At 36.9% G+C, this 70,362-nt stretch overlaps 6 protein-coding genes and 2 long non-coding RNA genes across 12 annotated transcripts in view; 3 read left to right on the plus strand and 5 right to left on the minus strand.

Moving 5' to 3' along the window:
• Positions 1 to 3,119: 3,119 nt before the first annotated feature.
• On the minus strand, positions 3,120 to 6,618 carry LOC138928141 (uncharacterized). Of its 2 annotated transcripts, none has more exons than XR_011444616.1 (3): positions 6,530 to 6,618; positions 6,044 to 6,442; positions 3,120 to 3,442 (listed from the first exon to the last, which is right to left on the minus strand). It is a non-coding gene; the product is annotated as an uncharacterized lncRNA (long non-coding RNA). The 2 variants fall into 2 exon arrangements; XR_011444617.1 differs by having other exon boundaries at positions 6,044 to 6,429; positions 6,530 to 6,605.
• Positions 6,619 to 18,522: 11,904 nt separating this feature from the next.
• On the minus strand, positions 18,523 to 28,432 carry pyr (pyramus). The gene is made up of 5 exons (XM_070284418.1): positions 28,414 to 28,432; positions 24,044 to 24,092; positions 22,112 to 22,247; positions 20,622 to 20,740; positions 18,523 to 20,343 (listed from the first exon to the last, which is right to left on the minus strand). Exons 2-5 carry the CDS (start codon positions 24,044 to 24,046, stop codon positions 18,523 to 18,525), a joined length of 2,079 nt encoding a protein of 692 aa, XP_070140519.1. The 5' UTR covers positions 24,047 to 24,092; positions 28,414 to 28,432.
• Positions 28,433 to 45,247: 16,815 nt separating this feature from the next.
• Ir48b (Ionotropic receptor 48b) lies at positions 45,248 to 51,348 on the plus strand. The gene is made up of 3 exons (XM_017164537.2): positions 45,248 to 45,335; positions 47,186 to 48,983; positions 49,976 to 51,348. Exons 1-3 carry the CDS (start codon positions 45,297 to 45,299, stop codon positions 51,346 to 51,348), a joined length of 3,210 nt encoding a protein of 1,069 aa, XP_017020026.2. The 5' UTR covers positions 45,248 to 45,296.
• A 2,275-nt stretch (positions 51,349 to 53,623) lies between these two features.
• On the minus strand, positions 53,624 to 53,967 carry LOC138928103 (uncharacterized). The gene is made up of 2 exons (XR_011444567.1): positions 53,723 to 53,967; positions 53,624 to 53,676 (listed from the first exon to the last, which is right to left on the minus strand). It is a non-coding gene; the product is annotated as an uncharacterized lncRNA (long non-coding RNA).
• A 1,416-nt stretch (positions 53,968 to 55,383) lies between these two features.
• Positions 55,384 to 60,670, minus strand: LOC108073149 (RNA/RNP complex-1-interacting phosphatase). Of its 3 annotated transcripts, none has more exons than XM_017164658.3 (7): positions 60,501 to 60,670; positions 60,356 to 60,431; positions 59,691 to 59,890; positions 59,420 to 59,466; positions 56,909 to 57,016; positions 56,356 to 56,571; positions 55,384 to 56,229 (listed from the first exon to the last, which is right to left on the minus strand). In XM_017164658.3, exons 1-7 carry the CDS (start codon positions 60,521 to 60,523, stop codon positions 55,856 to 55,858), a joined length of 1,044 nt encoding a protein of 347 aa, XP_017020147.1. In that variant the 5' UTR covers positions 60,524 to 60,670; the 3' UTR covers positions 55,384 to 55,855. The 3 variants fall into 3 exon arrangements, with proteins under 3 accessions (XP_017020147.1, XP_017020146.1, XP_017020148.1); XM_017164657.3 differs by having other exon boundaries at positions 55,392 to 56,232; positions 60,501 to 60,666; XM_017164659.3 differs by having other exon boundaries at positions 56,090 to 56,270; positions 60,501 to 60,666.
• Positions 60,671 to 61,053: 383 nt separating this feature from the next.
• wal (electron transfer flavoprotein subunit alpha wal) lies at positions 61,054 to 62,815 on the plus strand. Its single transcript, XM_017164543.3, has 4 exons — positions 61,054 to 61,173; positions 61,242 to 61,308; positions 61,398 to 61,538; positions 61,841 to 62,815. The coding sequence occupies exons 2-4, from the start codon at positions 61,267 to 61,269 to the stop codon at positions 62,648 to 62,650; spliced, it is 993 nt and encodes a 330-aa protein (XP_017020032.1). The 5' UTR covers positions 61,054 to 61,173; positions 61,242 to 61,266; the 3' UTR covers positions 62,651 to 62,815.
• Positions 62,816 to 65,251: 2,436 nt separating this feature from the next.
• Buffy (BCL2 family apoptosis regulator buffy) overlaps positions 65,252 to 70,362 on the minus strand; it is a 13,909-nt gene continuing 8,798 nt past the window's right edge. The window contains exons 2-5 of one of the 2 annotated variants that reach the window (XM_017164546.2): positions 66,078 to 66,366; positions 65,849 to 65,995; positions 65,479 to 65,787; positions 65,252 to 65,417 (exon numbers count right to left, since the gene is read on the minus strand). In XM_017164546.2, the coding sequence (XP_017020035.1) occupies positions 65,253 to 65,417; positions 65,479 to 65,787; positions 65,849 to 65,995; positions 66,078 to 66,359 (903 nt within the window). In that variant the 5' untranslated portion in view covers positions 66,360 to 66,366 and the 3' untranslated portion in view covers position 65,252. Of the gene's footprint in view, positions 65,418 to 65,478; positions 65,788 to 65,848; positions 65,996 to 66,077; positions 66,380 to 70,362 lie in introns of both variants that reach the window. The other variant, XM_017164547.2, reaches the window with a different exon arrangement.
• On the plus strand, positions 67,434 to 69,413 carry LOC108073079 (uncharacterized). Its single transcript, XM_017164545.3, has 4 exons — positions 67,434 to 67,831; positions 67,933 to 68,535; positions 68,643 to 68,815; positions 68,875 to 69,413. The coding sequence occupies exons 1-4, from the start codon at positions 67,434 to 67,436 to the stop codon at positions 69,411 to 69,413; spliced, it is 1,713 nt and encodes a 570-aa protein (XP_017020034.1).

The following is a 70,362-nucleotide window of genomic DNA, read 5'->3' on the forward strand; positions in this document are numbered from 1 at the left end:
ATCCTCTAAAAACAATATTTTAAGATTTATCTTCATAAATCAAACCCTAAACAATTGTTATAAATTATTCACACAGACATGTTTTCAAACATTCATAAAACCTAAACGTTGAACCTCCTTCTTCTAAGAATAATTGGAACTTGTGTGTTCAGAGACTTATTAGTTTAGCCACAACAATAATTTCCTAGGGTTTTCCCTGGGCTTTTCCCTATTGGTTTTACCCGCAATGGATTTTCCCATCGCCCTGGGCAACAATTGAAATTATGATATGGGTTAGTGTTTTGATTTACAGCCAACAAACAAGTCACGAAATAAATAAAACTAAATAATATATAGAGCCAAAAGGTGATTAATAGCCAAGCCAAATGAGTCCTTCACAAAAGGGAAACTAAAAAACTAACAATAAAAAATAAAAAGAGAAAAAAGAAAAACAAAGGGAAGAAAGAAACGAATTTCATTGATTGGCTGGACCCCACACAGTTCTCTGGCCAAGGAATTTTGATTTATCAGAGGCGGCAAATATATAGAGAAATAGAGGGAAATTAGTTAAGGAATTCCCAGGCCAAACAGGTAGAGGAGTGCCTTCTTATTTTCTTTTTGTGTGGTAGGAATGGGATCCAACAGGTGCCTTTGGCTGCTAATTGAGCTCGCTTATCGTCGTGGACTCAAGGCATCTGGCAAATTAAGTTTTCAGCCACAAAAGGAACCCATATGCAAAGGAATTCTTTTCCTTCGAGGCCTGCTCCCTTCTGTTCCCTTTAGTTTTTAATTAAGTACAACAACGCAGCAAAATTGATTTCCAGAGTTTGCTTATCGCTGGCCAAGGATCTCTAAGAAATGCGATGCCGACGATAAGGGCCAACTCCTCCTCACCCTGTCCAACTTGATATAGATGGTAATCGTTGGAGGAAGGAAGGTTTACCAGGAGCAAGACCCCGCCAGAAGTTGTCAAGTCATTAGGAATATTAGAAGCTGCTAATAGCCACTATATGTTTTTGGAATGGTTTTCATAGTTTACAATTATGGTGGGGACTTGAGAATAAGATATTGTATCTTTAAAGGAAATAGTTTGGCTAATAAAATAAAAATATATTTGTTGTTAAGGGAACTTGTTAAGAAATTACTTTCTGGTGAACAAAGTATCTTAAAAACTTAATTTTAATAATAATAAATAAATTCTTTATGCCATTCTTAAATTTCTAGAATATTTTCCTTAACAAAGATCATAGTTTCAAACACTTTTCCCTCCCAACAAAATGAAAAAGCTCAGCTTATTTAAGCTGCATAAATTATTCAAAGTTATTTATGCGGTTCAAGTTCTGGTCTCAGCCCAGATTTCTATCATTCAACCCAGAGAGAAAAGAGAAGAATCCACCAGACACATTGATCAAAGCGATGATAGTATAAATTCCAATTAAGCTATCAAAAAAACCTTTGCCGGAATGAAAGAAAAACCTGGCGAGAGAGATAGATCCAACGGTAAACGGCACTGCCAAACGAACGAATAAATTTTCCACGCTCTTATCGGATGGGAAAGTATCTAGGGTTCTCAGTCGCAGTCTTTTTTCCAATGTCTCTATAAAGCGATCATTAAAATTATGGCATATCAACTGACCGACGACCGACGTGGCCCTAATGAAATTATTAAAAATGCATTTAACTCCGGCCAGCGATATTCATAATATGCATACAAAAATATACATATATAGAGTAAAGGGAAGACAAGACTGGGAACGGGTCTGGGCCCACAATAAATAACTAACCTCATGCCAGGGCCATCTTTGGGGAGCAAACTAATTATGCATTCATTTTGTTTGCCAACAATTAAGTGGCCCGGAGGCGTGGCGCATTTTTCATTTTACTTATTAGTAGTCGGACATCGGCAGGGATCTTGCAGGGCCCTCAATCAGGATGAGGAGGAGGAGGCAGAGGACGATATCCTTTGCCCGGGATTTGATTTATGGCGGGCACGCACTTGATTTAGCCAGCCTCTTCCTCCCTGAAGGATCGTTAGTGCGACGCACTAGGTCTGCGGAATCATGATGACCCACTTAGGCATTTCGCTGTTGGCCTCCTCAAAGAAAGCCATGACATGCTCAAATATGGACTCAACTATTTTGCGGAATAATCAAAAAGAAGTACTTGACTGTTGGATGTGTAGCGCGGGCACTGAGGGAAATATTTGTGGATTTGTTTTAAAAAATATTTAGATTAGGAACGATTTTTTATATACGTAATAATTAAAATTTATCTTAATTAATTTTGATTTTTTAAGCATTTTAAGCAGCTACGGGAATTGTGCGTTCAATATATTTTCCTAACAAAAATTATTAAATATATTATTAAACTATTAAGTGTGAGCAAACATTATTAAATTAGGCCTCATTTAGGAACAGCGAACATTTTTAAAAAATATTGGTTGTACCAAAGGTTCATTAAATAACCATTGAATAACCGGCTCCCCAAAAAGTACTGCCTACTCCTAGACGATACCCTCTACCCAAAAAGTGATACAAAGAAATTTTTTTTATATTTCCACATTTATTTCAATCAATTTCGTTTCTATTTGTCTGAAAATTTCTCCCAGTGCTGCCCAAACAGGTTCGCCAATCAAATGACCATTTATTCAAGCCACATTCGGTTGCAGTGGAGAAAGAAAAAACACCCACGCGACAATTACTTTCTAAAAGGCGAGCAATGCCGCCTTGCAAATCAAATTTTGCACCAAATTAGGCGCCAAATCGGTTAAAATGTTTTAAATTGGAAGCCACCGGCTCGCTAGATGGCCACATGCTGTGCCAAAGCCGTCCAAAGAATTCCATTTCATGGGCGTTTTTCTAATTTCTACCAGCAGCAGCAGCTGGAGTAGCAGGAGCAGGAGTTGTGGCATCAGAAAAAATTCCAATGAACAAAGTAATGCAGAAAACGCCTTATCCGGTCGCTTCATGGTCGTTATCGAGCCAGAGAGGGGGAGTCTGTCAACGCCACCAGTTGGAGTTGTAGTCGGACTCCAAGTCCGAGTCCAAGTCCAAGTCCCAGCCCACCCATGAAGCCGCTGTCCATTGGCTTCTGCGGTGCATTCATTTGACAAACGCTGACAGCGGCGACAATGTCCCAGCAGAGCAACATCAACAGGGCAACCTCAGCCCCGGCCTCAACCTCAACCGATTGCGGATGCAAGTGGCCATCATCATCGATGGTGGCAGTATTGGTTTTGTCAGGGTAAGGGGGAACGGCAACTTGATTTCTTATTTGAATATTTATTTCTGGCGGCAGGGACAGGAACGGCGTCGCCATCGCCATTGGCTTTGCCATCATCGATCGTGACAATCGCCAACGCAAGTGCAAAACTCTTCACTTCATGTGTCGCGATCTACATCGGGGGGGTCTGGGATCCAGATCTCGATCAAGTCCCGCAACAGTTGACCAATCGTGCGGTGCACTGAGAGAAATTAAAAAAACTTTTTTACTAGTATTAAATTGGAAAATAATGTAAATATAAGCTAAAAGATTATTTTAGATAGATATTAGATAGATAATTAATTTAAAAAAAATTATATATTTGGTTAGTAAATAGTAAGATAATAATATTTAGAAAATAATAAAATTTATTTAGGAAATATATATGTATTAACTTAGAAGATTTAGGAACTACATTATTCTAGATTTTGTCAAAATTAAAACCCTTAAACCTAGTTCTCTAAAAATTTAAATAATTTCTAGCTAAATTCTTCAGAAATTTACCAAAATAACAAGAAAGAAAAACTAACTTTGGCCAGCCAAAGTTTGTATACCCTTGCAGGTAACAATTAAAATATATCATAACTAAGCCAAAAATGCATTAATTTCGATTCGGAAAGCAGTTTTGTGTTAGTTTTTATTAATTTAAACAAACTGCATACTAAATTTAAAATTTTAAGAAATCAAAATTTTTAGGCCATTTTTGCTCATTTTAATGATGTAACCCCTTATCAAATTTCGCAAAAATGGCCAAAAAATCGATTTCTTCCGGACATGTCTAGAAAGATTCGCATGTTAATGCTGATCAAGAATATATATGGTTTATGGGGTCGGAAATGATTCCTTGACTTAGAAAAATATTATTTTGTATTATAAAATCTGATTTTTTATATTAAAAAACTTCTTGATTTTTTTTTAAATTAAAAATATAATAACTCGGCCAAAATAGCATTAATTTCAAATCGGAAAACTGTTCTGTGCAAGATTTTCTACAGTTAATAAATCTGCATACTTCATTTAAAAATTTTGAAAATTCAATTTTTTATCGAAATCAAAAATTTTAATGATGTAACCCCTTATAAAATTTCGCAAAAATGGCCAAAAAATCGATTTCTCCCGGACATGTCTAGAAAGATTTGCATGTTTATGCTGATCAAGAATATATATACTTTATAGGGTCGGAAACGTCTCCTTCACTGCGTTGCAAACTTCTGACTGAAATTATAGTACCCTGCAAGGGTATAATAAGTTCAAAGCAGACAAAGTATTCCATTTCCTAGACCCCAATTTCCCTCAGTGCAACTGGTCTGCCTATCAGCAACGATTAAAATTGACGTTAGTGGAGTTGTGAACGCGTTGCTGGTTACACATCAGGCCCCCCTGTACGACTCCCGGAACCCCCTGAAACCACCCCAAACCCCCTTTACCCCTTCCCCTTCCTCACCCTCTAACCCCCCACGTCAACACTTTCTTCGTCTAAACGTTTTCATTATTTATGAATTGATCAATTTGTTGCTGCCGCCACTCGGTGGCTTTGGCCCTGCAACTATCGACTATCATCAGTGGCCATCAAGTTGCATCGTTTGGTTTGTTTGTTGTGGCCATTAGCGTCACTTGATAGAGGCTATATATCCCCCTGAAAAAACTCCACCAGCTCACTACAGAGACCCGACTTAATTTATTTCAAATTGCTGCGGCGCATCATCAACTGCAAAATTATTTACCCAACTAATTTATGCAGATTTTTTTCACAAAACGTTTCAAATTAGATATTGAGTGGGGGGTCAGAGGGGTTCAGGAAGGGGGAGTGATATGTGAATAATCGGTTTGGCTATATAATTGTCATTGATTGGAGGTTAAGGGGGGATTGACTAGCCATATAATCATGTAAAAATAATTCTTTTTATAGGGAATTTTGATGGGATTATATCTTTGAAACTATTCTAGGCTTAATCATAATCGTAAATAGCTTAATAGAATATTTTTTAAATATTTATTAAAGAACCCTGACCTTTAAGACCTACTGAAATTACCCAAAATCTAGTTCGTTCTGTCTCCAAATTTAATGAATATTTCATTTATTATGCTCCCCTACATTGCAATGCATTGCCTTAATTGATATTTGGGGACCTGTGCCCGATTGAATCCTTCCTGGAATTGCACGATTGCATGTGGAGGTTACTACTCTGAATTTAAGGATAAATGCGTCCAAGGCTATAGTCCATTTGCCTCGTACTCGTACTAATATATATACTATATCATTGACACACATCTGACAATGGGCCTGACACTTATTTGCTCTTGTGGCCTTTTGTTTTTGTTTATGGACACGCGATGCAGGTGCGGCAATTAAAAGAAAAATAAAATACCAACGTCAGGTGGGAGCCCTTGGCAGAACCGATGTCCGTCCAAAAAAACTCAGCTCAACTCGAAGCCCAAAGAGCTAATGAAACGAGTCAACTATTTGAGCAGGCAATTAGCACACAGATGTTAATTTAGGACAGTCCAAACTTTGGCCCCTCTCTTGGGTGCGGAATGCGAACGTAACTGACATTGCAGCGTCATCAATACGGGTTAAAGTACCAAATATGCTTCAGAAATTTATAATTAATTAAAGGAAATATTAATTAGAACCTTAAAAAAATATTTTAATTTTATTCATAATAGAAAATATAAGAAAATAATTAAGAAACCTAATACAAAACAATACCTATCATATCAGAATATCATCTCCCTATTTTAATAATTTTCTTTATTAAATAAAATATAAAAAACAATTAAAAAACCCACTAAATAAACGTACCTTCCACGTCAAAAGAGCATCTCCCTCTTAGCCAAGTTCCACTGTAATAAACTCAGACATCAAGTTGTCGTTGACTTCTTCTAAATATTGGTGTCACTCGGCTGGACAGGAAGGCCAAGCAAGCGACTTCCTCACTGCCGGGGTTTGGTTGGATTATATATATTTTCTGAGATATAGCCGCATTCCGAGGACTGCAACTGGCCCCGGGGGCAACTCCTCCTTCTCCTCCTCCTGCTCCCTGTGTGTTGTGTATTCATTTCCAAAGCGCGCGTTGCGGTCAGGGTTGAGTTCCTGTCTACGCAATTGAAAAACCGCAACTGCTGCGGGGCAAAAGATCCTTTGTTGACGTTAACCGGAAGCCATGTCCCAGGTCCATGTCCAATGTCCTGTTTCGGCGGGCTTTTATTTAACATGACGCAACAGAAAGGACGAGAGAGAAAGGCCACAAATGTCCTGTCGATGTCTGGCTACAAGTCAACCCCTCACCTTTCACCTTTCTTTGGCAGCCGCCGGCGATTTTCTGGAACAGGATTTGTCCCGTGACTCGGCGTTTTTCCCTTCCGTCCTGCCTTTTGTGTCAAATATTTTTTTGCATTTCTGCCTCATTAGGGACTTGAGTTTGGATTTTAAAAGTGTAAAATGTGACCAATGGAACGGAAGGAAAATGTCCATGAGCCAAGGAATTTTTTCAACATTTTTAAGAAGGAAATTTGCAGTTTATCAAGCTATTAAATTTAATTTACACTTAAAAAAATAATCACTTTAATGGCAAATTTATCAAGCTATTAAATTTGAATCACACTTAAAAAAATGTACTTTTTAAGCAAATAATTACGAAAATCCCAGAGGAAACGATCGTAAAGATTGTGCCGTTGGAGGTAAGCGAAAATTGGGGCACATAATCTTACCGGAAACTTGGCCAGAAATAGATTTTATAATTGAAGGAAGGAAATACTTATTAATTTTGAGTGTTGAAAAGGAAATTGAATCACTGATTATGGCGGGAAGTAAGTTATTGATGAGAAATTACTTATATTTAAGGGGAAAGCCAAATATTTAAGCTTAAAATTGTGTTATAAAATAAAATAAATAAATTATTTACATCTTAATTTAAATATATTGCCTACCAGGAACTACCTCTAAGCTTTAGGACGCGATACCTCTGGAATTTATGGCACTTCCTCTTTTCTTACGCATCTGGAATTCCCTATAAATCGAATTTATGTCTCAGCCCTGCTATCAATAAATTCCTCAACGATAAGGACATTCTGGGAAAAGGAAAGTTGGCTCATGAAATCACATTACAAATATGCCAAAGAGTTGCCAAAGTTAACGGCGGCGGCCTAATCAGTCAAATGGCCAGCAATATTGGTACCTTTAAGGCATTTCCTTTCAGATGGAAAGATATATACAAATATATATATATATGGTATATTTCGGTGGCTTATCGGGAGATTGTACGGAATGTTGGTGCGGGGAAATTTCAGGCCCCACTATCACCGGCCAAATGTGATCTGTGATCAGTGATCACGCGTCGAGTGCGGATGTTTACACTTTTCGATTCGGTTATCGGGTCGCAGCGAGAAGAACCCGAAACCTGCTTCGATATTTTATATATTTTTTATTTCGCACTTGGCACAACCAATTATCGGCGGGCGATAACCAGAAGTTGGACTACTACAACCGTGACCTACTACAAAGCTCCCCCCTCGTATCTGTATCTGTATCTGGTGGTGCAATTGGTCAAGAGCGGCTCGTTTGTGGCATTTACTCCTCTAGACCAAGGCGGCATTAAGAGCCAACAATCGTTCCCACATTTAAGCCCCTTTTCGCGGAGCGTAAACAACTTGTAAACCTTCTCACCGGGTTTACATATATCGAAGTGCCCAAGATACTGGGGCTACTACTATATATGGAACTATATCTTTACTAAGCACTGTATATATCGGGTGAGAGGGAAAGCCTCTGTGATCTTAGGGCGGTCTCGAGGTTGTCAACAGGGTATTACAGGCAGGGGTCTTAGGAAGAGGAAATAAACCCCAAAAAGACAAAAATAAAAGATAAAAAACAGGTGTGCCTGTTTTTTATAAATAAATATTTATCGGACACTTGAAGAGTTTTTAAGCCATAAAAATATTTTTAACTGAAAACCAGGAAGGGAAATACCCTTTCGAAAAATGCAAAACAAATCCTTGAAAATTTCAAAATTTTACCTTGATTATTTATGATCATATTTGTTGACAATTTTTAGCTTTATCCATTTATAGTCTTATTTATACCTTTCAATAAACCTTCGATAAGCTATGTAAAAACTCCCTAATCTTACGTTTTATATTTGTTTTTGTTTACAATTTTAGCCAAGACTTTTTATGGATGTCTTGCCTCAATTTTTATTGCAGTCTTTTTATATACCCAATAGAGTTTATCGTGGGCTTTCGATCGATCACGTTTTCGTCGTACGAGTCACGCGATATTTATTATAGAAACCAAAAATATCGAAAATTGAAAATCCCTTAGTTTATGGATCTCTCGAAAGTAATCGCTAAGCATGGCGTCATGTACTTTCTATACACTCGAGTGGTCAATCGTCCAAATTTGATTCGATTCCGTCACCTAAGAAACCTTGGGCAATCGCTTTTTGGTCAATTTTTCCATTGTGGTTATTATTTGGGGGCATTCTTAGCTACTAAAGAGAAGAATCTAGTAATTTTTCCACTACAGACGGCGCTAAACCATTCGAAAAAAAGAAATTCAAACGGCTAATTGGGTTTATCAGGAGCCGAAGGGGTGACATCACTCTCAACGACCGGTCATTAAGTCGCAATTGGGCTAAAATAAATTCTTAGGAGTGCTGAGGCGGGGGGCTCGTTACGCAAACCAAGAACTTGGCCAATTTATTGGCCCACAACAGGCCTCCTCTGCAGGCCACCTCTTTCTTTTTATTTGGCTTTCTGGTTTATCGTCTGGGAATCGTAAATACCTTTAGCCTTAGCCATCAAATCGTATCGATGGGCCACGGCACTCTCCTGTTGCCGTGGTCACTCCTCTGTAGTCTCCATATAGATTGGAAATTGTGGTGCTAGGTCAAGGCCAAGTTATCGCATATCCAGATATGTATTTTGGCAAATGCGTTTCGTCAACGTTACGCGGCACTTTCGCTTGGAATATTATAGTAGACCATAAATAACTCACTTTTGGGGAGGTAGTTTTTGGGTCAGGTGCGAAAATAGGAAGTGACCACCAAATGGTTATCGAAAGCAGATTTGATTTTGGGGATTTCCTTTAAGTCAAAGTTATTATCTGTCTTTAAAATGATTAAATTGATTTATTTGTGAAAGTTTTTAATTAAAATGAGATTATTTTTATTATAGAAACTCAAACCTTAACTTAAACCTAATATCACAGATACAAATTGCACTTAAAAGCAAACTAAACAATTCGTCGCACCTGCATTTTATTTCAATTAAAACGACGTAGTTAAATTTTCAAGACTGGGAAATCCCTTTCACAAATACAAATTGTTTGAATGCACTTGTAAAACTGCGCCAAGTTCAAATTCAAGTTCAAGTTTAAGTACTTATGTAAGTTCGTTTGAAGAACTTCCAGGTTCCCTAATCATAAATGTCTTTCCCGGAATTTGCAGACTATAAATAGTACAATTATCACTAATCAATTCAGGTGACTAAGGAAGCCACCAAAAGATCAGAGGTTGTGGGACTTCTTTTATGGGGGCATTCGTGGAATCGAACTTTTTATAGATAAATAGCGGCGTAGAAAACCAGTTAAAACTGCTTTCAATGGCTAATTGCTGTCTTATCGTTGTACTAAGAGCTTAGCCATATAGAATTCTGAAGTTTAGTGTCCAGCGGCAATAATACTCGAGGCCTGAGAGGTCTCTTCCGATCGGGGATTATGTCTTTATGGCGGCACATCCCTCTACAATGGAGTTTACAAATCAATCAAGCGAAAGACCTTGGCGCTAGAGCCGAAAGAGTCGTAATTATAGCCATAGATCACTCTAAAGTCCAATCTATATCCCGAAACGGAAGTGCCAGGCAGCTGTTAATTGCTGGTAGTCTATAAAACTCCGATTCTCTGTCTATCAATGGACATATAAATCACTCGAAAACTATATGGTTTTATCCTTTGATATTCGACCGACCTCTGGAGGAGGCACACGACGACGAGGCACGATCGGCAAGGACATCAATGAAATTAAGTTTTACCAGGAAAAATTACATACCTATTACCCTTGTTACCTGGTCCTGTTCGCTGCCGGCAGCAGTTGCAAAATGCCAAAAAGGCCGCAATTATGCACGGGCCCGTGTCACATAAATTGTCAATTCGTTGGACATTTGGGTCGAGACTCTGGGCCAGAAGTCTCCTACCTGGCCCGTTCCTGTTCCTGTTATCGCTGTCGCTGTCGGTTTGCCTTTGTCCCAGCTCTTTTCTCTTTATTTTTCGTAGATTTTTTGCAACAGTTTTCCGGCTCTAACTGGGGTGTTGTGCGTGTGTGTTTATCTAAAGGTAGAAGTGTTTTATCTGGCACTTTACTTTTTTACTTGTAATTGGCCACGCTGATAAGGGATAAGGGTTTTTTTTTTTTGCTGGGTTTCAGTTTCGGGTTGGGCCAGGTCCTGGGTGGTATTTTTTACCAAGACTTTTAAAGATGTCACTATACCAGAGATGCAACAAAAAAATATGAGAATATATTTTAGCAACGTTTTGAATAGTAAATATATACATAAATATATTTTTATGAAATTGTAAAACAAGTTTATAAGAAAATTGATCAAAAACGACTAAGAAAATTGCATAAATATATTTAATCAACAAAATAATAATATTTATTAAATATATTTATATTTAATAATGTAATTATTTAATAATATTGTTGATTAAATAAGCTAATTTGTCAATGATTTATTAACGTTAGAAAATATATATAAATGATACATATAAAGTATACGTTATATTTATATATGTTATATATACCCTTAAACCCTAACAAAATCACCTATTAAACCTCATTAGATCACCGATCACCATCACCGACCGCTTACAAATCATTTAAAATCATGTCCGACATGCACAGAGGTTAACCCATTGACAGCCACAACAGAAATGCATTTGGGAAATTTACATTTTTACTTCAACTCCGGCTAAAGATTCTGGTTAACGAACTTTTACTACTTTCTAACTGGATCGCGGGAAAACATCAACATCAACAGCAACTCCAAAGACCGCTCAGCAGTCGGTCGTGGGTGAGTCAAGGGTTTTATGCTAATTTCGTGCATTTTCCCCAAAAATAATTTATGGCAAAACATAATTTTCAAGCTTTATGTTTTTAGGGGGAAAATATTCAGCAAATTCCTACGTAGCACCACTGACAAAACATTTTGACATTTTCCCAGGCGATGCTCCTGCCTGCGGCGTTTTCTTTTTATTAGAAAAATCATAAAATTTTTGGTAAATAATAATATTGGCGCATGGGAAATTATTTAAAAATATTCTTTGGTTATTCAAATGAGACTATAGTCCCCGCTGATTGACTGGCTGCCATGAAGTCATCATAGGCATCATCAAATTGATCGGGCCAATCAAGTTCTCGGCTCTCGGTTCTCAGGCGGCAAACAACAAAACATTATCGATCTATTGGATTCAAATCGAACCTGTGACCGGAGACAAGTTTTGTTTTTTAATTTTTTTGTATAGATTTTTTTCTCGGTTTTTTGTTTGAGGGCGTCAAGAGAACGGAATATTGACACCTCAACCGGGCGGCTCTGGGACTTAGTTTCCCAGATTGAGCTTTATGGTATATATAGTATGCTTGAGCGCTGATCACACCAATTCATAATCATAACTACTTGATTAGCTTATAAATTGTTTGAGAATGCATTAGAAAATATTTAAGTTTGGCTTAAATTGTGGTTTCTAAGCTTGTTGAATTTTGAGGGAGTTTTGCTTGTGGAAATATGTGAAAAAATATATTTTATTGTGAGTTAAAAATTAAATGAAAGCTTTTAGAAGCTTAAGAAATTATTTTTTAAACATGTTAAAATATTTTAGAAATTTTTATTCTTTTTAAGTTCTCCACAGAAACAATTATCAAACAAATTGAAAATGGAAGAAAACAACTTCTGAAAGCCTCTAAAAAGATATTCACAACTCAGATTTATATATAAAAAATATCTAAATAAATAAGATTAATGCTTAACCCCAAAGAAACTGAATTTATTACTTTTCCAATTCCAATATCAATAACTCTCTTCCATCATTTCTAAACCAAAACCCAAAGCTAATCTTATTTTGCTCCATTTAACCACATATATTGTCTTTCTAAGCCGCTTAAACTGGCTTTCCGTTTTGGCAAAATCAAAAAAAAAAAATTAAAACCAAAAATATGGCTCTTAACACTCTCAACTCGATAACGGTTAACCAGGCAGCATATAACTCAAACTGAAAGCTTTTTACTTTATCTGATTAGGAAGCGAATAAATCAAAAGGCCTCACACCTACCGAGCTCAGATCGAAGATGGCCCAAACCCAAACCCCCCTAAGCTGACTCGACCCAATCAAAAACGCATTAAAAGCCAAAGGGCCGACAAATAAACAGCCGACAATTTGTCAAAGTGGCAACAACAATCAACGCCATTTAATTAGATGCCATTGATTAGAGGAGAGGGAGCGCGCATCTTCGAATGCATTTTTGTAATTTTTCACCGCGGCTTTTCCACCATTTCCACCGTCTTCTTCTTCTACCACTTGAAAACTCGTCGAGCTTGACAAATTTGACAGGCCTGATTGAAAATGAAAAGTTGAACACAAAAAGGTGTTCAAAAGGAAGGGCAAAGAATCATTAAAAGCCCAAGCCTATGCGGCCAACAAAAGAGAAGATGGTCAGCGAGACACGAACTTTTAGGGTTTTTTGAAAGTCTCTCTGGGAGTTCGAAAGCAAAAATGTCGAGTAGTTGGCACTTTCAAAAAACACCGAAAAACATCAAAAATAAAATCAGAAAACAAATATCTTGCGAGACTTTTCCCAGCTCCCTGCCGATCGGCTTGTTGCAATAGGTGAGAATTTATGTAGATTTTTTCGCTGGCACCTGGGCTATTTGTCAAATAGTTAAGTCTTTAGTCCATGAGGGATTGACAGCCGGGCTAACTAGCCCGGCTAACTGCCGTTTCAATTTGGCTTCCACCTTGCCTTGGCCGCCTGCATATACATATGATATTGTGTGTATATTTTATGGCTGTGACGTGGCGGCTGCCACGTAAACAAGCCGCTTAAAGTTGCACAGTTTTTCTGCAACAAAAAAAATATATCCAGGTGTGTTGGCAAATATTTGAAATACTTTTTGGCTAAGTACAAGGCAAATTGTTGGATATAAATATATGAATTATCGTTTAATAATTGCAAAAGATACAAATATATATATAATATTAGGAATTTAGCTTAAAGATACTTGTATCTTTCAGAATCATTCCTAGTCTATTCTTTATGAATTAAAAATATTTAAATATCATACAAAGTCATAGGTATTCTGTGGCTTAGAACTTGACCCACTTGTTCATTTATCTAATAATTTTTCCCAACTATATCTTACAATATTACAAAATATTTAAACCATGAAATATTTCCCATTAGTTGTATACTTTCCCCTTTAGCTACATCCCTAAAATCCATTTAAAATTAGAAAGAAATCATTGGGAATAAAAACAAAGACCACTAAAAACGTTTAAAGATTTTAACCCACTTTTACCGATGGCGTTAAATACCCCCAAAGAAAGACAACAAAAATAAAAGTTTTGAAGGTAAAAATAGACAAAAAAAGAACAACTTCAAACTTATCTAAGAACACAATGAGCTACTGACGAGCTGAACGGTTATGATTGTTTGCACAAGCCACTTACTAAGTGGCCTACCGGCTGCGGAAAAGGTGCCAAAAACACAAGTATTGCCAATTGCCAACTGCTGACTACTACCAACTACCGCGAAGCGACTGCCAACTGCAATGAGGAAGGTCAGTGTGTGGTTAATTACCAAAACCGAACCCAGCCCAGGCCCAAGCGGAATGGCAACACCCGCGATCTGTCATCAAACTGGTCAAAAAAGATTTGAGTACAGAGGAAATAGTTTGTAAGGAAAATATGGGAAATTATTTAATATTTATAATTTAATATATATTAAAAAAAAAGACATTTAATATTAAAAATTAAATTTAAATATAATCCCCTGCACTCATGAAAGTTCAAAAATAATAAATACTTCAAGACTCACCTACCAATCCCAAACTAATTTGTTCTCAGTGCATCTACACTGTATTATCCAAGTACCATTGAACTCTCGTCGTCGAAACCTAACTTAAAGACGAGATGGGAGCCACAGTTAGAATTCCATCAGTGCAAGTGGCACGGTAAACAGCAACAAGTTGGCCCAATGAGAGAGAATGCCTGGCCTAACTGTTTACCGGCGTTTTAACGATGGTCAAGTGATGATGACGAGGAGGACGAGGAGGAGGAGGTGGTGGTGGGGAGTGTCTACCTCTATGGGGCGGAAGAATGTGCGTGGGCGTGGCCCAAACATTGACAAATCATCTTGACACCTTCGGACTGTCATAAAAATGGGTTACGGACATGATTTGCAATGCAATAAACTTAATTGAGTGCGCGTCAGATTTTAATTTTAACCCGAGAACCGCAAACAGATGAACCGAAACTGGTTTTTGTACGGATTCCCACCCATCCGATTGTATATAAAATGCACAAAAAATAATATATATAAAGATCTTAACAAACGGAATCTTAACTCTCCGGTATTAACCAAAAAGAATGAGCTGCTTCTAAGGCGCGAAGTCGTAAAACTCTGATGCCGTCATGGTTCCCTTTCGATATTCGTTTTAACGATGTCATTAAAAAAGTCTCCAACATTGTTGTTGTTATATATAGATATATATAAGACAGATTTGTTTTTTTGGGGGATTTAATTATTGCATTATAAAAAATGTTGAGTTCGCGGCCGTTTAAATGGCGCCAAATTGTTAATAATCGTCGCACATATTTCTTTTTCGGTCATCATTATTAAGGAATTTTGTGAATTTAGTGGTTAAGCTATTAAATGATTACAATGCTCATAAATCGGAACTGATTTTATGATCAAAGTGTTGACGTATATACATATATACAAATGTATCGGCATCTAGGTTGCCTTGGACGACTTTAGAGTTATTTTAAAACATGGGAAAATCCCTTTAAAAAAATATTGAGAAATAAAATAAAAATGTGCAAATAATACGTAAATATTATATTTTTAGATAAATATTTTTAGATACTTTATAACTCCTTAAATACGAATTTATGTAAATTTATAAGTAAGAAATTCATTTATTTTTTGGAGCCGATCAACTGGACCTTAGACATTTTTCTAAATTATAAGAATATCCTTATTAAAAAATTAAGCTAACATTTAAAAATATCATATAGTTTGTCATATTTAAATAGTTAAGTAATTAAAGATTTTAGATCTAAAATATGAATTCTAGTGTGAAATTTGTCCCATATTATTTTATCAGATGAACGGAAAATAATTACAATCAATTAAAATCTTTAAATTTTCTCAAATTTCTTACCATATCTCTGTGGAAACCCAGCTAACTTCTCTCATCCCTCAACTGCAACTTTATCTTTATGCTAATTTTTTTCATATTTAATTTGCAACAATTAAATTAAGATGCAAACACTAATCTCCCATAATGGCCGCTTGTCGACAGAGTTGGCTAAATCCCCACGTAAGCTGCACTTGAAAAATGGCCACGAGAAAAATAGAAAATCAACATGAATATGAATGTCTCCCAAAGCTGAAGAGACTGCCGAGGCATTTCCGTCACTTAAGCCAAGGCTTAAAATGTTTCTTCATTAGAATAAGTGTCATAAAAATAAACGCATAAAAACATCTGCCTCTTTCTCTCCATCTCTATCAGATATAACCCAGGCTCTAAGCGGATCTAATCATTTTCCCATAAACAGCCAGTCGACCAGCCGGCGATGCTCAACTAAAATCTGCTTAAATTTCACCTGACACGCTAATTTGGCTAATAAACATTCAACAATGACAACAAAAAAGTTAACCACAAAATTCAAATGAAATTTTTTTAGGAAGGCGCCAAGCCAAGCTATATTTTGTTGATATTTAAGCAAGAAAGTAATAAATGTATACAAATATAGTCTGTCGTACATACATATACATATGTATATAGTATAGTATAGCAACATTCCTGGCCGACATTGTTCTTGCACTTGGGTAATAAATTCAACTCAAAACCAGTGAGCTATTTGGCTTTTTGAGTTATTTTGACGCCAAAACCGAGAGACGTATTCTAATGCAAATTTCGATTTTTATTTGTTTGGGTTTTTGATATTTCCCACTCCCCAACTGACTGACTAAATATAAAAACCTGCTGATCCACCCAGGGAAGGTGTAACATTTAAATGACGAACAAAACGGGGCGGGACTCTACTTAATATTTAAGGTTTCTCAGAAAAAAAGAAACTAGTTAACTGAACAATAGCACATGAATATAGTTTCTTGATAGATTTATGTATATATATAAAATGTGTTCTTAGGAAAATCTCTTTGAGGTACCAAGTACTGGGTACATTAAATTATTTATTTAATTTGATTTAAGTCCTTGAAGTAACAGGAAATCGGAAATAAATAAGGAAATGTTTTTAATATCTTTTAAAACCGGTTTTAACCTATTTATTATATTATTCTAATTTTTAATTATTAATTCAAATGACCCATCTTAAGCCCTAGGAAAATGTTTTAACTAGATAAATGAATTTTAAAATAAATATTATTTTGAATAATAACATTTATTCCAAAGTTTAAAAAATTCTTTCCAAAGGTAAACACTCTCTTAAAACCTCACAAAAAAATTATGTTCAACAAAGGCTTCTACCACATTTTAATTATTTAAAAATACAAATAATATTCAAATTTTAATAATACAACTGCCCTCATAATAAACCCAAGATTCTATTATCAATTCCACAGTTTAAAGCCAGGCGAGAGCATCTCGATAGCCTCGCAGACAGATCACTGATCGCGCTTTACAAAAGTGGCAAGTGCTTTGCGTATTTAAATTTATTGCTTAACAAATTTATTTTTTGTTAAACAAATTTATAAATTATTGCCGCGAGAGTATAATAAAATTTCATTAGCGACGCTTTGCCGACGGCTTTTTGGCTGGAAATATATATAAGGCGTTGGCGTGGCGCGTTTCGCGCTTTCCGACCTTTTTTTTCTTGTAGATTTTATTTTTGATTATTTTTTTTACCAATTTTCGCTTAGAGGCGCGATCGCAGAAACACGGCGCCAGAGCAGCTTTAGCTTTGCAGGTTGACTGGCTGCTGCGACACAGAAAACGCTGGTTAATTAATTTCAGACACGCCATACATCTCGGGTACTTTGCATAAATTAATATGAGATCTCTATTTATGATTTATTCGGTGTCAACATCAGCCCGGACATCTATCAAATATTTTCCCAAATTTACAACAAAAGCAGAAGACCCTACACTATAGTTTTTTATTTTTTTTGTGATGGAAATATATTTTCGATAAATCGCCCACGCATTTTGCACGCGACTTTGTGGCGTCTGGGCGACCGCCAGATATAATTTATTGTTATCCGTAACAGATTGAGGTCAGGCTGGACATTTACACATTGTCACATTGTTGTAGATTCTTATCAATTGTTACACGATTTTCGAATTATGCCTTGATTTTTCCCCGCTCCCCTGAAAATTTGTTGTGTCTGCCTTGGAATGCGCATTTTGAAAGGGAATTCCAATTCAAATTGGGTGATCACCGAAAGCCGAGAGATGTTTCCGTATTGCGAGATGAGCTGTGGGAAGTATTTGGAAATTGTCTCGTTTCTTGGGGGATTTTATAAAGATATTATTTTAATTTTAATTGTTTTATGAGGAATTTTAGGAGGTTTTAATGTAACTTTAAAATAAATTCTAGAGCAAATTGGGTTTAATCAAGCCATCAGTTTTTAAAAAAATATATTAAAAGTATTGGTAGTTTTGTCCGTTAATAAAAATGTGCTAAAAATGTATAAGTTTTTTATGTAACAATCCAAATAGAACATGAATATGAAACCTTAATGAAGTCCATTATAAACCTTGATTTCCTACAGAAAATATGTAGAAGTATTAAATTTCATAAGCATGATCTGCCTCAGGCAACCAAATTGGTTTACTCTTGGCCAAAAAAAAATACTATAAATTCTTAAATATTTTAAAATAGACAACAGACCATGATTTCATCGATAACCCCCAAAAAAAAACTTTTAATTTATCTCAAATAAATCCAATCAAGTAGAAAATTTCAATTAATCCAATTAAATTCCCATAATGCTCGGAAAATTCCCTTCAAATTTTCAAAACTTTCGAAAACCCTTCCCAAACTATTTAATTTTTCGAAATAAATACCACATGTTTGTATTGTACTATATGTGTTTCATATTTATTATTTTGAATTCGTATCATTTCATCGTCATTCGCAAATTGCTCATTGTAATTACTATTATGGTTATTATTTGTCAGCAGCCCATTATCATTATGATTCTGATTATTGTTAACAACATTAATATTCTCGTTATGATTATCAATATTAGGTTGTTGCTGCTGCTGTTGTTGCTGTTGCTGTTGCAACTCCTGTAGGCCACGAAAAAGTTTATTTAGAATCAGCTCCTCGTGCTCCTCATCGTTCGTATCGTCGATTATATTATTAGCATCAATATGATTGCGATTCTCCACAACAGCATCCTCGCTCGCTGTCTCCTGTAACTTCATCTGCATCTTCATCTCCATTTCCACCTTCATCTCCCTCTCACCTGCTTCGGGCACCTCCTCAATTCGATCGTTTAATTGCTTAAGATTATTGTCAATATTCTGATTGAACGCGCTGTGGCTATGGCTATCGCTATGGCTATTGCTATGGCTATGGCTATGGCTATGGCTATTTGGACTATCGAACTTAGTGCTAGTCTCTAAACTACTAGAATCAGTCGTGCTACTTTTAGTATTCAAATTATAATGCTCGTTACTGTACAAGTAGTTGTAGTTTTTTGGCAAGGCAGGTATTGCATGATTAACATTAATGCTATTACTACTGTTTAGTGGGTTGTTTAAGTTACTATTAACATAGGGTTTTGAGTATTCAGTGTTTTGTGGCTGCTGCCGCTGCGAGGGTAGTTCCACCAGTTGCATATCGGCAGCAGGGGGTGGCTGGGAGGCTCCACCACTCTTGCTGCTGCTGGCCACCGCTGCCGAGCGTTTTCGCCTGTCTCGCTTGCGACGACTGGCGGCCACAATGGCCACCAAATTGAAGGCGCTGGGCGCCAAGGAAGCAGCCGTGGCTGTCAGTGCCGTCGATGTGGCCGTCGAGGAGGAGGAGGAGGAGGAGCTCGAGGCCGACGAGGTGGCGGCCTTGGGCAAATGATGCTCCTCCCGCTCATGCTCTTGCTGCTCCCGCTCCCAAAGCTCACGCTGCAGCTTGTGTTGCTGCCGCTCCAAACGACGACGGCGGCGACGCTCCATTATGGTGGCATTCTTGTGATGATGACGCACCTCTAGATTTTTGGGCTGCGGCTGAGCCATTAGGCCCACTGTGCGCCGGGATCCCTGCTGACGGTGCTTGTGGCGACGCTCTTGCTGCTGCTGCTTCTTTAGCCTGTGCTGCTTCCGGTTCCGCTGCAGGATCTTCTGCTGCTGCAGCAAATCTTCATCTTCGTCGTTGTTGCTATTGGCTTGATTGTAGGACTTAAGGCTATTGCTCTGGCTCCGGCTCTCGCTGGGTATGCTATCGCTATTAATACTTGTTGGGCGACGCGATTTTGAACGCGTGCGTTTTGTGCCCGCCACTGGGCTCAATGTTGTTGTGGTTATTGGTGTTGGTGTTGTGGTTGGTGTTTTTGTGGTAGTACTGGGTGGTTTTGTTGTTGTTGTTGTTGTGGATGTTGTTGATGTAGTTCTTGTTGTTTTTATGGTCTTGGTTTTCTCAGTATGATTTTTAAGATGACGCAATAATCTGCGGAATTTCTCCTCGTCAAGGCTAAAGAAAAAGAAGGTGGCCTTTTTCATCACATGAGGCTTGGCCAAATCCTTGGGGCCAACTGGGCGAAAGTTGTGCTTGAAGCCAACATGCAGCACTGGATTGTAGGCATGGGTATACTGGTGATGGCCATTAACCATTGACTCCCTGAAGTGGCAGTCCTTTGTGGCGTTTCTCTAAAGGAATTGAATGGAAACGAAAAAGAAATTGGGAAGGAAATTAAGTTAGTGGATGGCTTTTTTTTTTTTTTAATTTTTTAATACTAATAATATTTTTATTTATTTTTTATATTTTTATAAAAATAAAGGAAAAGGTAAACTTGTTAGAAGCTATTTCAAAATTTAAATAATCATAAAAGAGTTAGAAAATCCTCCAAAGGCTCTTTTACTGCAAAATCTCTTGAAAAATACTCTACTCCTATTAAATTTAATTTAATATCCACAAACAAACTCACCTTTCCAACAAGTCTGCCTTGATGAAAGCACAGAAAGTAGTTGACATCCCCGGCATAGATGGTGATTCTGAAATCCATAAAATCCATAACATCGCCGACACTGTCCATTGTGAAGAACTCTAGAAACAGAGAACAAAATCCAAAAAAATTAATTAATTATTGGCAAACAAACAAAGTGCGTGTGGTACTGGGTATTGTGTAAATATTTAATGGAACTGGAACTGGAGCCCACTTGAGGCCCATACAGATAACCCAATTAATTGAAAGGTTTTTGATAAAGTTATGAAGGGGCCAGGCTAGGGGCTTTTTGATTAGAATGGCTAGAATACTAGGTGTGAAGTCTGTGTGAAACATTTAATGAAATCAATAAATCAACTAAGTCAATTACCGGCGCTGCTGAGTCGTTGAACTCGATCTTAGCTGAAAAAGGGTTTAACCCTGAAATGCTAGACCTAAGCCTGATAATTCGGTTCTCGATTTTGGGGATTTCGAGGGGAAGACCTTCACTGCAGCAAATCGATCATACAGGTAGGTGTATTATTTGTATATATATAACCCTCCACTATTTAGTATCACCTGCCCCGTCGACTGATAAGATAAAATACCAAACTGAGAATTTATTTCCTATTTTCTTGAATTGGGTTTTAATTTACGCATAAAGGCAGCCGGGATTGCGTTTCACGTGTGTGTCCCTTGACTTATCTGTGACGCAATGCGGCGCCTGATCTTGTCACTTTCGCTCACCCGTCAACCCACAATGGACTGACGAGGGCTGCTCCTGAACTTCGGAGCTTCAGAGGCTTGGAAGAAACCGCAGCAGCAGCAAATGAATTCCGAATAAATTAAGAGCAAGCGAGCCGGGCGAGCAAACAAAACAAAAGCGAAACCGCAATGGGCGCCGCCGCCGCTTGGCGGTTCATAACATCAATCAAATATTAAATTACCAATAATTTAATTAAGCACACAATATGCACAGCCACAGTCGAAGACCCAGACCCAGACAGAGTTCAAAATGTACAGATGGGAGTAAATAAAGGGGATTTTAAGAGAAATTTTAACTTTTTAAAGGAAAATGTCCTAAAATTAATCAAATTAAGTTAATACAAATAATTTAATTCAAAACAAGTTCACACTGACTTTAAAAATAATTAAAACAGCTGAAACAAAATAGTAAATATTTCAAAGACTTTAAATTAGAATTAATACAAAAATAATGAAGAGTCTTATAAAAACAAAACTGATTGTTAAAATTTCATTTAAATTAATTTTGAATATTTTTAAATATTTAAATATTTTTTAATATTTGTTCATCTTTAAAGAGTCTTTCCTGTATATCCAAACATACCCATCTATATCTGCTTGTATAAATGCCAATTTAATTTAAATGCCAATGGTAATTGATGAACGCCAGTTCGCATGAGTAAGAGCTCTCTCGGTTCGGTTCAGATCGGGGTCTTTATAAGATATATAAAATATTATAGAACACTTACGTGCCAGCGAGATGTCCTCGGCGCTCACTTTGCCGTGCGAATTGATGTGCATCGCACGGTTGCTGTGGTCCTTCAGAGTTAAAACATAGCCTTTTTTCTCGGCGCATGTTTGCATCGCAAAGGCAACCACAACAATCTGCAAAAAAGAGAAAAAAAAAACACTACGATTAATGGCCAATTCATCTGCATTAAAGCCACATCTGGCGACTAATCCTGCCCAGAACAGAACAGCTCGAAACCCTTTTCTTTTTGCCACATAAATTTCCATTAATACGATGAGCTTTTTATTACGCCGCCTGAAGCCGAAGCCCTGAAGCACATGCGACACCGAGAATTTTATGGTCAAAGTTGGCCAACTGGTGTGTGGGCCATTTGGCCGTGTTATGGTAGTCCAGGTAATTGGTTTCTCAATGGGATGTTGTCCTAAGCTTTGACATTCGGCAGATACTGCAGTGAGAGAGTTCCCATGCATGTAGATTGGGTTAAATGAAAATCTTGCGGGGGGGAAACTGTCCTATTACGAAATTTAATTGCTTGGGAATTGCAGGAAAGAATCTGGATTTTTCAGAGAGGGGATTAAAGTTCTAACTGGAGTTTTGTAGAGATCAAGAGGAGTTTTGTAGAGATCAAAAGGGGGTTTATAAATAGTTGAAAAAATTATTAAGGGGTCTGAGTTTATGACTGGAGTTTGTAGCCTGGTAAATCCTGAATCATATCGATATTTTCGAGTGTTCTAATATTTCTATACAGTTTTTATATATTTTTTGTTTTGTTTTATAGGTCTTAAGAATGTTTTTATAATTTTTAAAAATTTTCTTTTAATATTTGCTTTACCTTGATAGGCCTTTAAAAGTGTTCTAATATTTTTAGAAATTTTTTAAACATTATTTTCTTTACTTTTATAGGTCTTAAAATTGTCTTATATTTTCTAGAAATATTAAAGTACAAAGTCTGATCAGCCTTAATTATATTTCACCACCCGACACGTGTCTATCGCATGCTTCTTACCTCTTCAATGGCACGTTTTTGAACGAATTTTTGGACTATTACCTCCCATATCACAATTATTATTCAGAGATAAAGAATATATGCAAAATCAGCAAAACAAGCCAATGGGCCAGAAAAATGACATATATAGTATATATATAGAGAGAGCGTGGCGAGTGCAAATCGAGTATTTATCAGGGCTTAGATTCCAAAACAGGCTCATACATCATATAGCCACACGGCACCAAGGAAGACCCATAACCAGCATAGGCTATTTTCGGGGTAATTGCCAAAAATAACGCTGGACTTTAGCTGAGGGCTTAAGAGGGCTTTTTGGTAAGCGATAGCTACAAGTTGCAGATTTATCGGTAAGAAACATTCACCATCTTCTGTTTTTTTTTTTTTTTTTTTTTTTTTTCATCTAAGTTGTAAGACTTTCGAATTGACAAGAGATAGATGAGGGCTAGACCTTCTGTTTGCACTGATCAGAAAAAAATATAGTTTTGGAATGCCAGGCCGACCTTTTCCAAAGCACAGTTCAATGACGCGTCGTGTATGTGTAACAATCATAATCATAATAATAATTATTATTATTTTTTTATGGGCCGCCCTCAAGTGGAAGAGGAGAGCCGAGAGCCACTCCAATGTACACACACGCTTCCCATATCAAACACACTCGACTCCAAACCCCCCACACTCTATCTTTTGGAACGAATAAAAAATATTTTGACATTTCTCAAGATAATTATATTCAGAGTGTTGAAAACGAGTCAGCTTTGGGATGGAGATTGGAGATCAAGATTGAAGATCTCCAGATGGTTTTTGCCCAGCCAAAAACTGGATCAAGGCTTTTTGGGGAGGTACATATTCTGTTAAGGGGGATTTCCCAAAATATTTACTAGTAAATCTTATTATTTTATTATTTTTAAATATAATATTACTCACCATCAGTATAAAAATAGTCCTGACATTGGGCAGCGTGAACTGTAGTAACCTGCAAGTAATACGAAAACGATGAGTATTTTTATTATTATTCAGTTAGTTATTCAAACAAAACAACTATAAAAGACTCAAGTGTGATGATTCAAAAAAAAAAAAATTTGCATAAGTCTTACAGATTATTAATGATTATTATTGAGTTTATTGATTTGTTTTCAACTTTATTCGTTTTGTTTTTTGTTTTGCTTCGAACTTCCGTCTTGAACAACAATTAAGTCATTTTACTGATCGTGAGCTCTCTGGAAAAAATTGATTAAACAAAAATCTGAACAAAAAAATTTAAACAACGAAAGATATTCCCTGAATATTCATCAAGAGCCCTTCCTGGCTCAATGTCACCCCACAAGTGGCCACTCGGAAAAGGCTAAAGAAAAATCTAGTTGTATAGTTTTGTTTAAGTATTTTTCTTTTATTTTATTTTATCGATTCTTGCCATATATATATGTTTTTGCTTTCCTTAGACTATACATATTCCATTTCACGACCAACTACTAATCCCCGGGCCCACAAAGGTCATTGATTTCAGCTTAGCACTGAACTGAACTGAACTACAAAAAAGCAGCAAAGAAGCGAACAAAAAACAGAACTCAAGACCCCAAGAAGGGTAGTTTCTTGAGACGAAGGTCTCTGCCTTCTTTTTTATTTTTTATGAAAAGTGAAAACGCAGAAAGAATCCAAAGCTGAAGAAATCAATACAGCCAAACGAGAGTCAAAAGCTAAAGGCAGCCTTAGGAGGTTGGTCCTCTGAGTCCTTAACCCTAACCTTAAGCATCTGTCCTCGCAGTGGGCAGTCCCGAAAAAAATACAAAAAAATAATAAATAAAGCTAAAAGAAATCTGCAAAAATGCCTGATGGCGTGCGATTTTTATCATTTTTCAATTTCACAGCAGACAATAAAGTTCATTTGAAATGTGCAGACGCACACTTGCAGGCCAAATATTCCAATTAAATGGTTTCAGACTTGAAGCAATTTATTTTTAGCTGAAGTTCTCAATACACTTTTGCACAGCTTTCCCGAAAGGTGATCAATAGACGACAATTCTGGAATTTTTTGGCAATAGCTTAGGTAGAGTTTTGAGTTAGTTTCGTGGGCTGGCAACCGCAACAAAAGGCACAACTGAAATTGAAACCAAAAACTTTTAAAAGTTCTCTAAGACCAGACATAAAGGGCCACGCGGTTATGCACAGGAAGAAATTATTTTATGAGATATAGAAATTTCTAAGATAGTATATAATTTAAGTAATATTAATATTCTATTTATAAAAAACTGTTAAAAAGGTAATTAAATATTGAATAAATCACATTTATGAGGCTTAGATATTTCTAAGAAAAACATATATAAATAAATTTTCTTAATAATACATCATTTTTATGAAGCTTAAGAATTTCTAAGAAGGAATGAATGAAATTACTAATATAATATTATTTGTAATAAATTATTAAAAATCAATCATATTTTTAAGAATTGGAAATGTTAAAGTAAGAAATTAATGAAATTACTAATAATGTATAAATCATAAACAGTCTTAAGCTAACCCCTGACTCACTTAATATTTCCTGTTTTAATTTTAAGATAAACTAAGCCAAGTCTGACTTTATTATATGACCTAATATAAAATCGTTCTAAGCTATGACTCAGCTTTTGCTATAAATATCATATTAGGCACATTTTCTGGCTGTGCCAAAGAGAGAGAGATTTCCCATGTATGTAACTCGATATATCTCGTTCTATATGGGGAGTAGCCTCCTCTGTCTGTGCTTCACTTTTGTTCGCTTCTGCGACTCATAATTACCTTATTTGGTATGCAGACAGGAGCTTCCAGAACGGAGCCACCAAGGGTCTCAGCTCCTACCGAAAAAATAAAGGGTCCCCCCAATCTATCGTTGGGTGTATGCCCTGAATAATGAATAGCTATATATACCAGAAATATATATATATATAAAGTACAAACAATAGTTTTGTTAGAAGATTTGCTTAGCCTACGTGACTACAAGAGACCACCCCGAAAGAGGAGCTTGGAATATATATATTTCATTCATTGAGTAACTTCAGGACAGTAAAAACTCGTTTCGAATACTACTCAATCTAATCAGTATAAATGTCCAGGCTTTTAATAAACTAATATAGTTGCATAATGCACTCTTAATACTCTTATAAATCTCCCATTTAAATTTGCTTTAATTTTTCGTTTGATTTAATTCGGATTTCAATTCAAATGCAAACTAGTTTGGCTCTTTGACTGGAGAGCACGTGTTGGCATCTGGACTTTAACACTTGTTGCTTCCAAACACTCTAAATATGTATATATATTTGTATATATTTATACAAAAAATACATATTGGCATCTGTGGAATGTGACTGTGATTAGATTAGGCCGCGAAAATGAATTGGCAGTACAGGCCGACAGGGGAGATTTGCCAGAAGATATAGCCATAAAGTGATAATACACAACATTCACTCCTGATTGCCGGCACGTGGCCCAAAGGGTAATCCATCATGCAATTAAGGTCCTGTATGGCCACGTGTCATGGTAAAAGTAAGTGTGAAAATTCGGTATTTATTCTTTTTTTTCTCCTATAAAGCATATATACATATATATGTATTTTTCCAGCCGCAAATGCAATTTGTGTTGCTTTTGTTTTAAGGGTTGGCTGGGTTGGTTGTTACTTAATACTCCTCTTGCATCATCATCATCCACCTTGCGCTTTTCCGGAGCCCCGAACCCACCCTCATTCCCTGGAACCCCTGGCTTTTCTACCGGCTGCAACTGCAGCCGACTTAATGAAGTTCCAACTGAAAAAAGGGATGTATAAACACACACACAGATATATAAAACACACACACTCTATGACTTTGACAGTTGCCAGTTTGGGTTTTGAGTTGCCATTGTGATTTTTTTTACATATGTATATTTTTTTCCTGTAAGACGGCGCCGAGCTGGTGGGCATTATGTTCTATATATGTATAAATATTTATATTTTTATTCAGTTAAACTGCAACAGGCAGTGGGTGTTGATTTGGCTTGGGTTTTGGTTTCGGTTTCGAGCTGGCAATGTGAAGTATGCGCTTTAATGCGACTCGAGAAGTAGAACAATATGCAAATACCATTAAGAGTTGGACAGATTGAGAGGGAATTAATGAATAAGTGACAGAAAATTATTTGAAAAAATTAATAAAACAATTTTAGTGTACAACTCGCAAATCTCAAAGTTAAAAAAAATTAATTTCCCTTCATTTTCTAAATAAGTTTTCCATAATTTTCCTCTGCTTTAATTAAGAGTCTTAAGTCAAAAAACTTTGCATACTTTTGGCACTAAGATGGCCCTCCCTTTCGGCCTCTTGAACTTGCCCAGCCAAGCCGCCAAAGCAACGCCCCAAATAAAAAAAAAAAAAACACACACAGAACCTCTATACACAAATACTGTTATAGCGAAATATGGGAATGGGTATCCGTGAGAGTTCAGTGTACTCCCGCGATAAGCTAATGTTGTTTTCAGACTGTTCAGTAGATATATAGACAGAGAAGAGCGAATCATTTGATGTTGGAATAATAATTCTTGGCAGCGCAGTGTCAAGGCTGGTCTGTGAAGGTGGAGGAGAAATGCTAAAACTCATGAAATGCTGTCGTGACAACACACAAATCTGAACTCATTAGCACAGGACGCTCCTCTCACCTTTTGAAGGCACAGAGAAAAATTTAGAAATAGACTAAGAGCTTCAGTAAGAAACAAGAGGGAATTTAACTATATTTTAATATTTTTAAGAATATTTTAGAATTATTCGAGGATGTGTTGTATTTAAATATATTTCTAATAATTTATTTCGAATCGTTTTATATTCTAATAAATTTTTACTAATTATATTTTGAGTAATAATGTTTTAAAAATATAATAAGCTAAATTATATATTTAAAAACATAAAATAATTATCTTTTTGTACTTTAAACCTTATTTAGGCCCTTTAAAAATTAATAACACCTTCCATATATATTAACTCAACATTCAAAGTGGCTTTCAAGTGATTTCAGGTTCAAAACCGATAAGGTTTAAGAGGTAATTTTATTAATAAGTCCATTATAGCAGACTTATACGAGATTACTTAATTTACCCAGACATGTCAAGTATTTTTTTTACTTATTTATATATATATTAATAGAGGGGTTGTATCTAATACGATTTCAGCCAGCCGGGACAGCTGCACCCGTCAGAGGTGATAAGCCGCTTTTGCGCCCTTTTGGGCTACTTAAGTGGCAGTCGAATATATATACGGCACTCTTTTTTTCCTATACCTATATATATATATATATATACCTACCTATATTCAGCAACTTTCCCAAAGTGTCAACAGACTGCGGCTGCGACTGGCGACGAAATCAATGAGACGCTGGCAAGTTTAAGGCAAACACAAGGCAAGTGCAGCGACTGAATTTGTCTAGGGACTGTGCCGACTCAAACGACGACGACGGCGGCTACTCAAATATGACACCTTTTTTCTGGAAGTAAGTTATAATTGCCTAGCACCTGAGACGCAACTGGAAAAGCAATGGGAGGCTCTGTTTCATTTTCCATTCGCACTAAATTGTGGGCTTAAATGGCCAACACATCTGATATCGAAATCGATCAGTTAACTTATCAAGGAATTATACTTCCATAAAAGCTAGTTTTACATTACTGTAAATATTTGATTACCGATAGACGATAGACGATGGTCGATAGCTGCTTGGCCAATAAATCACCAAGACAATAAACGAGAAAAGATAAATCAAATGCCAAGCTGATTAGCACTAACCAAAGCCATTTTTTTCTCCTGAAAAGCTTAACTTTCTATACCAATTATGTTTTATTTTTGTTGTACAGCCAAAAGTGGGTGTGTTTTGTTGGTTTTATTTACGAAACTTTAAGCTCACAGATGACAACATCAATAAAACAAGAAATGCCGAGAGCCTATAGGTCAGGTGCATCGTCTTTTTCTTTGCAACCGAAATTCCCAAGCAAATATTTAAACACACAAAAATATTTCTCAAAGAAAGCGTACTTATCAGAGTTGTAAAAACCTTCGTAGTAAAAATTTTTCTATATAGTGAGGGGGTCTGGGTTTTGTGATAGGGTCTTTTTTGCCCTCTTTTACTTGCTTTTTTTCTTGTGACGAAAAAAGCAAAACAAACTGTAAACACTTGACGGCCGCATGGTTTCTTTTTTGGCGCATTGTTATTATTATTCTATATGTAGATATAGTAAGCGTAGTACGGCGTATATACATATATTTTTTGTGAACGTGTTCTCTGGCCTGATAAGATAAAGACCACAAGTTGGTCGAACTTGCTGCAAGAGACGTTCGCCCTCGGCTTAGATCTAGCTCTCACTTGTGAGCCTGGCCATAAAGCCATCGAATTTTAGATTCCTCAGCTTATCGCCTTTTCTCAAATCGAAATCCAGACAGATTTCCACAGGCTATGTCTGGTATGTCCAACCTAACCGAATTTTTTACGCTTTAAGGTGATAAGAATAAACAAATTCAGCCGTGACTTTCGTATAGTATAAGGCATAGCTTCTGATCCCAGCCTGTGACTAATCGTTTCGTATACTATATAGGGGAGAAGCATCATCATCATTACTGATAGAGGAACGTGCCTTTAGGGGTACCCGATTCCGGTTAGAACGGGAGCTGTGGCGTCATATGTTTGGGAGCCCATTATTAACAATTTTTCGCATCGATTTTTTAAGCTTTTTTTATATACAGCTTTTTTTCAACCGCCCGTAACCTAATTATAAATAATAAAAAAGGGGGTGAAAAATATAGTGAATGTGACATTTTTTGCCTTTACACTTAGCGTTTTTTAGACGCCAGCAAACTTTTGTTGTTGGCCTGTTAATTTCCTCAAACTTTTTGTGGAAGCGTACTTTGAACTTGCTTAAAATAAATAGTAAAATTTACACGTTTGCTGATAATTTAATATTTTTGAAAATAATTAGCTCAAAGGGGGTTGGGAAAATTAACGTAAAAATATATTTTTAACATATATAAGCTTTTTATTTATTTTCTAGAAACTCTTTTAAACTTTACAGATTTTCCTACAAAAATTGCCTCTACCAGGAATTGTCTATATAAATATTTATTTTTATAAACTTTTAGTAAGGAAAAACTGTTTGCCACATTTTTCCCCACAAAACTGCAATGGAAAAAAGTTTAGTTTTACTTGGCCAAGGTTGTCTGGTGACTCGAAAGATTCTGTTTCTGGGCTCGATTGCATTAATCAAAGCTGCAGAAAATATGTGCCAAGTCACACACACAGAAAAATACTAGTATTTATGATGTTTTGGCCGGTCAGCCTCGTGCCTCGACTCCAAGCAAATCATAAATCTTAATAAAACTCTCAAGAGCTGAAAAAGGTGAGATTAATTTTTGAGGTATAAATTTCGAGGGGTTTCAAGCAAAGATCACCCCCCAAAAAAATGTATCTTCTTCGGGCTTATCATAGAGAACACACACTTTTCGTGGCCTTATCTGTTCATATTTCCGTTTAATTAATAAAAGAAGCGTACAATTTGAAATTATCAAATCAAATATTGTTGATTTTTACGGGCGTGGCTTTGTTTGCTTTGGAAAATGTTTAACTTGTCTAAAGTTTTGAGTTTGAGTTTCTATTTTTTATGTCCCAGAGATTGATCGGTTTTAATGGATTTTTTAGGCTTAAGCTTGTTAGTTCTTCTGTGAGTTTTTTAATGTTTGCTGAGCCTGTAGAGGGTTGGAGAGTTTTGCAATTGATTTATAACTCAGGTAAATGTGTCCTGAGATCAGGACACGCCACAAACCCTCGAGAGAAAAAAAGGGGTTGTACACTCACACAGAAGCTGATGATGTGTGTGTTGGTGCCATAACAAGTTATAAACGGCAATTATTATTAAGACCTGAACCTGAACCTGAAAATGAAACTGAAACCAAGACTCTCAGTCCGAGTTCGAGTCCGAGTTCCTCGTATATTTTTCATGTTTCAAACATATAATTGTGCTTTTGATGTGTGTTTGGAAATTGTTTTTTAAGTGAAATTGCGTTGCTGAGGGCTGCACGCACACACACACACATACATATATCACATATTATTATTGGTGTGAGAATTGTGCAGAAAAAAAAATATATATATATATATATAAAGGGAGCGCAACACAGGTCATGGTATTTTGCGGATTATTATTCCCTTGATTGCGCATGGTTTTGGCTTCGGTGTTCGGTTTAAGGTTTAGGGTTTTTTTTTTTATATATGGCGTGATTTTTATGCACGTGGTTAAGGATCTTACAGAATTTAATTCTAAATTCAATAAAGGAATTTAAGGAGATGAAAACTTTAGGCGATTTACGAATATAAAAGGGAAAATGTGCTAAATAACTTTAGTAAAGAGTATTGAGCTCAGAAGTAAAGTTTTCTTGGGGTTTTTAAATGATATATTAATAAGGAAATTATTCTATAATTAAAACAAAAAACAAAGAGCGTAAATTATAAAATTTTAGAGTTTTTAAGTCATTTAAAAAAGTTTTTTAGATTACTTTCAATAGGAAAGAAATTTAAAAAATTTTAAACAAATATCTACTATAACAAATATTTATTTTAAAACATATTTAAATCCATTTTCATAAAAACTTTATAAAACAATAAAAATATAATATAAAAAGCATAACTATTTAAAAACTTTACAGAAGAAGTCTCTTTAAAGTTCTTATAAATTTCTATAAAATCACCAATCAATTATGACAAGTTAACTAATATATTTTTCCCCCTAAAAACCATAAGCCTAATTTTCCCTGAACCTTATATCTCTATCCCAACTCTTGACACTTTATTAATTTATCATTCGTATAAATATTTTCCTAGAAAAACCCACACCATATAAAACCCTCTATAACAGACTAGCCCCCAAAAATTATATACTCCACGGTTTTATCAAAAGTTTCTGTTGCTCTTTGAGAATTGGAATTGGAATTTCTTGACATTTTATCATACATTTTTGGGTGATCATTCCGCGGAAGAGGCAAAAACCCAATTGAGTCACATACTACAGGTAAAAATAATAGGTAAAGCCACTTACATCGTATACTTCTGGCCGCATTGTAGCCCCCAAATTTAAGGGTGTAAATTATAATCCAACATGGGTTTGTGCGTAGTATTCGTCGGGAGTCGGGAGTTGGCAGTCTACCGAAAGAGTTTTGAGTTTTTGAAGCGATTTTTTTGCTGAGCTTCGCAGAGTCTCAGTCCAAAACGGAAATCCAGAAACTCGTCGAGTTCGAATCTGATACTTTTTCGCTTGCAGCAGCGTCAACGAATTTTTTACAACTACACCGCAAAAAATAAATTAATGCAAACGCAGACAGACGGCAATTATTACGTATAGCTTTTTGTTTTGTTTTGTATTTGTATTTTGCAATTATTTCTTATTTCTTTGTTGTATTTTGTCAACCGCACTTTGCCTTGATATGTGTGTTTTTTATTACTTTTGATTAACAATATATGTAATATATGTAATTGGTTGTAATAAATATATATATATATGTATGCTATATATTTTTTGTATTGCACTTTCGACAACGACACGGGTTATATTTTTTGTATTCGAATAATTATTGATTTGCACAAATTGAATTTGATTTATTTGCGGCAACTTGTTGTATATTTTTGTATTCTTTGCACTTTTTTGCACTGGAAAACATATATTTTTCTCGTGTTTTTTAACTGGTTTTGGGTTTTAGGTTTTCGGTTTTGTTACGATTTTTAAAACAAAATCAGTTTATCAATTATCTCACTTGATTTATTTTGGTTTCACCTCACGCGTTCATATTTCAATTTATTGACTTTGGGCAGCTCGGCTTGGAATCGTTTCAAAAATATTTTCCAAAGCATTTCTGGCTGTGTGTGTGTGAGGGCCGTGTGCTCAGTGTGTGTGTGGGGGGGTTGTATTCGCCGCTTTCGCTGGCAACGATCTATAGCCGACGACGGGTGAAAAGAAACTGAACTGAAAACCCAACTGACTGAATACGAATACTGAATATTTCCTTCATACCATACAACCTCACCACTCACCACCGGCAGAGACTGCCTCTCTGCTATGCCGCGCAATTGAAAGTGTATTCCCGAGTTCATCCATATATTTTTTAATCGAAAACCTTCAACAAACGGTTTCCTACTTAGTGGCAAATTATTTTAAGCTTTAGTTACAAAATTCAAAGAGATTAGTAAGTTTTTCTAGTTGCACTCTAAATTTAAATATCTGTTTTCAAATGCATTAGCTATACCTCTTTATTTCGGGAAAATCGGCAATGAAATACTATTTAATTTATTTTAAAAAATTACCTTTAATTTTCTTTAAATTCTTACATTTTTTTTATATTTTTTAGTTTCTATTTATGGTTAGTATGCATATTATTATTTAGCTAGAGTAAACGTTCATGTTAAAATGTCAAAAAAATGTTCGGGAGTCGACCGAGGAATGTGTTCGACGCACGTGTTTGAACGTTCGACCCAACCCGAAACTGAATCTGAATCTGGCAGTCGTCGAACATCGAGCTCTGTGGCCGCCGACAACGAACCAAACCGAGCCGCCCCGAACCGAACCGACAAAGCCACCCGAACACCGAACGCTCATTTACAGTTTGTCGTTATAAATTCTCCGGAGCCGCCACCATGTCCATGTGGGTGATAGATGGCTAAGACGGTTTAGACGGCTATAGCAAGCAGTTAGCAGTTAACAATTTTTGGTTGTAGACAGGAATTTTTTGGGATAATATTAGGATGGAGGTTTCTAGAGATCGAATTCTTAGGGGGGTTTTTGGGGTGGTATTTGGGTTGTTTTTTGAGAGTTTTAAATTGTATATATGTAAACAAATATAATAAATTTATATATCTATCTATCTATAAACATGTATGTGTGCTGGATTTTTTTAAATATAGTAAACCCTTAAAAAAGACTTGAATTCCTAAGCTGATATTTCACTTAAGTTTATAAAACGCATTAAAAATAACTTAAGCCTTTAAGTTTAAATCTTAAGAAAAATATGAACTCTTAATTTGGTACAGAAAAACACTTTGTTCATAATTTTAAAAACATTTTTAAGGAGCTTAAAAATCCCGAATATTTATTAAGACACCGAAAATGTAGTTAAGAGTTATTAAAAAAAAAAACCATCCAAGTTATTTATTAAAAATAAATATTATAAATATTTAGGCTATGATTTTTACAAAGCTGAAAAAATATATTAAATAAATGAATTAAGTTATATCAAAGTTAAATAAATAAATAAAAAATACAATTTAGCCTGTCTTTTACAATTCTTCTATTAATAAACACAATCATATAATTTCCCAGGTTATCTTCTCCTGAATTAGACCAAAAGTCTTAACCCAGCCTTCATAAATTAGAATGTTAGCAAGTTTTCCATATGTCATTCTTTGAAATGTTGACTCCATTTAAAGAAACTAGGTCTCTCCCAGTCAGATAATGATCTTTAGAGTTGCGTCCACCTGCTCTACTTTCCATAAAAAAAAAATAGTAACAAAAAAAAAAAGAGTACAAAAAAAGTATAAAAGTAGAACAACACCCACCACCCAGTTGGCCAAACGATCCCGAATTCCAAAACAACAAAAACTCAACACTGAATGCCGAAAATGCCAGACGATATTGGGCAAGGTCCAGTTGGCGAGCCATTAGCAAAGTTGCCCCTGCATTTTGATATTGATCGATTAGCCGAGCGGCTTGTATCAGGCAGTTTTATTGATCATGGCTGTAAATCACAAAGTGTGTGTGTTCCCTGAGTGTATGTGAGTGTGTGTTTGTGGTGTGTGCCGCCAGCGACCCAAAAACAAAGCACAAATCGTACTGTGATTACATTAAGCAATATTTTTTTTATTTTTCGGTCACCAAGGAGAGAAAAATAACAGGTGAGTCTATGGGGGATTTGTGTTTAAGAAAAAAAAAAAAGAAAAATATAAATTGAGCTGAGGAAATTCAAAAGTAAAGTTTTTTGTTATGAAACTTATTAATATAATTTATGCAAATAACTGTCATATTCCATGATGGGGATCTTAACCAATATTTAAGAACCTAATTAAGGAAATTAATTTAAGGTTTTGTGTATTTATGTTTGTGTATTTCAGTTTCACTGAAATAACTTAATTAAATTATTAAATGTATATTTACAATTACCCAAAGAAACCAAACTCAATCGGTTGTTGCAATGTATTCATTAAAGTTTTACTTTAAATATTTATATTAATAGGAAGAAAGTTGTAATATTTATAGATAAACTTTTAAAAAAAGATATTTATAATGCTGTTTGTATAAGCAAACATAAACTGAAAGGCTCAATTAAAGGTAAATTAAAAGCTTTACCTTACATTATTTTCTTCTTAAATCCAGTTTATAGTTTATTGTCAATGAATTTTTCTTGCAAAACCTTTTCTAAATAAATAATTTATGATTATTAAACAAGGTGAAGTCGGGCTGCTTCTTAAAATAATATTTGTTTAAACTGAAGAAAACCATAAAAATTATAGGGATTTTCCAGCTAATATTTCATCCTAAAATTAGTTTTCCACCTTTATTCCTAAATCAGCATCATCATGATTCTCTGAAGAAATAACCCAGTGAGACCCCACATTATCTCCAAGGGGAACTTCCCCCGAAAAAAAGAGAATCTCAACACAACTAGCAATTGTGGACTTTGTGCTCGTGTTTTCAATTTCCAATTAACTCCGATACGCAGATAACTGCACAAGTTTTTTTGTGATAGGTTCAATTAAAAGAAGATCTGGCCATGAATGGAGGTACATACCATAGCTTCGAACCCCCCTAAAAAAAACAGTAGCATTGCTCCCTGTGTTATCACTAGGAATGCCTAAGTGATCACGAATATTCTGCGGTGTCAGCTACTTTGTTTACGATTCTCTTCTCTCAAGTGACGCATAATTGGGGGGCAGAAATTTGAATGCCGAAGAATTCCGATTTGCGATATGCGAGAATAATAATGATGAAATGGCAGAATGGTTGTTTATCACGTATTCTGTTTGCTTGGGGCCATAAAGCTGATGAAATTGATAATGGGAATTAGGACTCTGTAAGTCCGATAAAGTCGCTCAAATATCAGTTTATAGAAAAATTTGATGAGGAATTTCTTTGGTTTCATTTTGTTAACAGTTCGAACGAGCGAGGCTCTGTTAACGGGGTGCGGTTCGAACATGTTGTGTAAGCTGTTAACCAAGCTCTAGCTCGAGTTTAACAGCGTTGGACAAGCAGTTCAATTCGTCAATTTTGCAAGCAGTGCTATTTTGAGCCAGCTGTTAGTTGGTGTTTGTTAACATTTTGGTTTGATGTAAAGCATCGAACTTGTCTGCATGAAAAACTTAACATTAAAGGGTGAATTTAATGGAGAAATAAAGTTTTATTAAATATAAAATATAAATTTAGGGGACTAAAAAATATTTTGAAAAAAAAAATAAAATAAATTAATTAATTTTCATACATTTAATATGTATATTACGATTACTACAAATGTAATTGTTTAAATTATTTATAATGAATATTAAATAAAAAATATATCGATTTTTAAGAAGTTTACCTAACAAAAAATTAAAAATTTTTAAGTACACATTAACTCAGATGACAAATTATGAGACCACTTGACCTAAAGACAAGCAAGACTTTCGGGCAAGAAATTTAATGAAGATTTATGAGCCATTTCGTTGATTTTTCGCAACAATGAAAGTAAGGAAAAAAGCCGAAAATTAGACACTGATAATGACAATGATAAATTAATTTAACTCATGAGTTAAATGCAAAATTCCAAAAAGTCAAACTTAAGCAGACGAAGCTGATAATTTTGATAACAAACCAAAAGCGTGTGAAAAATATAGGTATTTATTAATAATCAAAAAATTTCATTTTATTTTACTTGCAGTAATCCTGTACTTCACTTATTCCTATAACTCAATTGTCTAAGGTAAGTCTTTATGGTCTTTATAATGCCACCCACACACTCACTGTATTTTTAAGCAAGAATAACTCTAAAAAAAAAACCGCACAGACATTTCCTAGTAGCTGTAACTGAATAATTACAGATAGGTTTCTTATTATGCAACTGAGGTCCTTGCAGCTCTTTTTCTGTTTCCTTTTTATATATATTTTTTGGCCAACTCAGCAGGACATGGCAGGGCAGTGAAAAGTGTCACTGGCGCCATGTCGCGTCAAAAGAAAAATAGCAAAACGAGAAAGGAAAAAAATGTGTGAAATCCACAAACAAAGAAAAACAAATTCACATATTTATGAGGATGTCAGGTGTCGTCCCCCGGACAAGTCAATTTTGGATTTTGTTTTCCTAGCAAAAAAAAGATATTAATACTGCTGCAGCATCTCTGATTTATGAGTCTGTGGGTGTCCTTCCGAGACGAGTCCCCGTCATATCTGATGCAAATGTGTCACACTCACGGCAAACACAAGAGTTAATTCCCTCTCATTTCGCCACTAAGCCTGCCGCGTCCCTGGACCCAAGCTCAGTGAAAATAAAAACCCTGAGAAATATTTTAATTAAAATTCACTGTGCTCCGAAAAGAAATACAAAAAAAACGAGAAGAAATGAAACTACCAAAAACCACAGGCAGACAGGATAAACCTAAACCTCCGCCGCCGCCTGATCTCAACTGATAAACGCGAAAACCAACAACAAGAGTGGCCCAAAGGCAACGGTGGGCGTTGGTACAAAAAACGATCTGCAAAAAAATAAGTAAAATACAAGCAAATGCGAAATATGTGAGGGTTTTTGTATAAAAGGAATTTTGAAATACTCTTAAAAAAATGTTATTTATATTTTCAAAAAGATTTTTTTTAGAAAAAATTTGTTTATGTGATGCAAATTGTTAAAAAATGTTTTTTAGATTTTCATTATATATTATTAATAAGCCTAAGCCAAAATTAGAAATTTTAAATACTATAAAGAATAGTTCTTCTTGCTGAAAAATAAATCTTGAAATATAAATATCACTTTTTAGAAATTTAGTGCATGTTTTTCATTTCTTTAACATTTAATTTAAGGCTGTTTAAATCTTAATCTAAGATGAAGTATTAAGAAATTTTCTAGACCAATGTAAGCTCTACATTTTAAAATATATTATTCTAAATAAATTCGTAATATAGTAGAATAGTATAATTGTAGAAAACCCCTAAAATCATAGGGTATACAAAAAAAAACCGAGCAATCTCCGCGTTCCAGGGAACTGTAACCGATTGTCCCTGGACGTGAAGTGGTGCCCCAAAGAGTTCACCTTTCAACGCCGATGGTGTTGCTGATGATTGGAGTTCCTTGTGGCCACTCTGCCTCTCAGGCACTTGATCAATCGATCGGTTTAAACTCTCTCCTCTCATTTTGGAGTACACGAAATACCCAATTTACCGCACGCATATCTACCATATCTTTTCTTTGTTCTACACAGTTTATTCTGTTTGGTTTTCAATTAAAACAAATGAATTTATAAAACAGAGAACCCTTTTTAATTGCAGAAGGGTCACCCGTATGGTTACGATGACCAACTGTCGGACTTTACTAACAAGAGTTTGTTTTTGTTAATGAAAATGTAGGCCACCCCTGGAACTCTTCCACTTTTCCGGAATTTAATTTATGCCTGACGTTGGGCCTCATTGAGTTTTCATTTTAGGGAAAGTGAAAGTGATCGAAAAAGAAGTTCTGTTCGCGTGGCTGACTTCTGCTTGAAGTGGTAGGGGTTGCTCATAGATCGGCTTTAAACAGTTTTACATGATCGATAAATGTTGACAAAGGTAGAACCCTGCACATCAGACAATTGTTGATCCCTTGAGATAACAAAACGAGTTGCCCTTAAATAAAATTTACAATTTTAGGGGTTTGTTTTCTTTTTCCTGTTAACAAATTTCTAATCAAACGACTGACAAATTTTTTGACGGTCGATAAACCGCACCTGAAACACGTGTATTTGCGCAAATGATTATCGAACGAAGCAACTGCAAAGTGAGAAGTTCCTCAATGTGAAAACAATAAGCATTTGATGTTTGCTAAGATTTACATAAATTTCGAGTAAATGCCAAATTTATGCAATATATACATAAATATCTGTAAACACAAGGCAAAAATAGCAATCAATGGCTTAAAACTGAATTTGAAACTAAACACAAAATATATATTGCCAAAAATAAATATCAAAATAAAAAGAGAAAAGAAAAAAGTGCGAAATATACAATAAATATTATACACTTCACGAAGCGTGTGCTCCAAAATTGGTAGGATCGTTGTATAAGCCAAAATCAGTTTGGCGCCAGTCTATAAACCTTATATTTATGACATTTTACGACTTCTGTGAATTGGCAGGCATCATCAAATCGAGATTTGCGTTGCTTTTTTATTAATATTTTCGCTGCGAATTAACGCTCTTTTGGCCAAGAAAAGGTTAAGGCTAAGGCGAAAAGGTTAATGTGTTTCTAAATGCCTTGCTAATTGGTGTTCGCGGTTTTCGCACTAAACAAAAGGGCATCACCTTTTGAGGGCACTGAACAGGTACATCAAATCTTAAATAAATGTTTGCGGAATAATTCCTATTTATTATTTTTATTCAGTAATTTTCTTATCTTAAAATTAAAAATAACAAAAAAAGGAATTATTTTCTACATGAAAAATTCCAATACCCCCATTTGACACTTTTCCAGATAGCTTAAAAAAAGCTTGTTGCTTGATTAATACCCACTTATTTCCATCCTCTGCAAGTTGTTTACAAAAATAGTCCCCTGTCTATGTTTACAATGTCTCAAAATAAAAAACCTTTTTTAGTTTGCAACTCTAAAAATACATGTGGTAATATACACCACCAAGACGTAGTCATTAGCTTACTAGTCGCTTCATTACAAGGCCATTAGGAGGAAGAAGCCACCAGACCGTGATGATCATCATCATCAGTCCAGACATCAACATGCTAATGCCAAATATTTTTAACTTCTCTCTTGTAATTTGATGCGCAATAAATCTGCGTTTCCCACCTACAAATAGAAACAGAGGGCGGGAGTGAAAATACACATAAAAATACTAATACGAGTTGGAGCCAAACATTTTCATTAAGCGGACAACGCATGACACCCACAACGGCGATGCTGTTTGCACGCTCATAAGAAGCGGGCTCATAATTCATTGAACCAACAGGCTGGCTGACTTTGCTGGCAGCTGGCTTGGCCTAAAGAAAATATATACAAAAAAATGCCTAAAATCGCCGAAATGAATGAAACATTCCGGGGGTTTGCCTTACCAATTCTCGGGAGAGTGCAAAGTGATTATAAAATCACTTCTCGCTTATAAATACCCCACTAACCGATAGCTCGATAACCGAAAAGATCTCGAGCTGACGAATTTCGCGCTGTGAACTGAAATTTGCATGTGTTTCTCCCCCAAACTCCCGTCGATTTGCATTCCTCGTCTAATTAGTGGAGTCTCTGATCTCTGCCATGGGAACTTCACTTCACTCGCAAGGTAATTAGCATTGAAAATAAATAAAAGACAGGTGTACCAAAAGCGTGATTAAAAACTGAATTTAACAAGATTTTTGGTGAGGTTTTTTATAAATAAAAACATGCAAATAAAAGTCGGTTATTTAAGGTGTGAAATAGTTTGAACTTTCAAGTTGTATCCGCATAAAAAACCCAAGAAAAAGAATCACCATCTGCTAGTTCCGTTTTGTCTAAGAATTCTGGTTAAGTTGATAATTGGGTAAATCCCGAGTCTTACTTTGAGTTATTTTTAACTTTTTTTGTATTGAATAGGTTACTCTTGCTCAGGATAACGATGATCTTTCAGCAAGCAAAACCAGACACCGCCCCCACATTGGCCAACTAATCAACTTGGCTGAGAGTGGAGTGTTGGTACATGAGCCCCCAAAATGAATGGCAATTCCAAGACACAGACTCTGTGCGGGGCAATCAAGTGAGAAAATTAAAATTACACGACCATGGCATAGCCGAGCAAACAGCAGGAACCAGGGGCATTTAAAGGTTCATAACTTCCAAGTCAATTACGCGATGCGCCTGCTGGGACTGGCTTCTAGACTGGGAAGGCTGAGCTACTCCGGGTCTCTCCCAGATTCTCTGGTATTCTCTGGGATGTGAATTAGAAAAATTGCATGCTCAAGTGGAAGAGAGGACCTCGGGTCTGGTAAGGTCTTTGCTGACTGACTGACATAACTCACGAGTGGCAGACGCAGACCCAGACCCAGACGCAGCCACAGATACAAATAAACCCAAAATCAACCTCCGCATTTAACCGCTGCTCAGTTGCAGGTGAACTAGAGACAAGCAGGAGCAGGAGTATAGCGAGATCCTCAAGAGCACTCCACAAATAAAGGGACTACTGTGGGAATCAAGCCCCGATCTTGCTCCAAGCAGCAGCATAAGGAACATAAGGCTCGCCATCAGCGAATTAATTTGTGACGCGCGCTCTCCATGGAGCTGCCTCCGGTTCCCCCATCCTCAAGAGCCCCATCTTCATCTTCAGCTCCTTGGCCCGTCGTCCAGTTACAGATTCCCAGTTCCAGTCGAGGAGCCATGGCCTGGAGGCAATTTACTCTCCTTACTCAGTTGGTGCACGCTGTGGTAGCCAAACTCGTGACTGCAACAATGTACAGTGGCTACGGGTCAATGGAAAGGGGGGAATTATTTTAATTATAATTATAAAGTAACTTTATTTGTAAAGGATCCACACAATAATTGTGTAATATTGGGATCTAGTAATTAATTTTTTTTACAAGTGGATTTTACCTTATTTAAAGGCAAAAAGAATTTAATTCTAATTATAAGGTCAAACTGAAGGTAAAAATCGACCATAGCTAAGCGGAATAGACATTAGTTTTTTACTTTTGTTTATTTTTATAGGTTTTTTATAATAATATTTATAATATACATATATAAATATATTTATTTATTATTCATTATTTATTTTATATTTATTTATTGTAATTTATATTATATATATTTCTTAAGTCCTCCCACCATTTTTCGTGCTACCTCAAACCACTGTGCAACAGGCAGCACGCTCATCTTCGTCATCGTCATCGTCGTGTGGCAAGTGGCTGCCTGCCTGCTTGACTGCAGTTGCAGTTGCTTTGGCCTCGGCCTTAAGCTCGGCTTCATCTGTGCCTGATCTTCAGCTTCTCTTAGAAGCCAGGGCCAGCAGCCGCCTCCTTCGCTCCTACTGGGTCTGCTTAGCCTTCTTCTTCATATTTGTATACCCTTGCAGGGTATTATAATTTTAGTCAAAAGTGTGTTACATAGTGAAGGAGTCATTTCCGACCCTATAAATCATATACAATCGTGGACATAAGTATTTTGACACAGATTATGGCTATATTACAGCGCGTGTCTCTTTGTACTCGTAAAAGTTACGGGATCCATTTCACTTTCCAGTAAGAGATTATATTTAAATCTTTAATAGAGCAAAAGATGTTACTGATAAGTAAATTAACTTCTTTGCTATGTCCCGTGATGTGAGAGATCATGCATTTTTGGGTGGACAAAAATATTTTGACATTGCATTCAATCAGTTCTCATTTGTTTCGTGCGCATTAAAGGACGTTGTTTGATATTTATAACTCCAGCTTATAAATCTTTTAGCAGCTTTAATACATTATTTGCCAATTTTCCTAATTTCTGTACCGTTATTTAATGAAAATATGGGTAAAACACGGGAGCTAAGCCAAATCCAGCAAAACAAAATAGTAATTAAGTACCAAGCAGGTATTTCGGTCCAGAACCTCAGCATATTTTATAAAGTACCCCGTCAAACAAAATTAACAAACATAAACTGACAAATTCGACGAATAATTTAGTCAGAAAAGGACGACCATGCAAAACTACGCCTAGACAAGAACGTCTAATCTTTGCAAAATTTAAAGAACATGTCCTTATTAAACCAAACGAAGTTTCAATGGAAGTTAAAAACGATTATGATATTTTAATTAGTAAAAAAACAGTTGAAATATTATTTAAAGAGGCTAACTTTGCTACTTTGTGGCCCGTCAGATACCTTTCATTTCACCTAAAAATGAGTTGAAACGATTAGCCGATTAGGCCGCACTTTCTTGCGAATATTTTTTGGTAATCTGCAGTAAATTTCTTTGTTTTAACCATGGTACTCAAAAGGACTCTCATCGGTCCACAAAATTTGTTCCCAAAAGGATTTAGGCATGTTTAAAATTATTTGGCAAAGGCTAATCGTTTCAACTCATTTTCAGGTGAAATGAAAGGTATCTGACGGGCCACAATGTAGCAAAGTTAGCCTCTTTAAATAATATTTCAACTGTTTTTTTACTAATTAAAATATCATAATCGTTTTTAACTTCCATTGAAACTTCGTTTGGTTTAATAAGGACATGTTCTTTAAATTTTGCAAAGATTAGACGTTCTTGTCTAGGCGTAGTTTTGCATGGTCGTCCTTTTCTGACTAAATTATTCGTCGAATTTGTCAGTTTATGTTTGTTAATTTTGTTTGACGGGGTATTTTATAAAATATGCTAAGGTTCTGGACCGAAATACCTAGGTGGTACTTAATTACTATTTTGTTTTGCCGGATTTGGCTTAGCTGCCTTGCTTTACCCATATTTTCATTAAATAACGGTACAGAAATTAGGAAAATTTACAAAAAATATAATAAAGCTGCTAAAAAATGTATGAGCTGGAGTTATAAATAATAACAAACTGTATTTTATGCACACGAAACAAATGAGAGCTAATTGAATGCAATGTCAAAATATTTTTGTCCACCCAAAAATGCATGATCTCTCACATCACGTGACATAGCAAAGAAGTTAATTAACTTATCAGTGTCATATTTTGCTCTCTTAAAGTTTTAAATAGAATCTCTTACTGGAAAGTGAAATGGATCCCGTAACTTTTACGAGTACCAAGATACACGCACTGGAATATAGCTATAAGCTGTGTCAAAATACTTATGTCCACGATTGTATATTCTGGATCAGCACAAAGAGCAGAGTCAATCTAGCCATGTTTAGGAGAAAACAAATTAAAATTTTTTTTTTTTGAATTTGTGAGGTCCTAAAATTGTTGAAGTTGTCAAATAAAAATTGGAAAAAATTTCAATTTCTTAAAATGTGAAATTTAGTATGCAGTTTCGTTATCATATAAAAAACTAGCACAGAAAAGCTTTCCGAATTAAATTTGATGCTTTTTTGGCTTAGATATGACTTTTTTTATAAAAAAAATTACCATTTAAATATAAAAATATTCATTTAAAGAGTGTGAATATTTTAGCTCTTTTTGAGGTGTTTTATGATTTTAGTCAGCGAAGGAGTCGTTTCCGACCCCATAAATCATATATATTCTTGATCAGCCCAAGAAGCGGAGTCGATCTAGCCATGTTTAGGAGAAAACAAATTAAAAATTTTTTTTTTTTTAATTTTTGAGGTCCTAAAATTGTTGAAGTTGTCAAATAAAAATTGGAAAAATTTCAATTTTTTTAAATTTGAAATTTAGTATGCAATTTTGTTACCCTAGAAAAAACTAGCACAGAAAAGCTTTCCGAATTGAATTTGATTCTTTTTTGGCTTAGATATGCCTTTTTTTATATAAAAAAATACCATTTCAAATATATAAAAATATTAATTTAAAGAGTGTGAATATTTTAGCTCTTCTTGAGGTGTTTTATGATTTTAGTCAGCGAAGGAGTCGTTTCCGACCCCATAAATCATATATATTCTTGATCAGCCCAAGAAGCGGAGTCGATCTAGCCATGTTTAGGAGAAAACAAATTATAAAATTTTTTTTTTAATTTTTGAGGTCCTAAAATTGTTGAAGTTGTCAAATAAAAATTGGAAAAAATTTCAATTTTTTTAAATTTGAAATTTAGTATGCAGTTTTGTTACCCTAGAAAAAACTAGCACAGAAAAGCTTTCCGAATTGAATTTGATGCTTTTTTGGCTTAGTTATGATCGGTTTTTGATTGAATGACAGATCCTATGGCAAACAGAAAGGGTATACAAATTTCGGCATCCCGAATTTAGTTTCCTTTCTTGTTTTCTATCTGTTTTTGTTTTTTAGGGGCATCATCTTGGCGGCTTTGGCGCTGGTGTCAAACGTTTTGTAATCTGTCACGTCGCATCGTTTTAATATTTGTGCGCTCATGGCCCCAAGTACGAGGAAATGCACTCGGCTGCGTGTAAAAATAGGCGTAACCCTTTGGTATTTATGGTCTGGGCCGACTCGACTGTCTTTTCACGGTCTCCGGAGACTGTAGACTGCAGACTGAAGACTGCACTGGAGCACAGTGAAGCATCCGCAACGGCGCTCCCCGAAGTTGGTTTTATTTGGTTTTCAGAAACGGATGCAGTGCCGCGGGGTAACATGGTTACTGTTCTGCAACAGGTTCAAGTGTCTTAGTCTGGTCTCGTTCCAGCTCTTAGCTCCTTGCGTTTTCCCACTATTTGATTATCTAAATCATTATTAGTTTGACCTTCAGCCCCAGGGGCTGGGATCGGCACAAGGCATTGTGAGCTCGTGTGCAAGTGCCTTTCCTTCTTATCTTATTAATTATTTGCTCTTTATTGTACGATGGCTGTGGCCAGGGGACTACTGTGCGTATGAGTCATCTGAGTAAGGGAGATCTGAGTAGGGAAAACATGGGAATATGCGGGAAATGGGGGTCAGGAAAATGCTGGTAAATGGGAGAGTGGAAAGATACTAAATTGGGATATTTTTTATCCTTTTTTTTATTTTTTCAATAAACTAAGAGCTATTTTTTTACTGACTTCTAATTTTATAAAAAACTTAATAAAATACTTCACAATTAATATTCCAGAACTACCTCAAAAGAGACTCCCCTTGAAACGAATGCCCTGAAATCCACAAAACCCATAATTAAAAGCCAAACTGACAGCTGACAACCTTGTTTTCCTGGTTTCTTCCTGAAGATTCTTAACCCTCGTTACCGTTATAATTAGCCAAAACTAATTACCCTTTTAAGCGAAGACCACCCGACCATTGATCCACTAAAAGCGGAGATCACTCCCGGCCCCATAACCTACCATTCAAAATCACAGCTCCCACCATTCAGCACGCATCTCAGCGCGTAATTTGCCAAACCCTACTCAAGACGCCTCCGAAAGATACAGTAGTTAGTGGATACGATGGCTGACAACCGCTAATCAGGCGTCACAAATCAAGAGAGAGAGCAAGACTGAGGATTTCCCCAGGCACTCTGATTGGATGGAACCAAAAGGGAACTCCTATATTTAGATAGAGAGAAAATGGCGCTGCTCGTGGCAACGTTTCTGGGATTATTGGGATTTTCCATTCCACTCGCTGGCTGCGTGCCACAGCTTCCCATGACTTTGGCTCCTTTGTCTCTGCGCGAAAATATTGACACGATCCGGATCGAAATTTTGCACGCTCATGAGAATGGATAAGCTAAATACCATAACCATAATAACCATACTCCCGTCACATTATTAAAGTGCCGCTAAAGTGCCCCAATTGCCGCCGAGGATGCTCTGCGTGGGTGTACTTACTGCGTAGTGTTAATTGCCCCAGACTCAATCAGGTGGAATGGAATGGAATATTTATAAGGTTGGGCAATCAATAACCATTTAGACAAAGTCCGAAAAAAAATCCCTACATTCATATTCATGTGAAAAGATTGTGTTAATTGGGCTTCGAGACTGCGAAAAGAACTGGACAAAGGCGGAAGTGATCGTGACCGACGAGAAATTGTATCGAAACGGATATAAATGATCGTGTGGGAATTGTAACTTTTGTTTATTGGGTAAATGAAACTATACAAAATGGTAGTAAATGTATGAATGAAAAATGGTTAAAGTTACTATGGCAACGATTGATAGTTAAGCCTCATAAATATTTGTAAAATATATTAGGAAATACTTATAAAACATTTATATATATCTTAGATTCTTTGGTAATTTAAATAATATTTTCTATCTACTATTCAAGATTGTTCTTCCCAGTTTCACCTCTAAAATTTCTTTCACAGATTCATTCTCATTCTCATAACTATCTCATCCTCGTCTTTCTTTCAGATGATCCTTCAACCATCTGGCAAACTTCAGCTGCTTCTACTATTCATCATACTTTCTTTCTTTAAAATACAAGCTCTTAATAATATTTTAAGTGAGCTAAACAAACGTTTACTAATCTCCACAACATTTTTATACTCTAACGAAACCGATAAGCTAAAAAATTATGAAGTAACATATCTAAGAGATATGCCGCTTATGAATCTGATGATCTTAACCGAAACCTTTAACTCCACTCAACTTCAATATAATTTGGGAGCCACCAACAAACTCTTTGTGATTTTAGGAAACGAAGAGCCGCCTTATGAAGTATTTAAGATCTTGGATTTACAATTTCAACTAGCGGAATATGTGATAATCATAGAGAAACCTGTAGATATAATAAAAGAAACCAAGTGGCTGGACTTTGTGAGGCATTTGTGGCAAGAAGGTTATGTGCACTTGCTGTTTTATAACACCTACAATAAGAGATTATATCACAAAATTATATTTCCCGAATTGAGAATACAAGAAACTGTAATAGAAAACTATATAAACTTTAGAGGAACTTTCCAGAACCTTTATGGCTACCCCGTAAGAGTGGCTGCCTATAATAATGCTCCTCGCACTCTGATTTATATGAATAATAAGGGTGAACAGATATTTGCTGGTTTCTATATGAGATTTGTAAAAGCTTTCTTAGAAGCCAGAAATGCCAGCTTTGTTCCTATACTCACGCCCAGCAATTCTCCTGGAAATTGTACCCTAGCTCTCCAAAATGAGAGGGTAGATCTGTGTGCCGATGCCTTGGCAGCAAATCCTTCAGCCTTTAGCTTGACCCATGGCTTCAGAATGGCCACAGCCAATGTCCTGGTGACACATGCCAAGCCATTGCATTCCTATCGCTACCTAACAGCTCCCTTCCAGCTGAGTGTGTGGCTCTGCCTGGCCACCTATGTGAGCCTGGTGGTGAGCTTTCTCAGTTTGATTCACTATCTGAACAGTGGAGAATGGGACATTAGCAGGCATCTCCTAGAAGTTTTTAGTTCCCTTTTGTACAGTGGTTTTCACCTGAAGAGGTTGCCAGGAAAAGCTCGTTATATACTATATTTTGTGCTCTTCATAGCTGGTTTTGTGTACTCCACCGAGTATTTGGGTCTCCTGAAGAGCCTGTTGATCTCCGAGGTTTACGAGAAGCAAATCAATAGCTTTGAGGCTTTGGTGGAGAGCAATATTACACTCCTAATGGATCCCTATGATAAAATCTTATTCGCCAAGTACAATATGCCGGAGATACTTTGGTCCATCGTGGAGACTGTGTCCTTTGAGACTCTGCTAGAGCACAGGAATCGCTTCGATCAAGACTACGCTTACATACTCTTCACGGATCGCAGGGCTCTGTATGATTATGCCCAGCAGTTCTTGAAGCATTCCAAGCTGCTTCGTATACCCATTGACTTTGGTTTCCTTTACTCCGGAATTCCCATGCGGAAGCGTTGGTTCCTCAAGCAGCATCTGGACCGCGCCTGGTTCTGGGCCTTCGAGAGTGGTCTTACCAGGAAACTGGCCTTGGATGCCGACTACGAGGCGGTGCGCGTGGGCTACTTGGATTTTCTCATCACGGAGCACTTGGAGGCACAGCCTTTGGGTTTGGATTATTTCGTCATGCCAGCGATTGCTCTGGGTCTGGGCTACAGCCTGGCTCTGGTTAGTTTTGTCATCGAGATGACGGCCTGGCGCATAAGCGGATTCCAGGGCTCCAAGAGGAGGAAGCAGGTGCTCAGGGAGGGGAGTGCGGAGATGGGAATGAGTTCAGGAGACGGTGATGTTGATGTTGATTGAGTGACGGATTGATGTATTTTTTTTTAAGGTTTTTTCACATTCTTGATGGCGTGAAGTTTTTGCAAGTGGAAAAGAGTCCTTGGGGTATGGGAAGCTAAGGGATTTTTGGCTTGTATTAGCTTGGGAAAAAATTTGTTTTAATTTCAATGAGATTTTTTAATGTAAAATTAATTAATTAATTAAAAGAATTAATAAATGATATACGTTTATAAAATATTAGTCTTTATAAAATCTAATATTTAATTCAAAGCACCACTCTACGTTAATGCTTGTTTTTAAATTTAAATTATTTAAATAAATAGAAAATGGAAAAAAAATCATAGTTGTTTATTTCTGGTGGAACTAAAATGTCATACAATATTTATATATTATAAAATATATTTTATAATATATAAATATTTTATGATATTAAATTAATTATAGGTAAGAAAAATTATGTTTACCATATGTTTAGCTTAAAATAAAAATGATCTTAGGTATCTTCGATTTTCTTATATATTTGAAAGCGCACAAAGTTTTTTTGTAACTATAAAATTTAAATATTACAAAAAATTATTACCTAAAATATACAAAAATTAGTTCTTTTAACAATTTAACAATTTATTATCTTTCAGATGCTGTTCAAACCGACTTTTTTAACATCCCTACTAATCATGATGTTCCCAATAATGATCACAATATCAAATACCTTGCCGCAAATAGTTAACGAACTTAATGAACGCCTTCGCTTCTCCACCAATATTATTTTCTGCGAACAAATAGATATTCTAAACAATCACATAAACAATTTCCATTACCATATGAAACCCATAACAAGAATACTCTATACCGACACAGAATTCCTAAATTCCACAAATTTAGGAAACCAAATGGGAGAAGAAAAAAAACTCTTTGTGATCATAGGAAATAATCCGCCATATACTCTCATAGAAAAACTGGAATTACGCTTTCAACTAGCTGATTTTCTTTTAGTAATCGACAATGCCCTCAACGATGATGTATGGAAGCCCTTTATAGACTACGCTTGGCGACTGGGATACATAAAGCTATTGATTCACTCCACTTACAGTGGTCTTTCCTACGACAAGCTGATATTTCCGAAGCTCAGAATAAAAGAAACTACTGTCCAGGGCTATGCTGGGTTTCAGGACAGCTTTGGCAATATCCATGGCTACAAGGTTCGAGTGGCGGCCTATAATAATGTGCCCCGAAGTCTTATATATACAGATTCGCAGGGCAAAAAGATATATGCTGGTTACTATATGCGATTTGCACAGGCTTTTTTGGCCTATCGAAATGCCACTTTTCAGCCTATACACACGGCAAATGATTCTCCACAAAATTGCACTCATGCTTTGCTGATTAACTCGGTGGATATTTGTGCAGATGCCTTGGTGAGGAATCCCGAAGTTTTCACCGTTTCCCAGGCTTTCAGGATAGCTCCAGCCAGAGTTGTGGTGGCTCATGCCAAGCCGCTATTATCCTTTCGTTACTTGACGGCTCCCTTCAAGACCAAAGTCTGGTTATGCCTGGTGATGTATATTGTTATAATAGCTGGATTCCTTAATCTGATTCACTGGCTTAAAGCCAAGAAATGTGACTTTAGTCAGACTCTACTGGAAGTCTTTAGTTCTCTGCTGTACAGTGGCTTTCACCTGAAAAACATCTACGGCAGGGAGAGATATATCCTCTTTGGCATACTTTTTATTTCAGGCTTTATCTACTCCACCATGTACTTGGGTTTGCTCAAGAGCATGCTCATCTCGGGGGTTTTTGAGAAGCAAATTGAAAGCTTTGAGGAATTGGTCGAAAGGAATATATCCCTCATGATAGATGCCTACGACCGGGCCTTGTTTATGAAGCATCACTTTCCTAAGGTCCTTTGGCCAGTGGTTAGGACAGTGCCCTCAGAGGTTCTCCTACAACATCGCAATAACTTTGACCAGGACTATGCCTATGTATTATTTCCGGATCGCTTGGATATGTTCGAGTATGTCCAGCAGTTCTTGAGGCATCCCAAGTTTCGTCGCATTCCCGTGGACTTTTGTTTTCTGTTTGCCGGTTTTCCCATGAGCAAAAAGTGGTTCCTGAAACAGCATTTGAGTAGAGCCTGGTATCATGGCTTCGAGAGTGGTCTGGTAAATAAGATGGCCGTGGATGCCCACTGGGAGGTGGTGTCCCAGGGATACCTAAACTTTTCCATCACCGAGCACCAGGAAGCGAAGCCTCTTGGTTTGGATTATTTTGTAATGCCAGCGATTTCATTGGGTTTGGGTTTTTCATTGGCTTTATTGAGTTTTGGTTTGGAATTGGTGATTGGTAAAGTGTGCAAATATCAAAGATAGATGCTTAATAAAAATAATGGAATATATTTTATAGATTTAAATTTAATTGAAAGTTTTTTTTTCGTATTTATAAGAAATTGTTGTGATGCTTTTTGTAATGTATACCTATTATCGTTGTAGCTCAAAGAACAATAAAGTTAAAAGTCATAAAATATATTATATTATTTTGGATGGTTCTAAAAATATGTAGAAAAATGTTATGTATTGGAAATATCGTAATTTTTGATTTATCAACATTTTATACGTAGTAAGCGTAGGCGGCTTTGAAATTAGGAATTTTTCAGATATATTTTTACCAGAATATTGATTTATACATATATTTTTTTAAAAGGAAATCTATTTTATAATATAAAAACTATTTTAACAAAAACCTACAAGAAAAAATATTAAAAAAACCGTAAAATCTCATTTCAAAGCACCCAAAAAAAATCCCCCCAGGTAATCCCAAGCTCTCAAATTTTTTTATGGTAACGCCTTATCTTACAAATTTTTCAATGCAGCTTCGGGCAGTATCCAAAAAAATAAATATAAAAAAATAAAAACCCACCCACAGGCAACACCCCATAAAAGCCAGAGTGGAAACCACCCTTTGGCCCTTTCGGACCCCTTCAAAATAAATAGCACTTGAGATATTTCCAAAACATTTGCCAGCCAAGTCTCTAAGCAATTTGCCCGGCCCATTGTATGCAGTCCGAATGATAACAGAAAAATAAGAATCCCAAGACTGGGCACCAAGGGTAGACTGGAGCTCAGCTGCTGACTTGCACAAATATTTGCCGAAAATTGTGAATTTTTTTTGACGGGGGAGAAAATCCTGAGTGGGTGGTTCGTGGATTTCCTTCAGTGCAGCACATTTTAAAGTTCGTTGACACTCGACGATGCCTGGCACATTTTTCGTGTTTTGGCTCTGTGGCGCCATTAAGTATGCAGCAGTAATGTGGCGACAATAAAGTTTATGCAGCGGCGCCATGGGAATAAAAAAAATGGAAAAGAATTTCCAAAAATGCCAAGGATAAATATATGACCATGCATTTAGTGGGAGTTTGCAACTGCTGATAGGTCGGACGATCTGGAACATCTTAGGAGAAAATATCTTTAAAAAAAAACGGTTTTAACTTGCAGAGTAAAGTTAAGTTTTTATGATTTAAAAGTACAAGAAAATGTCCAGTTAAAATATTTTTAGTTTATAATTTTCGGATTAAATCTTTAACGATTTAAAAATACAAGAAAGGAATCTGAAAACCGAAATATTTTATTTTTATAATATATATTTATAGAAAATAATATAATTATTTATTTAATTATAATTAGAGCTTTTTAAATTTACTTATTTTTTCCTTATTACTTATTTTCTCTGCGTGTGGCACACATTTAACACAATGCAGTTGCCCAACCATTTCCCAGTATCCCAATTTTTGTTTTTTTAAGGACCTCCCTTAATGAGTGGGAGGAGATCCAAAGTGTGCGTGCCTCGCAACCATATAGCAAAAGAAAAAAAATCGACAAAATCAACCAATAAACTCTCGCCCTTCAGCCGCTTTAATTGCCCGGCAATGGTGTATTTTCAACGCGTTTCGATTCGAATCGAAACTGAATCGATTTCGCTGGGCACGATTCTTGATTCCTGATTGTCTTCCGATTCGTATCGTCTTTAAAGTAAACATTTGTTTTTATCTGGGGGCGGCTTTTAATTAAGATTGCGTACGGGCGATAAATGGCAAGTGTTTTCCCTGAGAGAACTGCGTTTCAATTGAGGGTTGAGCCAGGAACATGGCCTTAATCGACCTGCATTTCAACATAACGATTTTATTGGTTTTAACGGTAATGGTCCTTATAGCAGATGTATGAAATGTTTTTTTTTTTCTAAAAAATCTCTAAAGGACAAAAGGTATTATTATTATTATTAAATATATATTACATTTTTCCAGAAATATTTACAGGATATTTTCTAAACTATGTAGATTTAGATCCTCGACTTCACCTATTTCCCACTAATTTCTCATTTTCCCCAGCTTTTTCCCACTTCTATATAAAACTCCCCCTTTTCTCCTCCTCAGCTCCTGTCTGCTCCTGATCCGTCAACCCATTCAGTTTTTTATCAGCCAGACAGAACAAGCGACACCGTAAATCACCTGCGAAGAGCGAACAAAAGGCCGTGACAAACAATTGAGAGCCACGGAATGGTCTGCCATTGATATCAGTATCTGATTGACTCGATGGATTTCCTCTTCCTTTTTTCACCTTTTTCCCGCTTTGTGTCTGTAGCAGGGGCTAATTGAAATGGCCACGTTATTCTTTCCGTTTTTTTTTTTCATTCGTTTTTTCTGGCTTTGCAAAAGTTAAACACTATTATTTAAATCAATGCCTCGCTTACCTTATTTTTTTGCGCACGCCGCCTCGCTTCGCCACATATGAGTTGGCAATTTATGGGCCATGGCTAATTGTCCGCAGCGAACTTCAAAGAGTGGCCTGTCCTGGCCATGGCCAGAACTTGCTCCTCGCGATGATCACGCCGTGGAATGCAATTATCGCGCTCCAAGTTATGCTAAGATAAATGGGTGCTCCCAGGCTGGAAATTGGCAACACTTTCCTTCTTCGAAGTCGTCGTCGAAGTCCTCTTTTTTGTGGTCATAAACTAAATAAAAAAGAAGGCAACAACATAAGAAAAAACTCTCACAGAAAAGAGATAAACCGCACGCAACTGACAATTGGCAATTTTTGGTTAATTCAGGCAATTTATGGAGGCCAAAAGAGGGGGGCCATGGGGAGTGTGTCACTGGCGGCGTGACCAAAAGACCCATATAATAATGATCAGGAGGACATGAAACCCCCCACAGAGAAAGAGAGATGGAAAGAATGTTTATTTTTAGATTTTAGAGAGAGAAAAGATTTAGAAAAATATAAGTTAATCATTCTTCACACAAATATATAAGTAAAATAATTTAAATTAAATTTATGACCAATAAATAATGGAGAGAAAGGTAAAAATAGGTTTTTTTTCATTTTAGACCAAAAAAATAATAATATTAATTAAATAATTCTGAGCAATTTGCTTCTCTACATATTAAATTCTTTGAAAACTTTAAATTTGTAACCTAAAAAATAAAAATAATAATTTTTAAAGCCAAAAACCTTAATTATTTCCAAAATCTTCTTCTTGCCAACTTGATCTTCCTTTTTCCCAATATTAAACATTTCCAAGAATATATAAAAACTTAATCAAATAAAGATCTACCTGACATACAACCCCTTGCCACATTTAATGCCACTTTCCCCGTTTTTTGTTGGCCATATCTGTGGTGCTTGTCTTTGGGTCACTCGTCAGTTGCTAAAAATAAAGAGTGAATAAAGGAAGCCAGGCCAGGCCAAGGAAGGAAGGCCCAAACGCTGTCCAATTAAGCGCAACAAACAACTTTACGCCACATGCCACACACACCACATACAAACACACACGACAGGCGTTTATCGGGCAGTCAGATCAGAGATCCCGGCCAATTCGATCGATCCTTCGTTCCAGCCTTTTTGTAATGGCCAACGATTTGTCGCTGTCCATGCCTCTCGGACCCGGGGGCCATAATGACAATCGTTGATCGTGCGGTTGCGATAAGATGGCACAAAGATAAAGCGCCGATATCGGAACCCGAGGGGTCTGGTCTGCATTGACCACGATGGGCGGAGGCGACAGCAGCAGCAGGAGCATCTCAGCATTTATGCTAATAAGTTGACATTTGACCACCATGACGAAATAATGAAACGATCAGGAGCCGCCTCAAAAGAGTGACAGGTACTGGGAGAAAAGACAGGGGTATTTACTGTGGTTTAAAAGGTGAAATTTTAAAGCAAATTAGTTGAATTCTTTATGAAATAGCTTGTATTTATTTTGCTTTAATTTGTACATTTAATTTTATAGGAATATAAAAACATAATTTTCAATTTTACAGGGTTTTTATAACAAATTTCCATTATTTCCTTGAATTTAATTAAATTTTAAATCAATAAACCTATAAATCTATATATAAATGATCTAAACTCCTCCCAAGTACTCTCAAGTTATTAATTTGATGATGACCATGATTTATAATTTAAAATATTTTAAATATAATAAAATTCACCAAAACGAATTCTGCTACTTTTTACTCAACCCCACCCCACTGTCTGTATTATATATTTTTTTTTTCGCCATTCTGACATTTGTTTTTGACACTGTCCTCTGCCAGAACCCCTGGGCACCGCTGGTCACCTTGCGAATTTCCCGGAATTTTCACGCGCTCTCCTCTCGCTGCTTATCGGAGATGCAGCATCTTCACACGATCTGAGCCGACGGCTTGTTAACTACCATTACTACCATTATGTGATCACTCGATCGTGTTGCAAATGAATTTTAATTGTTGTTCCCCTTGTTGCACTTTAATTAGCCATAATTTACAAATTGGCCAAAACTGTCATTGCGTTATTTATTACAAATTACATGCTTGTTTGGGTTTGTCAAGGAGTTAATACCTAGCAGCTACTCTACATCGCTATCGCGATGCCGGCGGCTTCTGTGGCTTCGTCTTCTCTCATCTCGATGGTGGTTTTGATAGTAGTTTTGATCATAGCCTCTTGATCGGTTGTCTTGACGCTCTTCGCGATCCTGTTGCCAATTTGAGCCGTCATAATGATAATGATGATCTTCTCTGGGATAATTATCTCTTTTGTAGTCCTGCCATCTGTGGGAGCTGTGAGCACTGTGGCTTCTATCGTATCGCTGGTGGTTTTGGTAAGGCGAACGATTGTCTCTGTGGTAGTTCGACTCCCTTTGGTAGCCATTAGAGCGGAAATATGGTTTTGGTGTTTGGGTTCGCCAGTTTTGATAAGATTTCCGGTAATTGTGATTCTGATCTACTAAAAACGAAGCATACAAAATGGTTCTTTGAGTTACACTAATGAGAAAGGGCAGTAAATAGATTATTTACAAGGAATTTAATCAAATGTTAATCAATGTTCACATTTTATTTAGTAACTTACTGCGATTGTATTTGTTCTGATAGCCTTCATGTCTCTGGTAATCCCGCTGCCATCTATCTCCAGATTCTTTTCTATATGATGATCTTTGCTTGGAATCACTTTTGCCACTGCCATCGCTTTCTATGCTGGATTGCTTTTCGTCTTTTTGTGTGAGGTCTTTCAGAGAACTCATGTAGTTCTGACGCTCAATCTCGTGACCACGAGCAGCAGCAAAGGCTAGGGCATTAATTAATATATATTTCAGTGTTATATTATTAGGAAATAGCCTACGCTCAGGTTTGACAGAACATATCAATACATCGAAACTATATTGATATTAAATGCGAATTTCGATGATTAAAATCAATAAATAAGTGTAATAAATCGACATTATGTTCGATATAAAGGACTATTATAATCAAGTTGAAAAATTAAATAATTTAAATATAATGTTATTTTTGTCTATATATCTAATATATAATATTTAATATTTAATTTTAATTTAATTTTAATTATATATCGATATCTTAATATCATATCGATTTTATTTCCGATTAAAATCCCTTTTACTCACTTTCTATAGCCTCCTTGGGTGACTTCTTCATCATGGTGATCATGAAATAGCAGATGAGGTAACCAGTACGATTCACACCATGTGTACAATGAACTCCTATTAGTTTATCTGTAAAAAAAATAAATTTGTATAAATTAAATGCAATTTAAATGTAAATAAAGCTATATAAAAAATCCAAACCAAATTCTTATGATGTCCAACTTTTTGGTTATATCTTTTGCCTGGTTTTTGGCAGGATTGCCGCCAGTCTGCTGCAAATTGCTACAAATTTCATTGCAAAACACGGCCACAGGAATGTCCTCTTCTGCCCTGACTCCCTGACACTCCTCCTCCTACTCTTGCGCCTCCTGGACCGCTCCACGCCCATTGGTAACACCCACGCCGTTGAGAGACCGCAACAGAAAACCGGCCTGGCCTGGCCTGGGCAATTTGGCAAAAAAGCAGAAGCGACCTGAGCTAAATCTAGAAAACAGCGCGCACCGCGCTCTGCCAATAATAACATTGGCTATAAATTTCACAAAAACATGTCAGCGGGAGGGATTTGTGAGCGGCACAAAGCGGGGGATTCGGAGGAGACTCAGACAACCCACCAGGTCGCGGTGGCCGCCTGCCTTTGTGCACTATGCGGGTGCTGGTTTCGAATTGGCTTTAGCCTTAGCTTTGGGTTTAAGTTTTCGGTTTTTGGTTTTGGCTTTGACTTTGGCCTGGTTGTTCCTGGTCATTGGCAGCCATCGGCCAACAAGCTGCCAGTCAGTCAGTACGTCATGTTTAGGTTGGCATTTAAGCCAACTTTACAGGGAGAAAAGAAAAAACAAAATTAAATTACGAGAATGCAAGCGGAGCATCCTTGTCCCGCTGACAGGGGACAGTGGTTTAGAGTTTATAATATATATAGAAATGGAGGAATTATTTTAAAATACTTTTTGGGGCTAAAGAAAATTCAGAAAATGTTGCTATACTATTTAATACTTATTTTAGAATTATAAAAAAATCGGATAAATCCTTTATTATTTTTTTTTATAATAAACTCAATTTTTTAATTTTAATCATTTTCTTTATAATTATAAATAAACTCAACTAATACTCTTATATTTTCACTAATTTCTATAATCAAAATTTATATTATGCATTTAAAAATTATATCAGGCTAATAATCGTGATCAATAAAATAATAATATAAATACATTTTCTACAATATCCCACTGTTCCCAGTCAACGACTTCGCCTTGTTCTTGATCACAAACGTATCCTCTACTACCTTCATCGCCCCGTTGACAAGTTGCGACCACCTCGGATTTGACTTATTTACCCTGATTTGTTTCGTTGTAAATATGTTGGCAGCCTTCGTTGCATTTATTTATTTATTGTTTTGTTTTACGAGACTTTCCGCGGCGCCAGATCTTGTATTAATTAAAGGCCTAGGACCACTTTATAGCAGGCATTTTTACATATTTTCTGAGCTAAATCGGTTCACACATACATTAGCGCAAGATGAAAGTGCTTGGGAAAATATTTAAGCGTAGGCAGCGCCCACAACTAAAAACGAAATAATTATGAAGTTAAGTTTAAGGCGGGAAAATTTTAAATTCCCCTTAAATATTTTTTAAGTTTAAGAAGGCTACTATCAATATAAATAATCAGAAAATTAAGAACTTCAAGAAAAACAAAACAATTCCCTAGAAAGAAAACTAAATAATATATATAAGAAAATATATAAATAATTGTTAAAATTAATAAGACTATTATTAATATAGTCTTTACATTAAGAACTTCGAAGAAAACAAAAATATATATATGAAATTTGAGTATCAGTTTAAGTCAAATCTTAAAAACAAACTTTTTAAACTTCTCATATATAATAATATAATATATAATTTTTCTCACTGCACCAAAAGCCTCAATGCAATTTGCTTCGTTATGAAAAATATATAAATGAAAAGCGCGCCTGTGCGCATGCCTTTTGTGCATAATTGGAAATGCCTTTTCCCTCACACTCTCTCATGACTAAGCTCCATGCCCCGTATGTAAGTGATTTGTTTGCCCGGGCTCCTGACTGGCAGACAGGCTCCCAGAGATTCCACAGATCCCAGCCAGCCTCTCTCCCCACTGATGCTGCCCTGAGCCCCAAAGGCCAACTGACTGACTGCCTGACTGATTGAGTGTGTGCGCCCACACCGGCAGTCTGCCAGGCCGCTAAAAAGGGTTAAATAGAGTATTTCTCTTTGCTGGCGGCACATTTCACCACTTTGTGGCTCTATGTGTTTGCGGTGCGCTTGCCGGCTGATAGGAATCTTTGGAGGCAGTGCAGCACTGGGATTAGGATACGTGGTAATTGCGGCTGCCCCTCCATTTTTATATATTTTTTGTTTTGCATATTTTTGTGGCTCTAATTACGCGTAAAGATATGCATCTTCTTGGGAACTGCATCTGCATTCTCCACTGGAAAGCGTTTCCCACGACCCAACAGGCTCAAATAGGCCATCATGTGGAAGGTTTTTGACAAGCACTCACCATTATCCGCATTGCTGGCAAGGAAGTCGGCCACAAAGCCACAAAATCTGTGGAGGAATGGAGATAAGGGTTCATTAGTTGGAAATATATTAATAAATATATTAAAAAATTTAATATGAGCCAAACAAGAGCTATTTTAGGCAAGTTTTTTAACGTTGCGAGAGTGCCTTATTTTTGTGGAAATACTAAATCGGATTACATTAAAATCGATATACATTAAAATCTAAATTATTAATCCATATTATTAATAAGTAAACAAATTTTTAATTACTTTTCAGCCAACGCTCGTGGTGGCGTCTGTTTTCCCGGTATCATTAGCTTCTGATGTCGCACATCGTTGGCAGCAAAGGCATTCGGATGATAGTAGCGGTTCGTGTTGGTCAGATCGATGATCAGGCCCAGATTCGGCACCGATTCCATCAGCGATTCAGGCGCCAGGCGCAGCTTCTCCTCCACCCTGGCGTTGACATTCTGTAAAAAGGATAAAAACGAAAGAATGAGGATAAGGCAAAGGCAAATACACGACTCAGAAATTGCTCAATTTATGCAAAAGGGCCCCCGGGCGGCAGGCAATTAATATATATAAGCAGGAGGAGAAGAGCTTCCAGGAGGAGAAGCGCTTCCAGCTTCGTGGCGTTATTTAATTAAGCAAAAACAATTTAATTTAATATTCATGTGTGGGGTCCCATGTCCATGTTCCAGTTGCCACTTTTATGCATAATTACAATGCACGAAATTCGTCGTCGCTGCTGTCGTCCGATGTCCGTTGTTATTTATTTTTAGAGGGAAACCTCCAAGTCGGTGGTCCTTGCACCGCCGCCGTCACATCCATCAATTGACGGTGGCCCCCTGGCCCTGGTCCTCTCGCCTGTCAACCGGTTTACGGGGACAAGCAAATGGTTGCTCCTACAAACGTGGTTTAAGGGCGAAGCTTACCTCATGCAGCGGCACCTTGAAGGCTATGAAACGCGTCCCGGGCACCCTTTCGCCGATCGGATTGTAGTTCAGCCATCTGAAAAAATGTAAACAAAGGGTATTTCTATCACAAGGCAAGCAAATAATGTATTTGTTCTTTACTCACCGGTCGGGTATCGCCTTGGCCATTGTCTGTTGTGTTTTTAAAGATATAGCTGCCTTTAAAACGTTAATTTTTGGATGTTGCTTACAAAATTTAAGAAAATGTGTTATAATAAAAATGCTTGTTTTTAAGAGAGCTGCCAGAGTTCTACAAATAACACATGTTACGCAGGTGACGCTGTTAGCTTAGGTTAACAGTTCGTATAGCAGTAGGCATTGGCGGGTCTGGCAACGCTGCTGTAAAAGTGACCACTGTTAAAAGGAGGCGCACAGTGGAGCTTGGTTTTAAGAGTTGATATCACATTTAATTTGTAAAATCGAAATAAAACAAAAACGAGTACCTTTTCAAATTTTATCAAAATCTAATAAAAAAAACTAAAGCTAAGAAATTTAACATTTTAAATAATTTTGTTTGGCAATGACTAAAGGAAGCTATATTATTTTTGTTTTAAATTTTATTAATTAGTTTTTATATATACCCCCTGAATTTTAATTTTATTAAATTTATATATTAATTATTATTTAATATATTCCTCTTGATTTTACTCCCAAATAGTCTCTTACCCCCACTGTACCACACTGTACATCGTCTAAAATGTCCCAAAAAACGACAAACGCCTGAACAGCTGATTCGCCGCGAGAAACCTTTGGACTTATGTGATTTTTTTATAGCCGAGGTAAGTTTTTGATCAATTTCATTAATTATTTAATTAATCAAACAAATTTCCACCTACCCTTAAATTAGATAATCCAACTAGCTAATCCCTAAAATGTTCGTCAACAGCACGCGGAATGTGATGCGCAGCAGTTTCGTAAGTGTAAAAATTTATTAAAAATAAAAAAGCGCAGGCGCTGGGGGCTCTGAGTTAAATAACAACTAATTCATTTATTCCCCTTTTAGCTGCAGCGCTGCAAGAGCACCTTGGTGGTTGCCGAGCACAACAATGAGGCCCTCAACCCCCTCACCTTGAACACTATTTCCGCGGCCAAGAAGATCGGCGGTGACGTCACAGTACTAGTGGCTGGCACCAAGTGTGGACCCGTAAGTCTCCTAGTCTCACAAAAAGGGGTTTAGATATCTTAAATAGTAGTATATATCTAGATAGGTTTTGGTAGAGGTTATAAATTCTATATAAAAATGTGATCTTTAAGGTTTTCCCGTAGCTTTAGCTCATTATTTGTTGTGGGAAATTATAGCTGATGCCGGCATCTAGTTATATAAATAGTTGTCTTTGTGAAGAAAGTACAAACTTGGAAGAATTTTTCATATGTGGCAGTTGACTGCACTTAAAACTAGCTATAAGCTTCAAGAACTACTTAAACCTTCTCTCTATTTTATTCCAGGCCTCCGAGGCTCTCTCCAAAGTCGAAGGCGTTACCAAAGTCCTGGTGGCTGAGAATGCTGCCTTCAAGGGTTTCACCGCCGAATCGCTGACACCTTTGGTCCTTGCCGCCCAATCTCAGTTCAAGTTCACCCACATCCTAGCTGGCGCCTCGGCTTTCGGCAAGAATGTTCTGCCCCGCGTGGCTGCCAAGCTGGATGTCTCCCCCATCTCCGAGATCATTGATGTCAAGTCGGAGGATACATTTGTGCGCACCATATACGCTGGAAATGCCATCCTAACCCTCAAGTCCAAGGACCCTGTGAAGGTGATCACTGTGCGAGGCACCAACTTCCCACCGGCGGCTACCAGCGGCGGAAGCGGAGCTGTGGAGCAGGCACCAGCTGGTGAATATGCCAGCACTCTTTCGGAATTTGTTTCCCAAGAGCTGACAAAATCCGATCGTCCGGAGTTGACCGGCGCCAAGGTTATTATTTCCGGAGGACGTGGCCTTAAGTCCGGCGATAACTTCAAGCTGCTGTACGATCTGGCTGACAAGTTTGGCGCCGCTGTGGGTGCCTCGCGTGCCGCTGTGGATGCCGGCTTTGTGCCCAACGATCTGCAGATTGGTCAGACCGGCAAGATTGTGGCTCCCGAGCTGTACATTGCCGTTGGCATCTCTGGTGCCATTCAGCATCTGGCTGGCATGAAGGACTCCAAGACTATTGTGGCCATCAACAAGGATCCCGAGGCTCCCATCTTCCAAGTGGCTGACATTGGCATCGTGGCTGATTTGTTCAAGGCTGTGCCCGAGTTAACTGGCAAGTTGTAAAGAGGAGGAGTAACTGTCCCGTGTGTTTGTAGTGTATAAAAATTATGTACCGATGAATCGATAACTGCTGCATTTATTTGAATTTCTAACCGAGTCTGCGGAAGATTTTTCCTCACAAATTTTGTAATAAAAAAGAAGAAGACGAACCCCTATTCTATAAAGAGATTGTAGTGTTCTCAGTTCGAGAGGAATAAGAGATGTGTTTGGGGCATATATATATACAAATATTAATCAGGTCTAGAGATAATGTAAAAATCAACAGGGATTAAGCAGTTTTATCTTTGCAATTACGAGTTTGAAGTGGCTGGCTTTTAGGTGTCTATAAAAATAGAGATAATTTCTTATCAGAATTCAAGATCATATCGTATGTTTACTTTTTTCAGAAGCTTTTATTAAAAGCTTTATTAGTTAAATAAACATGTGGCATAAAGCTGTCAGTGGGAGAAACTTCGGCACGCCGAAGTTTGTATACCCTTGCAGATAGTAATTGGATCTAAAGAATAGAGCCATTCTGGTTAAATAATTAAAAAAAAATAATAATAAATAATATATAAAAATGTGTATATTTATACATAGCATAAATAAAATTCGTTGCAAACTTCTAACTGAAATTATAATACCCTGCAAGGGTATAAACATGTTTAAAATTGGCAAACAATTAAAAATTTTTTTATATTTAAAATTGCTGTACGCAGATTAATAACCTTGTGAAAGCTAACACAGAAATGGTTCAGAATTCAAATTAATGAATTTTTGTCTTAGTTTGCAAAGTTTGTCTTTACTCACAGTTTGTTTGTGGCGTCCAAATGTAAATATTTATTTTCTCTTCATCTTTTACAAATTATTTGAAAAATCACTGGCACTTTTTTTACTCCAACCACAGAAACAAAAAAGACGAACGGCACGCTTTCGTCCTTTTTTTGCCCGTTTGCCACATTCCTTCTTACTCTTTTCCTCCGCATCGCTTTTGCCGATCAAAGCAAGAAGAAGACGCAAAAGCAAGGCGGAAACTAACGGGACTTGTTCAGTTCGCTGGCTTGGCCACGCGCTCTGTCTCACTCGCACCCGCACTTGCAATTGGACTAAACTAAAACTGAAATAAAACCGAACTCTACGCAGTCCGGGCAAAGATTTTTCCGGCTTTCTCAGGGCTTTCACTTTTCCCATCACAGAGAATGTTTTCCCGCAATTTTCCGATCGTTTTTCCCCGTTTTAAGCCCGTTTTTCACAGGAGCGCACTTTTTTCCTACCGAACAGTTTTTTAGCGAAAAATTATAAGAGGAGGAAGGAATTGCAGACGCCTAAAAGAAGGAGGCTGCGAGAGAGCGCTCTCTCTTCCAGTTTCCCCTCTCCCGCTCTCCGGAGCTCCCAGGAGCGCGCTTTTTCTTACCGAAAAGTTTTTTACCGAAAAATGGAAAGAGGAATTGCGAAACGGAGGGAATTGAAGACGACGAAAAGATGGAGGCTGCTAAAAAAAAAACACACAAAACAAACGAACTACACTTTTTCGGCCGTTTTTTGACCGTTCTATACATTTTTCCTCATTTTCTCCGCTTCGCAAGCGGAGCCAGAAGAAGACACGAAAGCAAGGCGGAAACTAACGGGACTTGCTCAGTTCGCTGGCGTGGCCACGCGCTCCGTCTCACTCGCACCCGCACTTGCAATTGGACTAAACTAAAACTGAAATAAAACCGAACTCTACGCAGTCAGGGTAAAGATTTTTCTGGCTTTCTCCGGGCATTCGTTTTTCCCATCACAGAGAATGTTTTCCCGCAAATTTCCGATCGTTTTTCCCCGTTTTAAGCCCGTTTTTCGCAGGAGCGCACTTTTTTCCTACCGAACAGTTTTTTAGCGAAAAATTGAAAGAGGACGCCGAAAAGATGGAGGCTGCGAGAGAGCGCTCTCTCTTCCAGTTTCCCCTCTCCCGCTCTCCGGAGCAAAAACTAAAATATATAATAAATCTAATCATAATTATTATAAATATATACATATATAATAAATATAAATATATATATTTAAATATATCAAGACCAACATCAAATGTTTTCCAGATGTATTTAGATTTTCCACTAAAATCTTAATAAAACAAAAGGAAGTTAACTTGAACAACCCGAAGCTTGTATATCCTTGCAGTTTGCAATTGGATTATTAAGACTTGAGCCATTCTGGATAATAGGTAATATATGTACATATATAAATATATAAATGCTATATATGTCGGAACGGGCCGGATCGGACAACTATATCATATACCTGCCATACAAATGTTCGATGAATTTTTAGAAAAAAAAATTTTAACTTGGCTGTTTTTTAACATTTTTACCATTTTTGAGATATGGCTATTTCATATTATTTAACATAATAGAAAAAAAATTATAACTTTGTTGTTTTTCAACGTATTTTCATCTACTTATTTTATTATTTCCGAATTTTGGTATACATTTTATGAAAATTGGATAACTATATCATATAGCTGCCATATAAACCAATCAGTAGATGTAGAGAAAATGTAAAGCTGGGAATGCAAAACTGTAACTGTCAAACTGTAAACATAATAAGTATAGGTAAAATGTAATGAAATAATATTTGCAAGGGTCTATATTCAATTCGTAAATCGTTGGTATATTTTCGGTATTATCGTGCTTATTATAAATCGTAGAATCATAAAAACTAAAATCAAGCCAAAGACCACACCAATCACCAGAGTGGTCCACTCCAAGGGATTTAAACTGTTGTTGGTGGGTAAGACATGGGTGTTGATGCCGCCCTAAAATGAAGAAATAAACTATTAAATATAATATTTTTTTAAAAACCATTAAAGATCCTACCCAACCACCATTCTCATTGATCCAAGGCACCAACTCATCTTCTATAACCTCGGACACACTCTCCATCAGCTTGGGCAGGTACTCCGGATGACCCTGGCGCACACAGTCCACGGACAGGCCACCGGCAATGGCAAACAGAGAGATGACCTTGCTCCAGGTGATCTCCACACGAAAAAGGTCACGTCCCACAGCGCCCAAAAGCAAGCTCACAGCATCTGGAGTGTGAAATTCACCGCCAGGATTGCGGCAAATCTGACGGGCAACGCCATTGTAAACCCGGGGATGCATGCGCTCCAGTTCGTCGCCCAGCTAAATATAAAATTTTGTTTAATTTACATTATTTACTTATTATTTTAAAGAGTATAATTACCACTTGAACAGCTGGAAAGACATCACGAACAATGCCCAAGGAGGTGGAACCTAGTATGCTGCGTATGCGCTGCAAACCCAGTTTTTTATTGAACAAACCTGATCTTCTCAGGCGTCGTTTGATATAGTGGCCACACAAACAGCGACCCTGGCAGGGGAAAAAATAGTAAATATATTTATAATATATCTAAGAATGTTTAAAATATTATTTTTTCCCAATAAAAACCCACCTGCGTGATGATATCCTGCGCTGGTATCTGTGCCGCCTTCCAGCCAATAGTATAGGATAGCTTCCTGGTGACCACATCGCTAACATTGCTCAGTCTCCTCCTGGTTGTCTCTCCCCTCTGGCTACCTCCACCCACCTCCAATAAGGAGGCGGAATGTAAAGTAGCTGGAAAACTGAATTTTCTACGATTCTGAGCCTGCAGCAAACGTTCGCTTTGGGTGGTGGCCATGGGGAAACCGTTGCTGAAATTATCGTTATTCGTGGGATACGAGGTGCCGGGCATTGAGATCCTGCGGGGAATTACTTGTAAGAAATTAACCAGAGTCATAAATCAAAACTACTCATATGTAGTTTAAGATCCAGTTTAGAGCTGGTGTCTTGTTAATTCAATTAATTGCATTTAATTTGGCGAATGCCTGACCGCTGGGAATAACCTGTCCCACACATTGAACATTAAACATTAATAATAATTGGCTCAAAGCATAAATGTCATGTTTAGCTAATGGGAAAGCTATACAAATATGGACCAAAAACACTGGTGAATGAACCTAGGAAATCAGATTAAGAGTAAGGAGAACACTTCCCACATGGACAAGTGATCAAGAGGGATTTAAGGTACAAATAATTAAATATGAAATAATTAAAAAAAAAGTTTGAGATTTCTTAGGAATCAAGAAATACTTTTCAAGATATTTTTAAAATTCTAGACATTTGTTAATCTATCAATAAATATATCTTATAATTAAATCAATTTTTCACTGTTTAGATTTCATTATAACGCTCTTGTGTATGACTCTTTACCCGAGGTTGCCCAAAATGGTCACATTACCGGACAGATTGTCGGCTCGTTAGGTTTGATTGGACTTCTGGCTAAACAGCGCTCAGAAATCCACAATATGGCCAAAATGTTACTGCTGCCTCTGTGTTCGCAGCTGTTGTTGTCATTAGTTGTCCACAAGCGAGATGTCAAATGGCAAATGATTTGTGGGACAAGTGAGTTTCGGATTCGATTCGAATTGTATTGAATTGATTCGAAGATGAAACCGAACTCGGTTCCCCGGAGAGCACTTGGCAATTAGCTTTACATAACCTGACCCACTCAACAAAGCCGCAAACCAAAGCCAAATCCGTTCGTGACCAAGGAAAGTCCATCGATGGGTTGACACCAAAGTCGTGTGTGCTGTGTGTCTTTCTTTACCTATAAAAGTAATAGCTGTCTTAGCTGTCTTGGGAAAGTGATCCCAGCCAGAATAAATCGTTTCAAAAAATTAATTCAGGCCAGGGAAGTCACGCCCTGGGCTTAAGAGCTTATAAAAACCCTATAGCTTGGGGTGTCATCAGTCAGTTATTGGTGAAAATGTCAACCAGGTGGACGTCTCTAGTCATTGCCCTGATGGGTTTGCTAGTTGTCAGGAAAAGTCTGGGGGATGTCTCGCATTATTATGCCTCTCCTTTGGAACAGTTTGGAAACTATCTACACGGTCAAGTGCCCTTTCAGCTGGGTTTAGCTCCTCCTAGTTTATATGGACCTGGTACTGGTTCTGGTAGTGCTCCTCCTGCTTTTGCTCCTGTCACTCCATCTCCAGTGGCTCCAGCTCCCGTGGCCACCACAGAGTTTAGTCTGCCGGAGATTATTGAAAATCGCAGTATCAAGTTTCAGGGAAGCGGCGGCCATGGTGGATTTATACCTCTTAGTCAGCATTATCTTCCACCGGCCATAGAAGAGCGTCCCAACTATGAAAGTCCCAAGCCCAGGTGAGTTTTTTATAAATTAAAAATATTTCTATATTGTTATATTATTCGTTATTTTAATAAAATAATAAGATATTTTTAAAAACAAACCCTCCTTCTTTCAGCGAAGAACCTTATCCCGCTTACTACTACCCCCAACCTGGTGGCACTATCATTACCACCTCTATACCCACAACTACCACCACTTTAAGACCCATAATAGTGCAAGATCCTGGCGAGGAAATAGAGACCATTCATTCCCCAGGCTATGACTACCATGCGCCCGTGGCTGTCCCTGTATTTCCCACACAAAAACCCTCCACACCTGCGCCTGTATACCTTCCTCCTGAAGGTATTCAGGATCAAAATCAACTACGTCTCCGACTCAAGGACATGCGTTGCCTTTCTGGAAGATATTTCCGAGCTGTGTTCAAGTTGGACAGCTTTTTGGGAGCTGCACCAACATTGGATCAGGACAACGACGATGTGCAGGATAAACGCTGTGAAATGAAGCTTTCAAGGAGTTTTCTGCTGCTGGATATTTCAGGCGAGGATTTCGAGCGTTGTGGTGTGAAATCCTGTGGTCAGGACTTGTGTTTACGCCTGCGATTTCCAGCTATAAGAGGGTTAAGAACCAGCGGGGATTCGATTTTAACTCTACACTGCAAAACCCAAGAAAGAGTGGCGGTCAAGACACATGCCTTGAAAATGGCTGTGGCCAATGATGTGTAAGGATGACAGTTATTTTAAAGGATTTTAATATTATATAATTAATAATAATAATAATAATAATTAATAATTATAATTAATATTATATTTATAATACATTTTTTAGACAATCTCGCAGCGCTGGCAGCTACGCCCATGGCGGCAATCAGAATCCCTTTCGCACTCATGTGGAGCTACTCAGAAAGGGTGGCAATGGTTATACCCGTCATCTGGAGACCAATGGAGCAGTGCAGCTGGGCGAGGAGTTGCTTTTGAGAGCTCATGTTCTGGCGGGGGATGGTAACCTATAAATTCTCGACATTCTAAGCATTCTTCTAAGACAAATCCTCTTTTTACAGGCTGGAACTACACCAAGCTAAGCGATGTCCAGCTTCAAAGGATTGCATCTGGCGGTGAAGTCCTCAACACTGTTCAGTTAATCAGCTCCAGAGGCTGTCTCAACCCTGCCATGCTCTCCATCTGCTCTCATTCCCCCATTTTGGAACCTCCTTTGGGCCAGAGACTTCGCTTCAAGGCTGTGATGTTTCCTGGAATGCGAAGTGGAGAGGTTTTGATGATCTCCATGCGGATTACAGGTTGCTTGGAGCGCGAGGATTGCCAGGTGACAGCCCAGGATTGCTTGCCTTCGGTGGGTCAAAGGAGACGAAGGAATGTCTCTCATGGCAATGGCACTGAGGTGTCGGAAGTTTCACACCTGAGTTTTAGGGTTATAATGCCGGGAGCTGAGGTGGAGGAATTAAGCAAGGATATGGGGGATATTGAGAGAAATTTGGGAGTTAGAGAGGTGTCCAAGTCACTGGCTTTATTTGGCAGCTTGGGTTTTGTGGTGATGCTTCTGGGTGTGGCCATTGTGGCTTTGTATAAGTTTGGAAAATAGTGAAAATGTGGGAAATTATGGCAGGTTTTTTAAAAATATAAAGAATAATGTATATTTAATATATATAATATAATAACATTTTTTGATTTTATTAGAAAAGTATAAAGAAGATTGTGTCGTTATAAAATCTATTTTAAAAGTGTCGAAAAGGATCCAATAAAATTTGTTAACATTAAAAATTACTATAAAAATGCCTTTAGAAGAGGTAAAAAATTATAGAAAATGTTTTGACACTTTTTTAAATAGTTTTAAAATCTCCATAAATTTCTGAGGCAACCGTAATACAAAACTATTATTTTAAAATCCTGAAAAAGTAAAGAAATAATACCTAACTAGACAAAAATATTAAATATACCTCTCTATAGATTGTTACTCCAGTACAAAACCCAATTAGAACCATAACAAGTGTTTTCCCAGTTCTAAAGATATGATTCTTGTTGGAAACTGAACCCTAACTTTGTTATCAGTGAACCAATTTCAATTAAGCTGCCACATTCCTATAGAGACCCCCTGGTGTGTAATTAAATTGTTACTTTCATAGATTTTCAGACCCCCCACAAAGACCAAAAAGCGTCGAAAATCAGCCACTAATTGGCTGCGATTTTCATGCCCATTAAGCGTTAACTGTCAGCTGCCACCGGAGGAGCAATGCTTGGATTATCATACTATATATAAACCAAAAGCCGACTTACAAATTGCACCAAATAACAAAGCCAAAACTGTGAGCCGGGTGAGCCGCGTTTCATTAGTCGCCCCGCTCGAAGCGTGAAAACGTGATAGAATTTCGGTTTGAGCCAGCATTTATATATGTATGTACATATATATGTATATCTGGTCATAGCCAAAATCGCTCAGATCGGCGATTGCAATTTGCGAATTGCGCACGCTGTTTGGGAAATCAGTCAAGTCAGAGTCACTTGGCTTAGATTTGGGTTTTTTTTTTTTTTTG

This window comes from Drosophila kikkawai, chromosome 2R (assembly GCF_030179895.1).
Source record: "Drosophila kikkawai strain 14028-0561.14 chromosome 2R, DkikHiC1v2, whole genome shotgun sequence".
Taxonomy (NCBI): Eukaryota; Metazoa; Arthropoda; class Insecta; order Diptera; family Drosophilidae; genus Drosophila; species Drosophila kikkawai.

What these genes read in the sequence shown, in the direction of transcription:
- wal (XM_017164543.3), top strand. Translation starts at nt 61,267, where the DNA reads ATGTTCGTCAACAGCACGCGGAATGTGATGCGCAGCAGTTTC. An exon ending in ATGTGATGCGCAGCAGTTTC is followed by an intron (nt 61,309 to 61,397) that starts GTAAGTGTAAAA and finishes TTCCCCTTTTAG; the next exon opens with CTGCAGCGCTGCAAGAGCAC. An exon ending in CTGGCACCAAGTGTGGACCC is followed by an intron (nt 61,539 to 61,840) that starts GTAAGTCTCCTA and finishes ATTTTATTCCAG; the next exon opens with GCCTCCGAGGCTCTCTCCAA.
- LOC108073079 (XM_017164545.3), top strand. Translation starts at nt 67,434, where the DNA reads ATGTCAACCAGGTGGACGTCTCTAGTCATTGCCCTGATGGGTTTGCTA. An exon ending in TATGAAAGTCCCAAGCCCAG is followed by an intron (nt 67,832 to 67,932) that starts GTGAGTTTTTTA and finishes TCCTTCTTTCAG; the next exon opens with CGAAGAACCTTATCCCGCTT. An exon ending in TCATGTTCTGGCGGGGGATG is followed by an intron (nt 68,816 to 68,874) that starts GTAACCTATAAA and finishes CTCTTTTTACAG; the next exon opens with GCTGGAACTACACCAAGCTA.
- pyr (XM_070284418.1), bottom strand. An exon ending in CGAGGACATCTCGCTGGCAC is followed by an intron (nt 20,741 to 22,111) that starts GTAAGTGTTCTA and finishes CTCTGTTTCTAG; the next exon opens with AGTTCTTCACAATGGACAGT. An exon ending in AAGGCAGACTTGTTGGAAAG is followed by an intron (nt 20,344 to 20,621) that starts GTGAGTTTGTTT and finishes CAATTCCTTTAG; the next exon opens with AGAAACGCCACAAAGGACTG.
- LOC108073149 (XM_017164657.3), bottom strand. Translation starts at nt 60,523, where the DNA reads ATGGCCAAGGCGATACCCGACCG. An exon ending in CCACGAGCGTTGGCTGAAAA is followed by an intron (nt 59,467 to 59,690) that starts GTAATTAAAAAT and finishes ATTCCTCCACAG; the next exon opens with ATTTTGTGGCTTTGTGGCCG. An exon ending in ACCCAAGGAGGCTATAGAAA is followed by an intron (nt 56,572 to 56,908) that starts GTGAGTAAAAGG and finishes TTAATGCCCTAG; the next exon opens with CCTTTGCTGCTGCTCGTGGT.
- Ir48b (XM_017164537.2), top strand. Translation starts at nt 45,297, where the DNA reads ATGCACTCGGCTGCGTGTAAAAATAGGCGTAACCCTTTG. An exon ending in AAAATAGGCGTAACCCTTTG is followed by an intron (nt 45,336 to 47,185) that starts GTATTTATGGTC and finishes TCTTTCTTTCAG; the next exon opens with ATGATCCTTCAACCATCTGG. An exon ending in GGGAATGAGTTCAGGAGACG is followed by an intron (nt 48,984 to 49,975) that starts GTGATGTTGATG and finishes ATTTTCTTTTAG; the next exon opens with TAATCGACAATGCCCTCAAC.